At 37.0% G+C, this 72,089-nt stretch overlaps 1 protein-coding gene, 1 non-coding gene and 2 pseudogenes across 2 annotated transcripts; 3 read left to right on the forward strand and 1 right to left on the reverse strand.

Annotated features, from left to right (window-relative positions):
* The first annotated feature begins 638 nt into the window (after nt 1-638).
* Nucleotides 639-3,202, forward strand: LOC114420604. Its single transcript, XM_028386458.1, has 11 exons — nt 639-779; nt 856-1,123; nt 1,227-1,311; nt 1,428-1,558; nt 1,646-1,736; nt 1,819-1,957; nt 2,183-2,340; nt 2,446-2,566; nt 2,647-2,811; nt 2,890-2,964; nt 3,083-3,202. Exons 1-11 carry the CDS (start codon nt 639-641, stop codon nt 3,200-3,202), a joined length of 1,494 nt encoding a protein of 497 aa, XP_028242259.1.
* Nucleotides 3,203-11,630: 8,428 nt separating this feature from the next.
* LOC114420605 lies at nt 11,631-24,972 on the forward strand (annotated as a pseudogene).
* Nucleotides 15,668-15,774, reverse strand: LOC114420805. Its single transcript, XR_003668438.1, has one exon. It is a non-coding gene; the product is annotated as a small nucleolar RNA R71 (small nucleolar RNA).
* Nucleotides 24,973-25,272: 300 nt separating the features above from the next.
* LOC114420606 lies at nt 25,273-27,167 on the forward strand (annotated as a pseudogene).
* The last annotated feature ends 44,922 nt before the right edge of the window (nt 27,168-72,089 follow it).

The following is a 72,089-nucleotide window of genomic DNA, read 5'->3' on the forward strand; positions in this document are numbered from 1 at the left end:
TCCTATACCAATGTTTTCCATTTTTAGTTGGTTATTTGTGTCTGTGAACGATTTTTGGCTGTGAACCCTTTTTTAGGATGCATGTGCATTCTTTATAAGGCATTCTTTGTCATTTTTGTTTTTCCTATTCAGCTTGGGTTGGAATGTATGATGAGGTTTGAATATCGATGTATACTGGTTTAGGTCTTTTTGATGATGCATGTCTATCAGTGAATACGTTTTTGTTTTATTCTTAAGTTTTTGCAGGACAACGATACAAAAGGTTAGACCTTTGGACATGTCTACCAGATTTGTTGTGTTTGGTCTTCGTTTTTGTTTGGGTTGGTTTGGTATGTTTGGTTTTTTCACTTCTTTATCGTTTCCTAAACCCAGATTTGTTGTGTTTTGGTGTATGCCATGAAGCCAAAAGGTTCGACCTTTGTTGATATTGCATGTGCATGTTTTAGTACTTTTTGTTGTTGTTTTCATTTACTTTGGCTACCCTCATTTTTGTTCAATAGTCTTTAATTTGGTTGTCTGTTGGCGGAGAATAACCAAGTAGCCGAAGAGAAGATCTGCAGGTTTGTTCTTTCCTCATTTATTTTTTTCAATCCTCTTTTATTTGTTCAATGGTTCACATAAATTTTTTCTTTGTAGTCATGTCTCGCAAAGAAAACCTCCTATGTGAACTGCATACAAAGAAAGGTACTTGGAAGATTGTCGTGCGAATAACTGATATATGGCGTCTTAACAAACATAATGGTCGACAATCCATTGAGATGGTGTTGATGGACCATACGGTAATTTAAATGTTGTTCAGTTTAACAAGTTTTTCATCTTTAGTTAACTGACAAGTGTCATTTGTATTTGTTGCAGGGTACAAAGATTGGGGCAACTCTATGGCAAGAATTGTTCCCTGAATTTGAGCCCAAGTTGCGTTGTGGTGGTGTATATGTTATTCAGAACGTGAAGGTTGTTGATACTCATTCTGACTACAAAGTGAATGCAATTAAATATTTGGTTTATTTTGTGAAGACAACGTCTGTCAAAGAGGTGGACAGACATGAGATTCCTCCTAATGTTCATGTCATTACTTCATTTGCTGATATAATTTCAGGCGTTGCAAAACTTGATACTTTAGTTGGTATGCAATTTATTTTTTTGGTAGGCATCATTGTTGTACGAATCATTAGTTGGTATGAATATATTTAACATAATTAGCATTACTCTGTCTGCAATGTAAATAGATATTGTGGGTGTTATTGCTGAAGTGATTGAACGCAAAACAGTTAATCCAGCATACAGAGTGACTGTCAAGTTGAGAGACAATAGGTCTGTTTAATTTTAATCCACCTCTGTAGTATTCTGTGATCTGTAATCAAATTTAACTTTGTCATTCTACCCCAATTGAGACCCAACATGTATGCATATGTTTTGTTATGTTATAGTCATGTTGAGATCATCATGACTGTGTGGGAGGAATATGTTCTTCAGCTGAATGATGCTATTGAGAAAAACCATTTTGGGCAAAAGCCATTGGTTGTTATGCTAACTCTTGCTAAGATCAAAGAACCCAAGGGTCAGTATTAAGTCGTTCTCCATTTATTAAATGTTTCATTGTTAACTTCAATTTATGAATGCATTATATGAGTTATATTTTTTGCAGACAAGTATCCCCTCAGTGTACAGAATATAAAGCATGGTTCGAAGTTGTATGTGAATGGTGACAAAAACGAAATTCAACAATTCCATGATAGGTACAATGAATGATTTGAATTTGTTTGCTGGGTTATTAATCAGTTTGGTACAGGTATAAATTTAAATTGTTAATTGATGCAGTTTACGTGTGCCATTTTATATTGGCGGTCTAGATGATGAGGGTGGTGTTTCTCAGTCACAATCTACCCAGAATTGCCAAGATAAGTTTTTGCATAATGCTCAAATAGTGAGCTTTGGTGCAATAAAGACTCTGCGACAGGTAAGTCTATTAACTGTTGTTAATTTAAAATGATGAGAGTCGTTATCATTTTCAAGTATTACCACTTAAAGGCATTGTTTTTAGATTATTATTATATTGATTTTATGAACTTAATCTGTTATGATATTATCAATTTGTGATGAACTTAATGTATAGTTAGCCGAGGACTTTGTTATGATATTTCTAATTTCTTATAAATTTTCTAAATGAATTAAACTTATTTAGGATTGTTACTATTTGACTGTGGGCACTGTCGATGAGGTGATGATTGATACTCCATGGAGTCATGACAGTTGTCCATACTGTACAACCACTTTTGATCCATTAAAAATAGGTGCAGCCTGCCGTTCGTGCCAGAATCATGTTACTCACACTATTCCAAGGTAACATTTATTTTTTGCCGAATACGAATTGAATAGTTATTCGAATTTCTGTTCTTTAAGTCATCCAGATTCACTGTTTTCTGTAACAATGCTTTGTTGGTCTAGATATAAGTTAGTTGTCAAGATGGAACAGAATGGGGAGAAGGCGAACTTCCATTTTTGGGATGCAGTATGTATCAAAATATTTGGTAAAACTGCAGATGAATGTCGTCAAGATTTGATTGCGGTAAGTTATTTATATTACAATTATATTACAAAATGATCAATGAACACAAATGTGTATTTAAAATGGTTTTTTATTTGTAGAGTGGTGATGAGATCAAGGTGTTCCCTGCGTGTGTTGATCAATTGTTGGGTAAAACTTGGGTTGTCAGATTCAAACACCGTATACAGATGCAACAATCATCCGTGTTGGATTTTAGTGAACAGGAACATCATATACAGTCAGTGATATCCACGCTAGGTCTACAGGTAATAATAATTTGTCCATGTCAGTGTAATTCGTAGATGTTAAAAAAAAATTTCTTATCAATCTATTCTTACTTGCAGGATGAACAATGTATAAGCAACAAGTCAGCCGATGTTAGTGCTGCATCTTCATCACAACAAGATTACCATCCTACAGTAGACATTTTATTTATTTGTTTACATTATTTGTTTTTACTGGGAATCACTTTAATTATTATTGTATTGTATTTACTAATAATTGTTATTTACTAATAATATATGTATTGTTACACAGCCTTCATTGTCAAAGTCATCTGAATATGATCCTGGAAATGTTGCCTTTGTAATTCTTGCAAAAAAAACGTCTGATCAGCAAGGAAGTAGTCAGTTTGATAGTGACAACTTCACAACATAAGAGCTATCGACCAACAAGCATATAAAAGCTGAGTAATTAGTTGTTATTTTGATTTAAAAAATTGTAACTTTTTAAGTGATGTATGTATTTTATGTTTCACATGTCATACCTTTTGGTTTGAACAATGTGTGTATGTTATGTTTGAAATGTCATACCTTTTGGTTTGAACAATGTGTGTATGTTATTTTTGAAATGTTATACCTTTTGGTTTGAACAATTAGGTCATCATTATGATGTATTTTGTGATGTGAAACAAGTTTAATTACCGATGTATGAAGAATGAATAGTATGAATGTTACAACTTATGCCAGCATCAACCTTGAGTTATTTTATAAAATAGTTAATGTAGAATATGATAATAACAAAATAATAACTTTAAAATTGTTCATAGTGAAATGCGGATATAAGATTCATATTAAAATACCAAACATTAATGTATTTTAATTGTTGTTGAAATTTTACTGAAATTATTTAACATTTTGTGTTGTGTTTTAATAGTTTTATGCATTGTATTAAAATGAAATTAACATTGTTGTCAAATTCAAATTTGTGTTATGAATTTGTTCAGTAAATTTTATGTATTTCATTTTTGTAAACAAAAGTTCAGTTTTATTATTTTAGTATATAATTTTAATAATATGGAATGTCATACTTTTATTTACACATGCAGGTGTTTGAAGGGTTTTATGCATTGTATTACAAAATTATTGAGTATTATTATCTTAATATATAATTTTAATATGGAATACAGAATGTGATTCTTTATTTACTTGTAGGTTTTCAAGTACAAATGTAGGATTTAAAACTTCACATATTATGCTGACGTACTTATGAAGGTAACGTATACTCATTTACAAAATCCGGCCAAAGGATCATCTTGGAAATAGTACATATACACAGGTATGCTCGATGCCATCAAAAGGATCATGGGGTTATAGCTATAATAAGTCTTATGGGTACAAACGTAGGATATATATCAGTACATGTAATTAATTGGCCAGTTATAAAGTACAAATGTCAGCAGGTGCAAATTCCCAATGCACAATATATGTGTCGAAAGTTGTAGTGGTCTAATCATTATTGGGGGGGTGAGAAAGGTAATCATTATTATTACGGGGAAGTGTAAAAGCCTCCCAACTAATACACATCACAAGTATTAAATATATTTATTTATTTTATATAATTAAGAAAACATTTATTATTATGAACTGTTAATTAACTGTTGATAGTCGCGCTATTAAATAGTATTAAAATAATAGTATATTTGAAGAGACGTCGCTTAAAAACCCGTGAGAATAAGCAATAACTGCTACGCCAAGTAGGTTATGTATTTATTAAACTCCGTTCATTTTCATTCAATAATAATAATTACAAAACGTTAAGTATATCAAATCACCACCAACAATTATCCACATTTCTTATGTCATTTCTCAAACAACGTCATACAACCCTTAATAGCATGAGTACACAGTCATCAACCGCCTCCAATGTCGTAAGTTCTTTAACTTTTCCATCCTTCGTCTTTACTTTGTATATGTTTTTCCATCTTCCTCTTTTGCTTCTCATTTGTATATGTTCAACATTCGTTCATCACTAATCGTTGCAATGTTGTTAGTGAATTTTACTTTTCCCTCTTTTTTGTATCACTACTAGAAAAGGAAGATTCAACATCAGTGGAAATCGACATTTAACATCGGTGGTCGACCGATATTGAATAAAATGTTGTTGAAAGTTAAAAGTTTCAACATCGGTCCTCCAACCACAGTTGTAGAAAGTCAACATTTTCTACATCAGGCCTAACGTACCAACAGATGTAGAAGTTAGACCTTCTACATCGGTGCTATAATAGAAAACGATGTAAAATAGCGTTTTTTCACATCGTTGGTCAATTAAGAAACGATGTAGAAGTTAGACGTTCTACATCAGTGTTATCATAAGAAACGATGTAAAATAACGCTTTTCGACATCGGTGCTTAGTTAAGAAACGATGTAGAAGGTAGACCTTCTACATCAGTGTTATCATAAGAAACGATGTAAAATAGTGCTTTTCGACATTGGTATTCAGTTAAGAAACGATGTTAAATATTTAATAACCTGCAATTAAAAATTGATTAATTAATGATCATTTTTTATATTTTCAATATTAATAACCTTCTACAGATGTGGTTAATTAATAATATAAAAAAGATTATTATCTTATTAATTTTCAAAATTTTGTCCAGCCAAAAAAAGGTTGTGTTAATAGAAACAAATTAAAAATAAAATAAAATAATTATGTAATTAAGAAAAAACTAGTAAAGGAAACTTGTTTTTAATTGGTGGAAGTAGTAATAGGAAAGAGGCAGAAAACACGAGGTTGTCAAATTAAAACTTCAATGCTTATTTTAACCTCATCATTTACTAGAAAGAGGCAACCAAGTAATCTTCTTGTTCACAAATGAACTTAACTAAAAACTATAGCAATAGGTTCAAAATAGTAAGCGCTTTTCATATGATAATATTATTCAGTTGAGACCTTTTCTTTTTAAATTAGTTAAGCAGAGAAAACTAATATTAGAACCTCAAAACTATTGAAGAAAGCAAAAAGGTCAATACCATGCTGACATTAAGAAGTTTAAAATAAACAAATAAATCTACATAAATATTTGAATATAAGAAGAATGCTAACAACAAAGATAATGTGGTTCAGCTTTAAGCTTAATGTGGTTCATAAATATTTGAATATAAGAAGAATCTACATAAAACTATATTCCCCTACTTGACCCCACAATTTTCTCAAATCACAATCTTCTGGGAGTGATATAATCAATGCCCAACAAAGATAATGTGGTTCAGCTTTAAGCTTAAAAGCCTTCATGAAGTTTGACACAAAAAAAGCCTTCATGAGGCATTGGGCAATAACCAAGATTATAGCCTGAAAACTAGTTAGTGCAAGTAAGCCTTGATGTCATCATGAAAAAGTTAACAGAAGAATAAAAAAGTCAATTAAGTAAATCAACCTGCAAAGGAATTCAATATTTTAATCCAATATTTTAATGACAATTAACAGGATCAGCATAAAAAATCCATGACAAAGGATGAAACTCAATTTCCTTCCGTTGATCCAAGACACTCATACATTATTGACACTGGGACACCACTAACACAAACCCAGTACACTGGAAAATCAAAATCACTGCATTTTGAAACTGATGGCATTAAACATGTGTGTTTTAACATTGACCGAGTTAAGACTGCAACTTGTTATAAAGCCAAACAAAATGAACTTGGAGAGCAATGCAACAAAGACATGATCAGGCAACTTAGTAAGCATAATAGATTTCAGCAACTATAGGCAAGTCAAATCCATCGTATGGGCGGAAAATTCCCCTCATGAACAAAACTACCAAGATAAGGTATTAACTAAGAAAATTCAGAAAGCATAGCAGGAAATGAATAAGTGCAGCAATTTGGTTAAGCTTACATCAAGAGTGGGCAGCTATAGCCAAACAAGAAATGCAAACTTCATGTGATAATAAAGTGGAATCCTAATTAAATATTGTGAACAAACCTTGTTAGATCATAATGCCTCAAGTAAAATCTGAAAGCAAACAAACATATCAACACTGAAATCTTTAAATGTCATTCAGAAGAACATAAATACAGACAACTAGGATCACAAGATAAATGAGAAAATAAAAATAACTTGTTTAGCAATGAATATCAGAAACAGATACCAAGGTAAGCTTCCATGAAAACAAAAATGAAAAACCTCAATTACTTAAAAATAATAAAACACACGGAGAAGTTGTCCATACCAGGAAAATAATTTTTCAGCAAACATTTGTGCAGCACTAAAAGAACCATAAGCTGAAAACCACAAGAGAGATCGGTGTTGATACACATGCAAACAAATCCATCAACTAAATGAACTCATCAAAGTAAATCGTTATAAAAGCACAGATTATAAAAGAGCACAATTAGTAGCCTAAAGTTACACCCAATCCCACTAACTTGAGAATTCTTCAAACGAGTTCATTTCAAATTCATAAGCAATGACCCAAAACTTCCAAAGATATATACCCTCATACGATAAAAACTACCAAAATTGTATTTAAGTTGTACAAGGAAAAATCAAAATACACCAGAATAGTCCTCTTAAGTCTTAACCTGTGACCTCAATATATGTATTCTACCCATCATAAAGGTATTGGCAATTTAGCATGCATGACTAATACCAATCAAATTAATAGAAAATTAATGCTAACAAAAAAGAATCAATTTTATTATGTTTAACAAGGAAATGGAGGTTGAAGAAGAAATAGAACCTGCCCAATACAATAGGCACCTTTGTTGCTCATATGGGTCATTGTTCCCAATATCACTGAAAAAGGTGTTGATGAGTATAAAAAAATGATTTTTTTATGATTTAAATAAAAATGATTGAAGGGAAGCAAGCATATGATACCATGTTGTGCGGAGAAGAAGGTTGGAAGTAACGGGTGAAAGGAGCAATCTCAACCCAACCTGCATATGATCAGTGTGAATCAGAACACAAACAGAAACAGCTTGTCGTGTGATAATGAAGACAAAGAGAATGTCGTAACGAACCACCTTTGGTAAATGACGTCAATGAGATCGACGCCGATGAGATCGTAGACGGAGGTGAGCTCATCGACGTCGATGAGATCGGCGCCAAACTCCCTGACTTTGTTGCATAGCTTGTCGACTCTCTGCCACTTGAATCCACCATGCCGAGCGAACACGTCAGCCTCATCGGAAGCCTCACCCAAAACATCGTCGTATTCGTCGGCAGAAACGTTGTCTTGGTCTTGATCTTCTTCTTCATCGTCTTCTTCGTCCTCCTCAGCGTCGGAGAAGGCGCGAAAGGTGGAGGTCGGGGACTTCAAGGAGAAGGAGGTGTGGAATTTGAGGGAAAAAGGAAGGGATCGAGGGCGAAGCAGAGAGAATGAGAGAGTGGTGGATGAAACAAGTTTTGATTCTGGAACAATCTATGAGATTGAATGTGAGAGTTATGATCCTCAAAGACCTAAAGGCCTCCTTGAGGAGTTCTTTGCCCGAAAGAGAGAGAGAAGCGAGAATAAGTTCAGATCTGAATAAAAAACAAAAAAAACCTAAGACCACAACGGGTTTGTTTAAAAATGTTGTTGAATAGAATAAATTACATCGTTTTTTAACAAAAACGATGTTGCTCACAATTCATGTTACTTACAATATTACCATCGTGTCCTTGAATAATGCAGTTCAACAACGGTGTTCTAAAAACGATGTTATAACGCACAAATAACATCATTTCTTGCAAAAACTTTGTTAAAATAAATCACTTATTTACTAAAATGCCATTGCTTCTAAAATAACATCGTTTTTGAAACCACCGATGTTGAATGCGCGTTGTAGAATACTATTATTTTAGTAGTGTATGGTTATTATATGTTATATGCCTTTTATAGACTACATGATGTTGATGTTTGTAACACTGTTGACTATGATATTCGTCATGTTCAGTCCGCAGATTTACAAAATATGTTGTTAGATTTATGTCTTTTCCTATTATTTGTGTGATACTTCTTATATGTTTTTGGTCCATCTTTGGTTATATGTTTTTAAAAAATGTCTTCCAAACACAAACCCAAGTACATATATTTTGTTGTGCTTTCATATAGCGTATTTTTCTATTCTGATTTGCAGGTTTGTTGTAATGAACCATTATTTTTGTTTGTATTGCCTTATAATCCCCCTTGTGCAAGATTCACTACATTTTTTTGCAACCGCTATTGAATATTAAGGATTGTATTCGGAACATTAACGGTATTTATTGATCATTTTTGTCAGTACCTTCGTATACCTGTTGTTATGTTTCATTATTTGTTTGTATTAAATTATTTTATTTGCTTGCATTTTGGTTATGCCATTCAGGACCCACCTATGTTATTCGCATCCGGTATGACATACCAATTTAAGGCCGTATTTCATGTTGACAGGGTTAGTATTTTCCATCCTTTATGATATTTATCCATTTGTTTTAATCCCACAAAAAAATAATATATGTTTAAATATTTACATGATCCCTTATAAATCAGTAACACATTTAGGTTTTTACTTCCAAAATATCATTGAGGAACCCTCTGTTTATCATAAACAATGGGCTCCAGTTTACCTGGATTATGTGGTGTTGGACTACAATGGAAAGAAGCACCATATAAGAGTTAGAAAATGTAGTAACTGAGTCTATTTGTTGATGGTCTCAAACACTTTAGGAGGGATATGGGAATATATGAAGGTGTGATGATCACATTTGCTGCGCCGTACAAGAATTGGAAGTTTGATATCCACTTCTCACTGCCACTGCATGCACAGACATGTGGCAGGCCTGTCCATTCTGCCAGAGAATATGTGTTTACTGTGGATGTCGACAATCGGATGATTGTTAGACTTTATCCATTGGTAATAGTTTGGTCATATGAATTTTGTTTTTGTTTTCTAATATCATACTTTTTAAATATTTACTGACTAGCTTCGTTCTAATGTAGGTACTGCCACTCGATGCTGTGGGTTATGTTAATGCAGGAGACGACTATGGTACTGCCCTTGGTGTTCGTGGGCGTCGTCACTTTTGGAAGTTGAGTATGCATAATGGGCTTAAATGTTTTGCTGAGCCATGGTTCCAATTCTTAATAGAAAATGATTTGATGGCTGGTGACGAAGTTGTCTTTTATTTCAGGCCAAATCAACTTCTTTGGGAGGTCATTGCCAGAAAGCAAACTGTGTGGGACGAGGACGAGGACGACTCCCCATGATTATTTATGTTAAGAATGCACTAGCTTTTAATATTTGGTTTAAAATATTTGTAACTTTGTTTGATATTTTATTTAGTAATCATGTAATATTTATAAGCATTTTAATATTCCCTTGGGGAACCAGACAATTTATTATTTGGTATGTAAGTTTTATGAACAACAAACTCGCTTAAGATTTGGATGCTATTGATTATGAATTTACTTAGTTGCTATATTTATGCCTTTACCTGTTTGAATAAAGTATTTGATGTTAGTTGATTAATATCATATTTATTCCTGATTGCTTAACATTACCAATGTTTGTTAATTAAGTGAATTTTTAGTCCTGAAATAATGTAATGGGTACCATGAATTTAGTTTTTAGTCTTATTAATCATTCTGTTTGAACACCAACAGATTTTTAATATTACCTACTTACATTAAATACGATGAATAATATATACCACTTTAACTACTGTGGATAGTTATAAAATATATTTTATGAAAAAAAATCTATTCTAGATTTTTTTAAGAAATATCGATGCATATTAATAAATTAAATATTTAAAAAGATATCACAAATGCAACAACTTTTCCCGTTTGTCAAATCAAAAGAGCAAATTCGCAAGATTAATTAGACATTTGCGTGCATATCAATAAAGGCTACAACCACATTTAATGGAGCAATTAATAACCAGTAGTGTTGTTTACTGTTGGTCTGATTGACACAAGCGTGAGGGCCACACAATCTTTGATTTCAGTCTTGGAGGAAAAGAAAACTCCACAAATTAGTGGCAATGGACCGAAACCACTTCTTCTTTTTTGTTTAACAGCTTTAGTACAGAATACTAATGGAGAATAATTCATAACCTTAGTCTCCCATCTTCAACAACATTCGCTCACATTCACCACCATCTAAAACACATCTATTCATAAATGAAGAACCAAAAGTGAAGCTGCTAAACAACAACACCACATCACTTACTTCTACTGCTAACTGCCAAGTAAGCTTTTTATGTTAATGCAATAAATTATACTTTACATTAATTATTGTCCAGTAATGGATGTACATGTATGGCATGCATATTACGTAATGGTATTTGAGTATGTTTATCTGACATTTGTATTATGAAGCTCTGACAAAATATTGTAGAACTTATTCATTACGAAAAGGTTAAATGGAAAATTTTGCTCAACGGAGGAAACATAGAAAACACATTTTGCAACAAAGAAGACAAAGCTTTGCCACTCCAAATCCAGATTTACATAGTGGTAACAATACATTCAAATATTCTTTTAATTTGTACTTAGTTTATAAATATTTATGCATGTATCACAATTATTGGTGCAGAAAAGCGTAGACGTACCTCATCATGTGAAACACACCCTTTTGTAGACAGTGTGTTACCACATACACAGTCTACACCATTATCAGAAAGCACTTTGATTGTGAATCAGAAACAACAAGATTTTACAGGGCAATTTGAAACTCGACCAAAAAATTTTGTGAATTCACATACCATCAATGCATCTTCAATACAGAGGAATTTGTTGTCCAAGTTTGGGAAAGAGAATATAACTATGTCAACCCTTAATTCATCACCATGTATTGAACCACATACAACTACAAGTTGCGACCTACTCAGATTGGCATGACTTCTCAACGTATAAATTCAGGTAGATACACAATATTCAATTCCAAACTAATAGAGCACATCTTGCATGACACTGATGACGAACTCGATATAACACAGGGAGACATTGTTACAAGTAATATGTTGTTATGTTAATTTCAACATTTTTAAATATTTAACTATTTGTATTTAATTGCTGACTATGTATGTGCTATATAGATTATTCATTTGACGATATAGCAACTGAGGATTTTGCTCATACCGATTATGATGACAATCTTGAAGCTCCATATGACAATGAAAATACCGGTTTTTACATTCACTGTGCAAATTATGTTGAATTGTCCTTCATTACCTTTGATAATGTAATACCATGTCTAAATTTCTGCATTTACATGTAGGTGCAAGTTACAAAGATATTGGAGATCCTATTTGGCAATGCAAGCAATGTAAAGCGAAGATGTGGTATGATGAGAGGATTAACAAAGATAAACAGACAAAAAATCCAAAGTTTTCATTATGTTGTGGTGATGGTAAAATACAACTGCCAATACTACATGATGCTCCGCAACCCTTGCGACAACTACTCTTTGACAGTAGAGACTCACAAGCAAAGAAATTCCAGCAAAACATACGTTTATACAACCTAATGTTTGCATTCACATCTCCCGGTATCAAAGTAGACACATCCTATAATACTGGAAGAGGTCCTCCTACATTGTGCATACATGGTCAATCGCATCACCTTATTGGAAGCCTCCTACCTATGCCGGATAACTCACCAAAGTTTGCACAACTATATATTTATGACACAGAGAACGAAGTCAACAATGGGCTTTCACAATACCCGTAAGTGTTAACATTCAATTAATCTAATGCCACCTTTATAGTTATTTAAATTTATATTTTTTTTAAGAATGGTTACCGTTAACAATTGTCTATGTCCAGTATAAAAAATAATGTTGATGAAGACATTATAACTGGTATCAAGAATATGCTAGATACCCACAATCCATATGCACAAAAATTCAGAATGGCAAGCGATAAACTAGACTCTTCTGCAGTGTGTGACCTGAAACTAAAACTCATTAGTGACAGGAAAACTGATGGCAGATTATATAATTTGCCAAATGCTTTTGAAGTGGCTGCTTTAATTGTTGGTGACGAGCATACAACAAATAACAGAGATATCATCATTGAGAAGCAAACAGGCATGCTGCAAAGAATAAATGAACTTCATCCTGCATATTTACCTTTACAATATCCTCTTTTGTACCCACATGGTGAAGATGGCTACAGACCAAACATTCTTCATAAGCATCATCCGCATAGCCATGCTACAAAGAGGAACAAAGTTGTCATGCGTGAGTATTTTTGTTACAGGATGCAATCAAGGGATAATGAAGCACGAGCAATACTTCATTCAAGAAGATTGTTTCACCAATGGGTTGTTGATGGGTATTGTATGATTGAGTCTCAATTGTCAATTAATTAGGCAGTTTTATTATTTGGGCTCATTTAGCTAATTTGATGTTTTTAATCTAATTTCAGGAATTAATGAAACATTGGGCTTAATCCGGATTTTGGTTGTAGACTTGAAGAGGGCAAATAAAGTAGCGCTTACCTTAGTTAATTTCTAATTAGGAAATTTCGCAATTTTATTTTATGTTGTTCAGTGTTTATTTCGTTTTGGGCCAGAGTATTGTAATAGGGCCCAGTGACTCTGAGTGACTCTTTTTAAATAGCTGCCTTGGGATTCGTGCAGGGCATTCTATTCTGTTATGCTATCCATTATTCAGAGCTTTGTTTTAGGGTTTTTCGTTTTTCTGTTTTGCTGCTTCTGAGTTCGTAATGCAATTTTACGTTTTCTGCTTCTAATTACAATTTCGTTCTTGCTTCTTCTTTTACTCTCATTTATGTTTCTGTTCCATTTTACATTTCTGTTCGTTTACGTTTCTGTTCATTTACGTTTCCGTTCATTTACGTTTCTGCTTCATGTTTCAATTGCGTTTTCTGTTTGAATCCATGGAAGGCTAGATTTTCTGGTGTTGTTTCCTTTTGAGGACGAAGCCCAACTCTCTTTGAGGTTTCGCTTGTAATGTGGTTTCCTGGCAGTTTTCCCTTCACCAGTTATCCCAATTTCGTGAATATTAATCAGTGCACGCTTCGTGTTCGATTAATTGCCTCTGAGCCTAACTTGCGTTCATGCTTAATGGACGAAGGGCTAACTGGTGTATGTGGTGCCTAATCACGTATTGAAACCCTAAGTTGATTTTCGCTTAGTAAATTGAAATAGGGTTGGATTAAGTGGTTGACTGTTAGGGACGAATTCTCCATAACCCAGGATAAGAGAGTGGCTTCTGAATCAGAGGAAACAACCCGTTTTTAATATTAGTAGTTTCGTATTCCATTTTATTTGTTCTGCTCTTTAATTACCAAACAACCAAACCCCCCCCCCCCATCGTTACTGTTACTGCAAGCATATTATGAACATTTGGCTTGTCACTGCTCGTTGGGAAACGACCTAGGATCACTTCCTAGTTACTGCATTTTCATGTTTATTTGATTCGGGTACGGCCTCGATCAAATTTGGCGCCGTTGCCGGGGAGCAGTGTCCAAAGGTTCATAATAGATAGCTAGTGTTGTGTGTTTAATCCTTTCGTGTTTTATGTTTAATTGTTAGTATTGTGTTAGTATGTGTGTTAGTGTTGCTGAGTGTCCTGGTATTTTGTTTAATGTGTGTTCTGTTTCAGTTTTCCCATTAAGCGTTTCCCCTGTTTCAGTCTTGTGTGTTTTGCTGTGAAGATTGTGCTTGAAAACAGAGTAGTAGTAGAAATCAGCTTGCGGCAAAAACAGAGTAGTAGTAGAAATCAATTAGAGACGGATTTTAGCGACCACCCATGCTGAATTATTTGAGATTTTTTGTTTTAGTAGCTAGGGTTGTTATTTTTGGCTGAATTTTTTTGTGGTAACTTCTTTTAATCCATATTTTGTGGGAAAAATAGCTAGAGCCTTTAGTTTGGTCAGATTTGAAAGTTCCAAAAAACTAGCAAATTTTGTGTTTGTCAAAACTTCAAACGGCCATAACTTTTGCTCCGGTTATCAGAATCGCAATTATTATATATGCATTTGGGGTAGAAAAAAATTTCCTACGCCGTGACAGCCGGCCATAGGCCGGCTGAGGTCTCCATTGTCCAAAAAAAGCGATTCTGTCAAAAGTTTTTTATTTTTCAAGTTTTATTCACTTATTTTTCTTAACTTACCATTTTTAGCTTTCATAGTTAGACTTTGAATTTTTGTCTGAAATTTTTTGTGCTATCTTCTCATCATTTTATAAGGTTTCTCACAAAATTTCAAGTCATTTGGATATCATTTGAGGGTAGCTGTAGTTCAAACCTACACCTTTATTTACATGACAAGGCAACTAGTTGTGTGCATGCTGAATGTAGTGTATGACTAGAGGCAATCCATCTGACTTACAACCCTTTGATCCTGAGATAGATAGGACATTTCATAGATTAGTTAGGCATCATTTTATACCTTTTGATCATTCTGAGCATTCCATAACTAGTGAATTTGTGCATTCTGTTATTGGTGATTTTGAACATCCTGATCTTGAGCATTATAATTTTGAGCATTCTGATTCTGAGCATTCTGATTTTGCACTTTCTGAGAACATGGCACAACCTCCACCTCGTGAGAGGACTCTAAGGGAAATGGCTGCACCTGATTTCACCTATGAAAGCTTGTGCATCCAATACCCTGATGAGGATGTCCCATATGTTCTTAAGACTGGACTGATTCATTTGCTTCCAAAGTTTCATGGCCTTGCAGGTGAAGACCCGCACAAACATTTGAAAGAATTTCACATTGTCTGCTCCACCATGAAACCCCCAGATGTCCAAGAGGATCACATATTTCTGAAGGCTTTTCCTCATTCATTAGAGGGAGTGGCAAAGGACTGGCTGTATTACCTTGCTCCAAGGTCCATCACGAGCTGGGATGACCTTAAGAGAGTATTCTTAGAAAAAATTTTCCCTGCTTCCAGGACCACAGCCATCAGGAAGGATATCTCAGGGATTAGACAACTCAGTGGAGAGAGCCTGTATGAGTACTGGGAGAGATTTAAGAAACTATGTGCCAGTTGCCCCCACCATCAGATTTCAGAACAGCTTCTTCTCCAATATTTTTATGAAGGACTCAGTAATATGGAGAGAAGTATGATAGATGCTGCCAGTGGTGGAGCCCTTGAAGACATGACTCCTGCTGAAGCCAGAAATTTAATTGAGAAGATGGCCTCCAACTCCCAGCAGTTTAGTGCCAGAAATGATGCCATAGTCATTAGAGGAGTGCATGAGGTAGCTACAAACCCATCTGCATCATCTGAAACTAAGAAGCTTGAAGGCAAACTGGATGCATTGGTTAACTTGGTAACCCAGCTGGCCTTGAATCAGAAATCTGTACCTGTTGCAAGGGTTTGTGGTTTGTGCTCCTCTGCTGACCACCATACAGACCTTTGCCCTTCCATGCAGCAACCTGGAGCAATTGAGCAGCCTGAAGCTGATGCTGCAAATATTTACAATAGACCTCCTCAACCTCAGCAGCAAAATCAACCACAACAGAACAATTATGACCTTTCCAGCAACAGATACAACCCTGGATGGAGGAATCACCCTAACCTCAGATGGTCCAGCCCTCAGCAACAACAACAACAGCCTGCTCCTTCCTTCCAAAATGCTGCTGGCCCAAGCAGACCATACATTCCTCCACCAATCCAACAACAGCAACAACCCCAGAAACAGCCAACGGTTGAGGCCCCTCCACAACCTTCCCTCGAAGAACTTGTGAGGCAAATGACTATGCAGAACATGCAGTTTCAGCAAGAGACCAGAGCCTCCATTTAGAGCTTAACCAATCAGATGGGACAATTAGCTACCCAATTGAATCAACAACAGTCCCAGAATTCTGACAAGCTGCCTTCTCAAGCTGTCCAAAATCCCAAAAATGTCAGTGCCATTTCATCGAGGTCGGGAAAGCAATGTCAAGGACCTCAACCCGTAACACCGTCCTCATCTGCAAATGAGCCTGCCAAACTTCACTCTATTCCAGAAAAAGGTGATGACAAAAATTTACCTAACAATTTCTGTGCAGGTGAATCTTCTTCCACAGGTAATTCTGATTTGCAGAAGCAGCACATTCCCCCTCTTCCATTCCCTCCAAGAGCAGTTTCCAACAAAAAAATGGAAGAGGCAGAGAAAGAGATCTTGGAAACATTTAGAAAAGTAGAGGTAAACATACCTCTGTTGGATGCAATAAAGCAAATTCCAAGATATGCCAAATTCTTGAAGGAGCTGTGCACTAATAAGCGGAAGCTTAAAGGAAGTGGACGAATTAGCATGGGCAGAAATGTCTCCGCATTGATTGGTAAATCTGTTCCTCAAATTCCTGAAAAATGCAAAGATCCAGGTACATTCAGCATACCTTGTATTATAGGGAATAGTAAGTTTGACAATGCCATGCTAGATTTAGGAGCCTCTGTTAGTGTTATGCCTCTGTCAATTTTTAATTCTCTATCTCTAGGTCCCTTGCAGTCAACTGATGTGGTAATTCATTTAGCTAATAGAAGTGTTGCCTATCCTGTTGGTTTCATAGAAGATGTCTTAGTTAGAGTTGGTGAACTGATTTTCCCTGTTGATTTTTATATCCTGAATATGGAAGATGGATTTTCTCAAGGATCAGTTCCCATCATTCTAGGCAGACCCTTTATGAAAACTGCTAGAACTAAGATAGATGTTTATGCAGGCACACTGTCTATGGAATTTGGTGACATAACTGTTCATTTTAATATTCTGGATGCTATGAAATACCCATCTGAAGATCTTTCTGTATTTCGTGCTGAAATAATTGACCATGTTGTTGATGAATACATGACTGATCTTTATTCTAATCTGCATGCCTCTCATTCTTCATGCATTGAGTCTGAAATTGCACTTGATCATATGTCTGAATTTGATGCTGAGAGTGAATCTGAGAGTGATATTGATTGCATGCCTGGTGGTGGTGTTTTACCTCTTGAGATCGATTTTATAGAGTCAGATAGGACTAACCATGTTTCAGGAAGTACACATACCTCTGACTTTCTTTATGAGGTAAAGGCTGAGAAACCATCTCCTTCTACCACTGTCCAGCCGACCACACCAGAATTGAAGCCTCTGCCATCAAATTTAAAATACGCTTACTTGGATGATAGCAAGAGTTTTCCAGTGATTATATCTGCCTCCCTTGCTGATGAGCAAGAGGAGAAGTTGTTGTCAGTTCTCAAGAAGCATAAGAAGGCTATAGGCTGGACCCTGGCGGACATTCCTGGTATTAGCCCATCCACATGTATGCATCGAATAAATTTAGAGGATGGAGCTAAACCAGTAAGACAGCCACAGAGAAGACTCAACCCGGTGATTCTTGATGTAGTGAAGAAGGAGATAACCAAGCTTTTGCAAGCTGGAATCATTTATCCTATCTCCGACAGCCAATGGGTGAGTCCTGTCCAGGTAGTCCCGAAAAAGACTGGCCTCACAGTGATCAGAAATGAGAAGGAGGAGCTGATTCCTACTCGGGTGCAGAACAGTTGGAGAGTCTGCATTGACTATAGGAGGCTGAACCAGGTTACCAAAAAGGACCATTTTCCCCTGCCATTCATTGACCAGATGCTTGAACGCCTGGCAGGTAAATCCCACTACTGTTTCCTTGATGGTTTTTCTGGTTATATGCAAATTACTATTGCTCCTGAGGATCAGGAAAAGACCACATTCACCTGCCCCTTCGGCACTTTTGCTTATAGGAGGATGCCTTTCGGCCTGTGCAATGCCCCTGGTACCTTCCAGCGGTGCATGATTAGTATTTTCAGTGATTTTTTAGAAAATTGCATAGAGGTGTTTATGGATGATTTCACTGTATATGGATCCTCTTTTGATGGTTTTTGAATAGTTTGGAAAAAGTTTTGAATAGATGCATTGAAACTAACCTTGTTCTAAATTTTGAAAAATGTCATTTTATGGTTGAGCAAGGTATAGTTTTAGGCCACATTATTTCCAATAAGGGCATTGAAGTAGATCCTGCAAAAATTTCTGTTATTTCACAATTGCCTTACCCCTCTTGTGTGCGAGAGGTGCGATCTTTTCATGGTCATGCAGGATTCTACAGGCGCTTTATAAGGGATTTTAGCAAAGTAGCCCTTCCACTGTCCAACTTGTTGCAAAAGGAGGTGGAGTTTGACTTTAATGACAGATGCAAAGAGGCTTTTGATTGCCTCAAAAGAGCGTTGACTACCACCCCCATCATCCAGGCACCCGATTGGATAGCCCCTTTTGAGCTTATGTGTGATGCATCAAATTATGCATTGGGGGCTGTCCTTGCTCAGAAAATTGATAAATTGCCCAGGGTGATATATTATGCTTCTAGCACTTTAGATGCTGCCCAAGCAAATTATACTACTGCTGAGAAAGAGCTTCTAGCCATAGTTTTTGCTCTTGAAAAATTTCGATCCTATTTGCTTGGTACTCGCATTATTGTTTATACTGACCATGCAGCTCTAAAGTACTTGTTGAAGAAGGCTGATTCTAAGCCTAGGTTGATCCGATGGATGCTCTGGCTCCAAGAGTTTGACTTGGAGATCCGTGATAGGAGCGGAGCACAAAATCTAGTTGCTGATCATTTGAGTCGGATCGAACGTGTCTCTGATGCAGATTCACCTATTCGGGATGATTTCCCGGATGATCATTTGTATATATTGTATAGTATTTCTGACTCTCTTTCTACTCCCTGGTTTGCTAACATTGTCAATTATTTAGTTGCCTCTGTTTTTCCTCCCTTACCATCTAAGGCCCAAAAAGATAAGATTAAAAGTGATGCTAAGCATTTTATTTGGGATGACCCCTACTTGTGGAAATTGTGCAGTGATCAGGTCATTAGACGGTGCATTCCAGATCATGAGACTGACTCAGTCCTGCAGTTCTGTCATTCTTCCGCACCGGGAGGTCATCTGGGTGTTCAAAGGACAGCTCGCAAAGTCCTTGATTGTGGTTTTTATTGGCCCACCATCTTTAAAGATGCGTGGAAGATCTGCAGCACTTGTGAGCAGTGTCAGAGAGCAGGAAATACACTTACATGGCGACAACAAATGCCTCAGCAACCTATGCTATTCTGTGAGGTGTTTGATGTCTGGGGTATAGATTTCATGGGTCCTTTTCCTGTCTCTTTTGGTTATGTTTATATTCTCCTTGCAGTTGATTATGTTTCAAAATGGGTGGAAGCCAAGCCCACTAGAACTAATGATGCTAAAGTTGTTGCAGACTTTGTCAGGTCTAATCTGTTTTGCAGGTTTGGAGTACCTAAAGCAATTGTTAGTGATCAAGGAACCCATTTTTTCAATAGGACAATGCATGCCCTGCTTAAAAAGTACGGGGTGGTACACAGAGTATCCACACCATACCACCCCCAGACTAATGGACAGGCAGAAATTTCTAACAGGGAAATCAAGAGAATTCTAGAGAAGATTGTGCAGCCAAGCAGGAAAGATTGGAGTACCAGGCTTGATGATGCTCTCTAGGCACATCGGACTGCCTACAAAGCACCCATAGGAATGTCTCCTTATCGGGTTGTCTTTGGAAAGGCATGTCATCTTCCAGTGGAAATTGAGCACAAAGCATACTGGGCAGTGAAGACTTGCAACTTCTCTATGGATCAAGCTGGCGAGGAAAGGAAGTTGCAACTGAGTGAGTTAGATGAAATCCGCCTAGAAGCCTACGAGAATGCCAAGTTCTACAAAGAAAAGACCAAGAAGTTCCATGATAGCATGATAGTTAAAAAAGACTTTGTGGTTGGGCAAAAAGTGTTATTGTATAATTCTAGGCTTGGACTCATGAGTGGTAAGTTGAGGTCTAAGTGGATTGGTCCTTTTGTTGTTACTAATGTTTTTCCTTATGGCACAGTTGAGATCAAAAGCGACTCCACAAACAAGAGCTTCAAGGTCAATGGACATCGACTTAAGCCATTCCTCATGAACCCTTCTTTAGTGGACGTAGTGGTGGAAGAGACTTCCTTACTCCACCCTACTCTTCCTCCACCATGACTTAGGGAGTTTTTCTTTTCCTATCTCCTTCTTTGCTTTTATTACACTTGTCCGATTCTCTTTGATGATTTAATTGTTTTTAATCTTTTAATTGTGCTACATTGAGGACAATGTGTTGTTTAAGTATGGGGGGGAGTGTTCTTTGGTTTTGCTAGTTTTGTTGGTTTTGTTAATTTGTTAGTTGTGTTAATTTGTTAATGTTGTTAGTTTCGTCGGATTTTTAGTTTAATATTTTGGGTCAATTTTGTGTGCACGTACGACTTTGCATGTTTTTCTTTGAATTATAGGATATGTTCAAGAAATGGGTAATTGTTTTGAAAATAAAAGTTCTTGACATTTTGTGACTTGAAATCCTTGATTCTTCTCTACATGTCATGATAGTTTTGAAAGCTCAATTTGAAAGTTATGATTTTACCTTTGTGAGAATTTGAGCCATCCATCATTATAATCATTTGGTTTGTTTTGCCCCATTGATTGCTTGCACAATAGCCTTGGCTTGATTCTTGTTGATGCGTCCTAATTCACATGCATATTTGGAAATGATTAAGGCAATTTTGTTCTTATAAGCTTCTAGCCAAATGGACTTACCTTGAATTAATTCCTTTGATAGCCCTTTTGAGCCTTGTTTCCCTTTCCTTGTTTTGAAGCTCACTACAAGCCTTAAGTGAAAAACCATGATATTACCATATCCTTAAGGAATTTTGGAGCTTTGGAATTGTTTTGGGAATAAGTGTGGGGGGTTTTTGTTTCATTGGACAACTTGTTTTGTTGGCTATGCTTCATGATGTATTTTGGGCCATACTTGATGTACATTGTATATTGGTTAAATGTTGGACATGCTGAATGAAATGTTGTTTCTCAAAGGCCAAAGAGTAAAAAAAAAAAAAAAAATTCGAAAAAAGAAAAAGAAAAGCAATAAAGTTGAGTGAATAAGATCTTAAATGGCACAAGAATGATGAAACTCTTGGTTCTAATCTTCATGTTTAATTTTTATCTTTACTTCTTTTTATTTTTTTTCTTAATATGCACTTATTCCCCTTTGCTCCTCTATTCCTTTGGGATTTAGCCACTTATTCCATATTTCTCCATACCTTGTCCTTGGCCCCGTTACAACCTTAAAAGACCTTTTGATCCTCATGTGCTTGTGTTTATGGGTTGATTGTCAATTTTAGAATCTTGCCAAGTTTATGTGGTGTTTGCTTTCATGGGTGCTTTGAGGGTAAATAGTAGCCTAGACACTTGAGAGATAGAGTGTATATCTTGTGAGGCTTTATCACTTTTCATTCTTGAGCTGATTAACTATTTTGCCATGATTGGGTTGCTTGGATGATTTTCATGAATGTCTTGACTTTTTGGATCTCCTTATGTTAGATGTTACCCATTCCTTTCATTCCTTGATGTTCATTGAGAAATATGTGAATGTTTTTGTTTGTCTCCCTCTGATATCCTTGGATTTTGTTCTTTGTTTCATTTTGCCCAGGAGTGCAAAAGGCTAAGTATGGGGGGGTTTTGATGTGCCATCATTTTCTTCTATTTTCTAAACCCTTTTTGCACCATTTTAATTATTGATTGGTCTTAATTGTCAATTAATTAGGCAGTTTTATTATTTGGGCTCATTTAGCTAATTTGATGTTTTTAATCTAATTTCAGGAATTAATGAAACATTGGGCTTAATCCGGATTTTGGTTGTGGACTTGAAGAGGGCAAATAAAGCAGCGCTTACCTTAGTTAATTTCTAATTAGGAAATTTCGCAATTTTATTTTATGTTGTTCAGTGTTTATTTCGTTTTGGGCCAGAGTATTGTAATAGGGCCCAGTGACTCTGAGTGACTCTTTTTAAATAGCTGCCTTGGGATTCGTGCAGGGCATTCTATTCTGTTATGCTATCCATTATTCAGAGCTTTGTTTTAGGGTTTTTCGTTTTTCTGTTTTGCTGCTTCTGAGTTCGTAATGCAATTTTACGTTTTCTGCTTCTAATTACAATTTCGTTCTTGCTTCTTCTTTTACTCTCATTTACGTTTCTGTTCCATTTTACATTTCTGTTCGTTTACGTTTCTGTTCATTTACGTTTCCGTTCATTTACGTTTCTGCTTCATGTTTCAATTGCGTTTTCTGTTTGAATCCATGGAAGGCTAGATTTTCTGGTGTTGTTTCCTTTTGAGGACGAAGCCCAACTCTCTTTGAGGTTTCGCTTGTAATGTGGTTTCCTGGCAGTTTTCCCTTCACCAGTTATCCCAATTTCGTGAATATTAATCAGTGCACGCTTCGTGTTCGATTAATTGCCTCTGAGCCTAACTTGCGTTCATGCTTAATGGACGAAGGGCTAACTGGTGTATGTGGTGCCTAATCACGTATTGAAACCCTAAGTTGATTTTCGCTTAGTAAATTGAAATAGGGTTGGATTAAGTGGTTGACTGTTAGGGACGAATTCTCCATAACCCAGGATAAGAGAGTGGCTTCTGAATCAGAGGAAACAACCCGTTTTTAATATTAGTAGTTTCGTATTCCATTTTATTTGTTATGCTCTTTAATTACCAAACAACCAAACCCCCCCCCCCATCGTTACTGTTACTGCAAGCATATTATGAACATTTGGCTTGTCACTGCTCGTTGGGAAACGACCTAGGATCACTTCCTAGTTACTGCATTTTCATGTCTATTTGATTCGAGTACGGCCTCGATCAACAGGATGCAATCAAGGGATAATGAAGCACGAGCAATACTTCATTCAAGAAGATTGTTTCACCAATGGGTTGTTGATGGGTATTGTATGATTGAGTCTCAAAAACTAAACTATGTTAGACAACATCAACAAGAACTCCGAGTTGACAAGTACATCAATTTAAATGACTGTAATAATCAGCCCTTAACCCAAGGTAATGAAAAAGGTAAGAGAATTGTACTACCAAGTTCGTTCGTTGGTAGTCAGAGATATATGGAACAATTGTATTTTGATGGGATGGAAATTTGTGCCCATGTTGGATTTCCTGATTTATTCTTGACATTAACGTGTAATCCAGCATGGCCAGAAATACAACAACAAGTTGCAAAGTCAAATCTTACAGCTCATGATTTCCCTGATGTTGCGTCACGGGTATTCAAAATGAAACTAAACCAGTTGATGCATGATCTTAAGAGTGGACATGTATTTGGTCCCATTCTTGCATGTAAGTAACTACCACCTACATCAATTTTTGCTTACATTACAATTTTACAATTATACTTAAAATTATACATTATTAATCATGCTACTGATATTTTATTTGTAATACAGTTGTTTACACCATTGAGTGGCAAAAAAGAGGATTGCCTCATGCTCATATCTTAATCTTTTTGCATCCTTCAAATAAGTATCCAAATCCAGAAGACATTGACAACATAATTTCTGCTGAAATACCAAACAAGGACACAGATCCAGAATTGTATCAAATTGTCTCTAACCACATGATGCATGGTCCATGTGGACTGGCTAATAAAAGGGCACCATGTATGGCCAATGGCAAGTGTTTCAGGTTTTTCCCAAAAAAGTTTCAGCCAGCCACAATTGTTGACCAAGATGGTTTTCCTGTTTATAGAAGAAGAGACACCAGAAGGACTATGCAAAAATAGGGTGTTCATCTCGATAATCGATTTGTTGTCCCATATAGTCCACATTTGTTACTCAAATATAGAACACACCTAAATGTGGAATGGTGCAATCAAAATACCTCTATAAAATATTTTCTTAAGTACATCAATAAAGGATCTGATCGGATTACAGCAGCTATTGTCAATGACCAAAACCAGGATGGCACACAAAATCAGGTTCATGATGAAATTAAACATTATCTTGACTGTCAGTATGTGTCCATCATCTTCTCATTAAATTGCATTTCTTCTATAGACAAAAAACCCTTTGTTATGAACTAATTAAAAAAATTAATAATTACTACAAATAAAGTGTTCATATTTTATTTTTCATTCTCCAGGTATGTGTCGGCTCCTGAAGCATGTTGGAAGATTTTTGCATTCCCAATGCATGGGCGTGCACTGGCAGTTGAACATCTTTATTTCCACCTAGAAAATCAACAGCCTGTTTATTGGAAAGATAGTCAAGAAATTGGCACAGTACTGGCTAAGAGTACAATCAAAGAATCAATGTTCACAGCTTGGATGGATTCTAATAAAATATACCATCATGGACGAGATCTTACTTATGCTGAATATGTGTCCAAATTTGTTTATGATGCATGAAAAAGATGCTGGAAACCAAGGAAACAAGGAAATACTATTGGCAGGCTGATTTGGGTGCCCCTTTCCAGTGGAGAGTTGTTCTACATGAGGATGATGCTTTCCTCTACTAAAGGATCACAATGTTATGAAGATATTAGAATAGTAGAAAATGTTGTCTATCATACATTCAGAGAAGCATGCTTTGCAAAAGGTTTTCTAGGAAGTGATCAAGAATTTGTTGGTGCCTTACGAGAAGCAAACACTTGGGGAACTCCACACTATCTTAGGAAGTTATTTGTGAAACTGCTATTTATGAATACCATGGATAGGCCTGAATATGTGTGGAAACAAACTTGGCAATGGATGGCAGATGATATTGTATTTAATCATAAAAGACAAGGTAATTTCATAAATCCTAAATAAATACGTATCAATCATACTATTCATAACTGACAATGTCATTTTTTACTATTCATAGGCATCCAACTAACAGACAAAGAAAAAATGCATCTTTGTTTGACGGAAATTGAAAACCTCTTGCAAGCCAACAGGAAAAGGCTACGTGATTTTCCTTCAATGCCATACCCACTAGGATATGCCGCCAAGACGCACCAAAATAATCTCATCTACAATGAATTGGCTTACGACAGGGAGATATTGGCCGCCGAATTTGACAAATGCTACCAGTCGCTAACAGGTATTTATAAAAATTTTTACTTTTTACTAACACAATATGAATTCCTAACAATCCACACTAATAATAAATCATTCATACATTACTAAATGCAGATGAGCAGGCTTCTATTTTTAATAAGATTATGCATGTGGTTGCAACTCAATCAGGTGGAGTTTATTTTCTATATGAATATGGTGGCACATGCAAGACATTTGTGTGGAAAACTTTATCATCTGCTATACGCTCTACTGGCGGAATTGTTTTAATAGTAGCTTCAAGTGGGATTGCCTCAATACTATTGCCTGGTGGTAGAACAACACATTCTAAGTTTGCTATTCCTGTCCCTGCAACAAAAAATTCGACATGCAATATCCATCAAGGGAGTGATTTGGCTGAATTGTTGCATATCACAAAACTCATCATATGGGATGAAGCTCCAATGTGTCACAGATACAGTATTGAGGCCCTTGACAAAAGTTTACAGGACATCATGCACAACATCAATCCTTTTGGAGGAAAGGTCATTGTTTTTGGTGGTAATTTCCGTCAAATTCTACCTGTTGTGCCAAGAGGTAATCGTTCTGACATTGTCTATGCAACTTTAAATTCATCTTACATTTGGAACCATTGTCAAATTCTAAAGCTGACTAAAAATATGCGGTTGCAATCAAATCCTACTGACCATTCCAACTTGGATGAACTAAAACAATTTTCTGAGTGATTTCTAGACATAGGTGATGGTAAACTTGCAGAACCTAATGATGGTTATGGTGAAATCACCATCCCAGATGAGTTTCTTATCAAGGACTTTCAAGATCCTATCCAGGCAATTGTTGAAGCAACATATCAAGACTTATTACACAACTACAGCAATGACGATTTCTTGCAAAAAAGAGATGTCCTTGCCTCTACAAAAGATGTTGTTGATAAAATAAATGACTATGTCCTGTCTTTGATTTCTGGTGAGGAGAAAGAGTATTGTAGTGCTGATTCTGTTGACAAATCAGATGAACTACTCAGTCCTGCATTTGGAGTACTAACAGCTGAATTTCTAAACTCATTGAAGACATCTGGCATACCAAATCACAAGCTCATAATCAAGGTTGGTACGCCTATCATCCTACTACGAAATCTGGACCAAGCTGATGGGTTATGCAACGGAACTAGGCTTATTGTTACAAGACTTGGTTCAAGTGTTGTTGAAGCGGAGATTATTACTGGGCCTAACATAGGTCATAGAACTTACATACCAAGAATGAATCTTTCTCCTTCTGATTCAGCATGGCCATTCAAGCTAATTAGAAGACAAATTCCATTCATGGTTTCATTTGCAATGACAATGAACAAATCTCAGGGACAATCGTTGGCACATGTTGGATTGTATTTGCCAACCCCAGTTTTTTCACACGGCCAGTTATATGTTGCACTTTCACGAGTTCAAAGCAAAAAAGGGCTCCACATTCTTATTCATGATAATCAAGGCACTCCAAAAAATACTACCGTTAATGTAGTATACAAAGAAGTTTTTTCAAACTTATAATCATGGTATGCTTCCCAAATCCTTTTTTTTAATGTACACATTTTCATTATTAAAATTCATTTTCTATCAAACACTAATTGTTCGTTTCATTTACACTTTGTCAATTTCTGATTATATGTTTACAATATACTATGCTTATTGGTATACCATTTCTTATATTACAGTATACATCAACACTATGTTGTATAGTCTCCCACTCCGTAGAAGATGTTACCATTATAATCTTTCCAGCACCATCAAAAACATTCTATCATACAATCAGGTTAGTTTCAAATACATTCCTAAGTTAATGTTTCCTTTCCCTGCATATATTTTGACATACTTCACATTTATCAATATTCAAATAGAAGTATGATCCCGTGCATCGGCACGGGGTCTCTCTAGTTGGTGAAAAAAAAACATACCTAGCCAGAAAAAATAAAAAAAAAAAGCCAAATCATAAGTATATTGAGCGGTTTCAGCTGAAATATCTACACCTCCTTTGGCGGATGCATGACACAGACTAGTTGCTTGTCACGTTTTTAGTAGATTTGTTTTACCTTGTTATATTCGTTTAATATTTTTTTAGTTGATTAGTTTCATAAGAAAATGGTAAAAATAACAAAATCTCAAAACAAGAATTAGAACAAAATCAATATATATCATTTTTAATTATTATTATTATTATTATTATTAGGTTATCCATGTCTATTTATTTTTTCAAAAAAAAATTCACCAACAGTATCTACAATCATAAATTCTCTAAAATTTAAGTCATACATGCATGATCAACCTGACAAAAGTTATACAGAATTCTAAAATGAAATCATAGTCTAAAAGTAATTATAATTATGATTAATATACATTAATCCATATTAAAGAAAACTCAACCATTACAGCCAAACTGGTTGCATGGTTGAAATATGAATATATACAAATTGTGTGTCCCCCAAATGTCGAAAATCACAATGATCCCCAAATTTTTTTGTCAAGACAAAATTAGTACGATGGGTTGAACCAAGGAATTTTGGACGTGTCAGTTCTTCTGATCATTTCCAGCACCGTGTGAGTTCCTTTGCACCTGTTTCCACCCATCCTGAATTTGACACATACAATTTTAATAAAGATATAAGTTAATAATTGGATTAATAAAATCCAATTTTGTATTAAATTATTGATGGTGTAGTCATATATATATAGAGAGAGAAATGCTCAGTTGCTCTTAATAGAAAATTACTCTACTTGTACAGTTTAAGACCAAATTGCTACTTCCTTACCTGTGTTAGTTGTTCACAGTAGAATTTTATTTTGTTGCCTTTTAAAAAAGTTATATATTTACAACTTAATAATTTAATAACTAACGCCTAATATGGAACCTAATTTTGTTTTTTTATTGGCAAGCTCTGCCCATAATTATATGATTATATATTTTACAATTTATACATTTTTTAAATCCACACATCCATGCCTCATTGAACGTTTCCTCAATCTAATATACTGTAATTTATTTTGAATTAGTTACAAAATTAATAGTTCATATATTATTCTTCAAGTGTATACTACAGATTTATATATATTTTTTGAATTTATAGTATATATATATATATATATATATATATATATATTAAGATAATTAGTTTCATTATATATTTTTTGAAAAGTATTAGAAAATATTATGAAGTCCAAGTTTTTAATGATTTTGAACTACGTGTCAGTTCTTTTGATTCCCGGCACAATTTTGTGAGTTCTTCTGCACATGTTTCCAGCAATCCCGAATTGTCTACCGCCACAAATCACAGCATGCAATTCCCATGCATGGAGCCGCAAAATTTTGTGACCCTCCTACTATACAGCATACCAACACTGTTATATATAACATATATAACTATTTCGTGACCCTCCTACTATACATCATAACAATAACCTTTCTTTGCCATATATAAATGTAATTTATACATACCTTAATCAGACTTGGACCTATGGATCCTTTCACAAGACGACCTTTTTTAGATAATGTATCTCTAATTATTATTAGGGAGCCGAATCCAACCCTAATGATTATTTATCAAGAACTATTTCCTTTAAGTAAATAATTATAGGCAAGGTGAGAGTGTTTGGTATGTAGCCATGCTGAGTACCTGGACACTATCATATGGTGTGACAAGGTGTTAGGTATTTGACTAATAATAAGTGTTAGGTATCCGCTTAGGCCGAATATCTGATATTGTTCAACAGATGATAACCTTTGAAGGATAGGATACTCATGGTACTTGGGTGTTCGATAGGGGATGAATACCTGACCCTAGTAAACAAAATATATCTTGAAGGATATGATAACATGTACTTAGTTACTCACATGGATGAATAACTGATACAATAAAAAGCTATCTTTTGAAGGATAAGAGAACCTTGGTACTTGGCAGGGCCAAATACCTAATACTAGTGGACAAAAGTTACCTCATAGAGGACACCATAATAGTTACTCGGGTATTCGGCAGAGTCGAATACTTGAAACCTCTAGGGGTATGCTTCAGTATCCTAAAGGTTTTACAAGGGTATTCTTGGGTGGTTAGCTTGACCGAATATAAGTGAACTAGGAAGACTTTGATGTGTGTTATGGTCAATTAGATGAAGACAAAGTGAACAACTAGATATTAGAGTATAAGTCTTTTGTACTAGTTGGTCATTAGTGCCCTTGATTTTATCTTCCTTTTTAGTCTTATGTTTATTAATGAAATATCCGTTTTGTTATATCCTATTATATTTTTACCATACTTTGACCAAATACTATGTATTTGAAAGTGTACAAGGGACACTTAACATTTATTAAAATTGAACCAAGTAATTGATCAAAATTTCATTATTAATCGAGTAGGGGTATATTGGGACTAGCAATCTTAAAAATTTGAAGGTTAATTTTTTTTGAATTGGGGTATTTGGGAAAGGAAACCTTGAAATGTTTTAAGGTGCATCCTTAGCCAAATAGTGGTATTCAGGATATGAACCTTGAAATGTTTTAAGGTGCATCCTTAGCTGAATAGGGGTATTTGGGATGTAAGCCTTGAAATGTTTTAAGGTGCATCCTTAACCAAATAGGTGTATTCGGGAGGAAGCCTTGAAATGTTTTAAGGTGCATCCTTAGCCGAATAGGGTTATTCATGAAGGAAACCTTGAAATGTTTTAAGGTGCATCCTTAGCTGAATAGAGGTATTTAGAGGGAAACCTTGAAATGTTTTAAGGTGTGTCCTTATCCGAATATAGGTATTCAGGAGGAGAACCTTGTGAGAAATTAAAGATAAACATGTGTGGTAATTGAAATTTGTATTCATTAATTAAAGAGGTGCCTTGTTAAAACCTTCTCGAAAAAGACCCTTACATTTCCTTATAGGGAAAAAAAAGCCAAGTAAGGAAAAAGAGTACACCATTGAATACATGATTTGAATTGAATAAAACTTGAGATGGGTAGAATTCCAAGTCTGTGGTATAAGCTTGTTGAATAGTTCTTCTAGCTTATAAACTCCATTTTTGAGGTTTTACCAAATTCAGAAAGGGTCGGTCCAATTAGTTGGGAGTTTGGCTTCCTTGGACTCTTTCCTTGCACCACTTTTCACTCTTCACACTAGGTCATTTTTTGAGAACTCTCTTGGTTCCAACTTTGAATTAAACCTTTTTTCCATCCTTTGTTTGCATGCCTACATTGTGATCTTTTCCTGATCTCATAGCTCGTCGATGAGGTCAAGTTCATCTTTCAAAGCTTCCACATTTCCTGTGTTGTCATAATGCATTTGTTGGAACAAGGGTTCTCCAATTCCTACTAGAATCAATGCTTTTGTCCCATAAGTTAGCCGAAATGGTATTTCGTTGGTTGTGGACTATGGCATACATAGAGTCCCCCCATAGAACTTTTGGTAACTCCTCGACCCATTTTCCCTTGGTTAATAAAGTTTCTTCCTCAATTTAGCTAAAATGACTTTGTTGTTTGCTTTGACTTGTCAGTTGGTTTGGGGGTGTTCTACTGATGTGATTCGTTGATCGATCCCCAACCTTTTCATAAAAATTTTCAACTTTTCATCCATGAAATGAAGGTTGTTTTCAGTTATAGCTGTGTGAGGGATGTTGAACCTTGTGACTATGTTCTTCGATAAGAACTTTTGCACATTAGGGGCTGAGATGATGGTCAAAAGTTTTGCTTCCATAAGAACTTTTGGCTGACTGGAATGGTCCAAGTATGTCCATGCTCCATACGACGAAAGGCCAAGGAGAAATAAGAATGTGTAGCTCATTAGCAGATTAATAGATGGGGTTATCAAGCTTTTAGCATTGAATGCATCTTTTCACATATTCAACATAGTCAATCCTCAAAGTTGGCCAATAGTATCCTACCCTAAGCACTCCAGTTGCCATCGTTTGGCTTCCTGAATGCACCCCACAAATTCCTTTATGTAGCTCTCTGATTGCATACTTGGCTTGCTCTCAAGAAAGGTATTTGAGTAGTGGTGCCGAGAACCCCCGACAATATAGGTTCTCTAATATCATGGCATATCTTGCTGCTTGGGTTTACAGTACTTTAGCTTTTAAGGCATTTCCAGGGAGGTTTCCTTTGGCAAGGTAATCCATTATGTCGACCATCCATTCCTTGCTATCTGAAGAAATATTCATGCATTCATCCGAGTGGATACTCGGTTCTAGTAATGTTTCATGTATTAGGGTTCTCAGTTGGGTAGGCCTCTTGTCACTCACTATCTTAGTCAACTCATCTTCTCTTTCGTTGTAATTTCGATCAATGTGTTCAACCTGCACTTCTTCAAACTCGTCATTTAGTTTCATGAAAGCATGAAAATACTTCAAAAGCTAGGGGGCTTTAACTTGATATTCCACATTGATCAATTTGGCTACCACTTTTGAATCGCTACAATACTTTATCTTTTTTGCTCCCACCTCCTTTGCTAGCCTGAGTTCGACCAGAAGTGTTTCATACTCTGCTTGATTATTAGAGGCTTTGAAACCAAATCTGAGGGATTGCTCCAATGTCATTTGGTTGGGTGCTTCTAACAAGACCCCAGCTCTACACCCATTTTGATTAGAGGAATCGTCTACATGTATTATCCACCACTAATCTTCAATACGGCCAATTAAATGCAACTCAATTATAAAATCTTCCAAGTATTATGATTTTATAGGTCCCTTGGGTTCATATTGGATGTTGAATTTTGACAACTCAATAGACCACACCATCATTCTCCTAGCTAGTTCAGGCTTCCTCAACAGCTTTGATATTGGGCAATCTATTATAGCAACTACTTAGTGACTTTGGAAATATTGCCGAAGTCATCTCACTACATGAATCAGTGCTAGCATAACTTTTTCTATTAGTTGGTATTTGGTTTCGCAATCATTCAAGATTTGATTGACAAAATAAATTGGTTGTTGGATTCCTCCATGCTCCTTAACCATGATTGCACTCACGGCTTCACCAGAGATTGACAAGTAGATGATCAACTTCTCTTGGATGTATGGTTTGGCTAAGAGTGGTGGTGTGACTAGTATTATCTTTAGCCCTTGAAAAGTGTCCTTGCATGCCTAATCATTGGAATCTTTTTGCTTTTTTTTAACAAGTTCATGATGGGTTTGGCTTTTTTCTGCTATCCTGGGTACGAATCACAAGAATCTACCTCCTCTACCCTGAATACACACTTCTTAGGATTAAGTCGCATATTATGCTTTGAACTTGTGCAAATATTTTTGCAAAATTGTAAGCATGTGATTATACATCATTGGACTTAACCACCATTTCATCAACATATATTTCCATGTTTCTTCCAATTTGATATTTGAATATCTTATCCATCAGCCTCCGTTAAATGTTGCCGACATTTTTTAGGCTGAATGGCATGACCTGATAGCAATAATTGGTAGACTCGGTTGTGAAGGCATATTTTTCTTCATCTCGTGGATGCATCAAAATCCGATTGTAACCTGAGTATGCATCTAAGAAGTTGAGCAGGTGGTGCCTTGCAACCCCATCCACAAGTCTGTCTATGCTAGGAAAAAGGCAAGCGTCTTTTGGGAAAACTTTGTTAAGGTTTGTGTAATCCATGTATATTCCCTATTTTCCAATGAATATTTTTACCATAACAACATTTGATAGCCATGTCATGTATCACACTTGTCAGATGAACTATGTTGTGATCAAATTTTTGATCTTTTCCTGAATGGCCACTCATCTCTCTTCTCCTATTTTTCTCTTCTTTTATGCTATCGGTTTCACACCTCGACATATTGACAATCAATGGAAATGATAGTTTGGATCTATGCCAAGCATGCTGGCTACTAACCACGCAAACAAATCAACATTGACATCTAAAACTCAAACTATGAGTGATTGATATTGGCCTTCTTTGATTGAGTTCTTAGAAAGTTTACTTGCCCCTATTCTAGCCCTAGATGGTGGGGTTTGGTTTCCTAATTCGGTTTCACTCCCTAATCTTCCTTTGTCCTTGGATCCAGATCTAGAGTCTCCACCTTATCCTCCCCGACCCATGTTACCACATTGATTGATTGCTCGGGATCTTAGTATTTCTTGAATTAGTGTAAGTTTCAAGCTAGCCATGTAGCATTCTCAGGCTACTTTTTGATCTGCATGAACCATGATAATCGACCCATCATCGACTATATGAACTTCATGGTGAGATGCATAGTGGATACAATGGCTCCAATAACATTGATTGATGGTCGACCAAGCAAAATTTTATTAAAGGTACTAGTATGAATGACCACATACTTGACTATGACATCTTTGTAGGCATTCTTCTTAGTGTCAAACCTTGTAAATAACTTTATAGACCCTCTTGTGCTTACACTTTCACTGGCAAATCTAAAGAGTGAATCATTACGTGGTTGTAGTGTCGACTCTGGTATGTCTAATTGCTTAAAGGTGTTAAAAAATAGGATGTTTGCTGAGTTTCCTTGGTCTACAAGTGTTTTTCTTACTAGGTAATCAATCACTTCAATTGAAATGACCATGGGATCCCTACCTTTGAAGTCAGCACTTGTGAAGGTTATGTCAAGCATGCCAATTTTGTTCCTCATTGATACCATGTTTACGGATCACAAACTTTGCAAATGTTTTTCCTTGTCGGGGAGGTACATCCTTCACTTGCAAAACCACCAAAAATTGTGTTTATGACCCTTCTAGGTTGACTCGTTTTTTCTTCCTTCTCCATGGAGTGACTTCTTGGTTGCTATTCTCTTCTATGTGTATCCTACTCCGTATCATGACTCTTGTCTTGATTTTGGTACTTCGTGCTGTGATATTGAGAAGGCGGTTTGTAAACAAAGTCCTTTAAAGACCTTTTTTTGATGAGATTCTCGATGTTGTCTTTAAGTGTTGTGCATTCTTCTGTTAAATGACCTAGATTCCTGTAGTCTTAGCTTGCTTTGGCATTGGCAAAACTTCAATAGCAAGTGCTTGTTCCAAGACCCTTGATAGGCTAACATTAAGGGGAATGTAGTAATTGTAGTGAGGTCCGCAGGTCTTATGTGCACACTTTTTTCCTTTTTAGAAATCCTTTTTTGGTTCCTTCCATGAACCAGATGCTTCACTCCTCAGCTGACAGTTATACTCGATAAGCTCCTCCAATTGCCTGTATTTAGCTGCCCGACAATGAAGATCATCAAGATCTATTGCCAACTTCTTGCAAAAACTGTTAATAAAGGGTCCTAGCTGTAATGTTATGACTAGGTAATGCATGGTCACTGCTGGGTCTAGGTTTCTAATGTTCAATGCAACTTTGCCAAACCTCTCCAGGAAAGATCATAGCGTTTCTTTCTTCTCTTGCCTCAAACTGACCAGTGCTACCGATGTCAAATGTGGGGTCAATTGGATGTTGAACCGGGTCATCAAAGTTTAAAGCAATCTATGAAGTTAGGTGGGAGCCAACTGAACCAACTCAGTGCTTGTCCTTTAAGCGAGGTGGGGATTACCTTGCATAGGACAACATCATTCATATTGTAAAACCCAACTTGCACAACATAGATGTCAATGTGTTTGCCTGAATCAATAATACCATCATATTTATCCAAAGTAACTCCCTTCCATGTAGAAGGCAATGGAGTATCATTGATCCTTGCTGTGAATGGGCTCTTAAGTCCAGGAGCAAGTGAAGTGCTGACGGGGTTGGAAGGATGGGTTACTCCTTGCAAGTGACTAGCCTGTGGTACACTGGACACTTCCACTTGGGACGGTTGAGGGATGTCCCTCCTAAGGGGAAGTTGTGAGTGATGTCCTCTTAGCTCAACATTCTCTTACTGCAATGCCACTATATCTTCAGCATGTCTTTGCTATATATTTCTGACCTCTTCTCTTAGAACTTGAATGGCCTCCCCATGATCTTCACTCATATGGGGAGAAGGGACTTGGACTGGCTGTGGTTGTTTGGTTGACGGCTGTCGTGGAGGTTGTGTTTCTGCCATAGATCAGGTAGTAGCTACCATGCTCTTCTTGGGGAATTGGAAAATTTAACCTGGGCCCCACAGTGGCCGCCCAATGTACCTGCATAGGGTAGATAGGTAACTTTCCTCCTTGTGTAAGTTCTTTGGATGATTTTCCTTCTGCAAATAGTACTTAACAGGTTGGAGGGTGGGATACTTGCAAAAAACACTCCAGTGCTTAAGTAAGGTCTCGATCGAGATCAATAAATGAGGGTAATAAATGAAATCAACAATGTCTTACCTCGATATTCACGTAGCTATTTATACATATCTTAATGGGTCTTGGACCTATGAGCCTTTTCTCAAGATTGGCTTTTTTAGGTAATGTATCTCTAATTATCATTAGGGAGCTAAATCCACCCCTAATGGTTATTTATCGATTAATCCAAGAAGTATTTCCTTTAAGTAAATAATAATAAGAAATGTGAGATTGTTTGATATGCGGCGATGCAAGTACCCAGACACTATCCTATGGTGTGACAAGGTGTCATGTCGAATACCTGACAATGATATGAACTGAAAGAAATCATTTGAGATTAGGGAAATAATAAGTGTTAGGTATTCGGCTAAGCCAAATACCTAACACTGCTAAACAAAGGATAACCTTTGGAGGATAGGATACTCTTGGTACAAACAGTCATTTGACAAGGACGAATATCTGACATGGGTAAACAAAATATATCTTGAAGAATAGGACAAGTACTCGATGTAACATCCTATTTTTCATAAATAAATTAAAAAGACTTTTTAGTAAAAATAAATAAATAAATAAAGTTTTAGAGAACGGTGAGATTTTTATAATTAAATAAATAAAGAAAAATACTTATGATAAAATAATGCTTTGAAATATATATATATATATATATATATATATATATATATATATATATTTGATTTATTCATTTGATAGAAAATAAAATAGAGTTCCTTTATATAAAATAATAAAAATAAATAAATAGAGTAAATAATAAACGGTGAGTATCCTAGGTATAAATAGCGATATGTTAGGTCAGTTTTCAGACCGACAATGCCTTCTCTTTCCCTCATTTTCGTTTTTCTCTCTTCTCCCAAAACCCTTTCTTTTTCTCGCAGACCACCAAACCTATCTCAATAAAACGACGATCTTAGACTCATACACCATTGGATCATCGTGAAATTTAAGCACCAGGTTTGAAACTCAATTCTGAGCCTTTCACCGTTGGGAATTTCGAAATCATGTCGGATATGAGAGAAATACACTTCGCATAGTAGCCTTTTCTTTTCCCACAGAAACCCAAAACTGTCTCGGAAAAACTATGATCCTGGATTCGTTAACCATTAGATTGTCGTAAAATTTCAATATGTGGTTTGTGATTCAATTTCACACACCTTCACCATTAGGATTTGCAAAATAATATCCATGGAGAGATGAAACAGAATCACACGAAGAAGATAGTATAAAATGGAGGCTTCAATCCCTTCTTCTCTCTGACGTTTGGGAACCCTATTAGAGCAATCAGAGGAAAAAATTGAAGAATCTCAGGAACTTGCTAGAAATGCCGCTATCATTGTCGAAAGACACGTGAGCCAGCTTAGAGGTATGAGATGACTTTATCGCAATTGGGGTTAGAATGAATATGTGTAGGGATCCATAGAAAATTAAATTGGGTTTATTTTGGGATGTTTATTAAATATATATATATATATATATGATTTTGATTAATTGATCTTGATATAATTGTGTGAAATTATTTGAGGGGTTTTACTCCCCATGTTGTGATAAACTTTTTGTATAAATTGTTATATTGAGATTATGAAATGGTGATTCAAATTGTGAGTATGTGATAATTTGAACCTGTGATTAATGGTGAAATAGATGCGTATTGAGATGTGTGCATTGAGCTGTGAGCTATGAACTATGCAATCACACAATTGTAAGACCCTTTAAGGGCGATGAGTATTGTGATGGGATCCACTGTGGGAACCCGTCGAGTTAAAATGATTTTGAAAACAATTGAGTAGTTGTGTGTATTGCATAGTTCATAGGTAAAGTGTATATGATTCATGAGGTGTGATAACGTGTTAATTGAGATTATACCATTGTGATTGAGATCAAGTGTATGTGATAAATTATGTATGCATGTATGCGATTGAGATGTTGTGTGCATTGAGTTGTGAACTATGAATTGTACAATCACACGACTATAAGTCCCTTTAAGGATGCTGAGTTAATGCTAAGACCCTATAAGGGCGACGAGTTAATGCTAAGTCCCTTTAAGGGCGACGAGTTAATGCTAAGACCCTTTAAGGGCGACGAGTTAATGCTAAGACCCTTTAAGGGCGATGAGATAAACTATTTGAAAACAATTGAGGAGTCGTGTGTTTTGTACAGTTCATAGATAGAGTCTGTGTGCTAAAATGTTTTCTGGGTTGGACCTGAATTAGGAGGGAGAGGCCTTGACAGACTCTTTGGAGTGTAGACCTTGGGGGTCACTCAGTTTAAGTGCTCCTTTAAGCCTATGTTGATCCCATATGGTTGGAGTATTCTCGCAAAACACCATGACCCTGACTGGTCTCCCTATGATCTTACCTAGTGAGAGTGACCTGACTTGCTAGTGTGTGGTTTGTCTTGTCATGTACTCCTAGGCGCCCAACGTGGTTGTTGACTGACATGGTACCACATTGCATATAAGATTGAGTCTTAGTGTATATGTTACATAACGCTTGTGTATTGATCGATATTGTATGACTTGATGACATTGTGTTTTGATCCTTGAGTACGTGAATATTGTGAAAATGAATGAAATGTGTTGTGTGATGATGTGATGTTGGATGAAAAAGTGCTGAAATGATGTGAGCTATGTTTAAGTAAGTTTTATTTTGTTTTTATGATATTTATACCTGTTCGACGGCCAGCAAGTGCACCGGATCGTGCAAGTAGTATAAAACGGTAAGTGAATACCGAGTATTGAACTCTCGGGGAACTTGTTTTACTTGGTAAAGTTGTGGTTCAGTGAATAAGTGTCTTTGGATGAAGGTTTGGTGCGTGGTATGGGCAAGTATGCAACTAAACTATTCAAAAGTATATCATGCGAGTAGTGGTGTGTGAAGACAAATAAATAACGTGTTGGTCTTCCTACTGGATGACTGATGTTATTAAGGATGTTGTCTATCTAACAATGTTCATGTGTTCTATGTTGTCTCCTGGACTACTAAACCCCGATGTCTCGTGCATGTTTAGCCTAATCCTAATCAAGTGTCGTCCTCAGATCCCTTTTGTTGGACTAAACTTAACCAAAACCGCATTAAGACACAACATAACAAAAACTAAGTTACCGTACCCCGATGTCTCGTGAAAATATGATAAGCTAGTCCCATCCTATCAAGTTCTAAGGATCAAACCATTTCCCAATGTTGAGTGACCCTAACTAAGCATGCAAGTGCGTGATCAAGGAAAAGAGACACTAGAATTACGTACTGATAGCACAGTGAACACATGAATCATCATTAGATAGATATGAAAGTATTTACATCAAGTACCCCATAGGAAGAACCAACTGAGGATATAGCTCCGCATAGCAGGGAAGCTTCCTTTACAACAATGAGAAGAGAAGATGAAAGATAGAAGAAATACAAGTAGTGGGGATGTCTCCTCCACCTTTAGAAACCTCACAATCTTTCAAAATCTCATCCAAAGTTCCGCAAGATGGCTTCCTCTTCAAGGTCAGCCCTCTCTCAGTTGCTCCACAGCCAAAAACTCCCAAAAAACTCAACTCCCCTTCCAAAAATCATGATTTCAGCTTAAATAGGCACTCCTGTCGATGGACATGCGCTTAGCGGAAGAAAAGCTCGCTTAGCGCATGTAAGTGACTTCTGGCTTAGCGCCAGTCACACTTGCTCAGCCTGAAGGTGAAGACGGTGTGCTTAGCGAGTTGGCCTTCGCTCAACACCTCTATACAACTCATCCTTCTTCCAAAATTGTCCATGCGCTTAACCATCAGATTGGGCGCTTAGTGAATGATGCGCTTGGCCAGAAGATAAGTGGCTTAGCGAGTTCATGAAATCTACACTTCACCAATCTTGCCTATTTTACCTAAAATTGAAGTGGAATGATCATTAAATACACAGAGTTGGGATACAAAGTACCTATTACCTAAATTATCAAAAAGTAATTACAATATTACAAAAAGAACCATAAATGGGAGGAGTCATATACAATTTACAACAATTTTTTACATAAAAGTTAGTCGTATTGACCAACTAACAAACTCCCCCAAATTTATAGCTTTGCCTGTCCTCAAGCAAATAAAGAATAATTCATTGGTCCCCAAGTGACAAAAAATGCAGTGATTCTGTACAAAGGTGTATGGTTCACAAAATATTAATTACATGATAACAAATGAAACAAAAATGCCTTTATCAATTGCTTTTCACAAGGCATGCAGTTTTTCAGAGAAGAGAACATGTTAGTAAGCAACACAACTAAATGAAGCTAGGCAGGAGACAGATTTCATGGAAAGATACTTAACCAAATTCTCATGGCCACTGCATCACTCACGCACAAGTGTTTAAGCTATTTAGCAATAACAACTAACAAGAGGTCCAATCTTTTTGCTTCATCTCATGCCATAAAGTCAGAAATACACAAATTGAATAAGAAGGACTTTTATTGGCTTGTAATGAGGCTGGGCTACAAAAATATTGGTTTTTCTAGGATGCAAAAGCTTGAGTTCTAAGAGAGCACAAATCCTAGACTAACCCAATTTGTCTTTTCAATCCACTTAGCCCATTCACTAGCCTTTCACTTGACTTTGTTTTAACAGTTTCTCCTTTTCTTCTTTTTTTTGAGATAAAATTTTATTAATTTGCTATGTGTGCTGTAGTTTCTTACCTTTAATTTTATCCATCCAACAAACTCCCCCAAATTTGGGGCAAAATTGTCTTAAACCCATGTGCTATCCTAAAACCTTAGCAAGGTAAATGGAGATAATAATTTCAAAGCTTAAGGTTCCATTTGACAATTACAATTCAGCTCAAAGATGGGAGCAAATGATATCATCATTGATAAACAGGTAAGCTTTTGGTCAAGTGGCTTGTATATACAAGAATAATGGCCTTCACCATATCCACATTTATGCATTTCATTCTAAAATTCAGAGATTGATACAAAAATCATTGCTCTATGCTAGTTTCTGTCACCAATTAAGTTCACACTCTCATCGGGTTATGGTTCTAGCTTTTCTTTCTCAATCAATCTGTCTATTGACTAACATTTCTAATTGCGAGCCTACTTTCTTGTTCTTTCTCATCTAACATACATGTGTTAGTTGGTTAATACAACTAACTTTTGTGTAAAAAAACTGTATAAATTGTATTCGACTCCTATCATTTACTGTTCTTTTTGTAGTGTTGTAATTACTTTTTATTAAATATAGGTAATAAGTACTTAGTATCCCACTTTTGTGTATTTAATAACCTTTCCATTTCAATTTCAGGTAAAATAAGCAAGTTTGTAGAAGTGCTGATTTTGAGCCGCTCGCTAAGCCAATTCTCTGGCTTAGCGAGCCATCCGCTAACTGCAGCAGTTCATGGTTAAGCACGTAGAAGATCCTGGAAGCAGATGAGTTGTCATGATGCGCTCAGTGAGAATCAATTGGCTAAGTGCACCACTTGAACCTCCAGGCTGAGCGAGCATGCCTGACGCTAAGCCAGAAGTCACTTACATGCGCTAAGTGAGCCTATCTTCCGCTAAGCGTACGCTTCCCAATGGACTTGCCTATTTAAAGATGAATAATGGAGAGGGAGGTTTGTTGAGTTTTTTGGAGAGTTCTGGCTGTGGAAGAGATTGGAGGGAACTGAGCTTGAAGAGGAAGCTATTTTGCAAAGCATTGGATAAGATTTTGAGTGATTATGAGGTTTCTAGAGGTGGAGGAGACATCCCCACTACCTTTAATTCTTCAATCTTTCACCTTCTATTTTCTTTGTTGTAAAAGAAGCCTCCCTGCTATGGAGAGCTAAATCCTCAGTTGGTTCTTCCTATGGGGTACTTGATGTAAATACTCTTATATCTATCTAATGATATTGCATGTGTTCTCTATGCTATCAGTACTTCCTTTTTAGTATGCTTTTGCCTTGTTCACGTAGATGCATGCTCAGTTAGGATCATTCAACATTGGGAAATGGTTTGATCGTTAGAACTGGATATGATGGGGCTAGTTTATCCTATTTTCATGAGGGATCGGGGTACAGTAACCTAGTTGTTTGTATGTATGTCTTAATGCAGTTCTGGTCAAGTTTAGTCCAACAAGAGGGATTTAAGGATGATGCTTGATTAGGATTAGGCTAAACATGCACAAGACATCGGGGTTTAGCAGTCCAGGAGACAACATAGAACATGGAAATATTGTTAGGTAGAGAACATCATTAATAACATCATTCATCCAGTAGGAAGACCAACAAGTTCTTTATCTGTCTTCACACACCACTTCTCATGTGATTTTCTGTTAAATAGTTTAGTTTACATACCTGTCCATATCATGCACCAAACTTTCATCCAAAGGCACTTATTTACTGAACCACAGCTTTACCAATTAAAACAAGTTCCCCGAGAGTTTGATACTCGATTCTTACCGTTTTATACTACTTGTGCGATCTGGTGCACTTGCCGGTCATCGAACAAGTTTTTGGTGCCGTTGCCGGGACTTCTTTCTATTTGGAAAGTTTAGTTTAGTTCTTTAAGTGTCTATACTTTATTCTTTAATTATTTGTGAATATTTGCTTTTGATTCATATTTGTTTTCTTCTTGAATTAGATAACCGTTGTTTCTATCAGTATTTTGTATGCATAGATCTCCCACAGGCAACCTAGTTCCTCTGGACTTGGAGATTGAAGCCACCTTAAGAAGGAACAGAGCCGGGAGGAGAAGGAAGTTGTTGCAAGATAGGACAGTAGCTTCTATTCTAGAAGAAGAAGCTCAATCTTTTGACTCTACATCATCTGATTCACTATCATCAAGGGAATCAGCTATATACTTACTAGAAGCCTCTGTCATGGCTGATGAACACCAGCAAAGGGTTACCCTTGAGGATTATTCTAGTAGCTCAGTGTCGCAATTCTTTACAAGTATTGCACGTCCTAAAGTCCAAGCTCACAACATAAACTATCGTCATTCTTTGATTCATCTGATATAGGGGAACTTATTTCTTGGATTACCAAATGAGGACCCCTATGCACATCTGGCAATGTACATAGAAATATGTAACATTGTGAAGATTGCAGGAGTGTTAGATGAAGCCATTAGGCTCAGTTTATTTTCATTTTCTTTGGCAGGAGAAGCCAAGAAGTGGCTCCATTCATTCAAAGGTAACAGTCTGGAGACGTGGGAGCAAGTTGTTGAGAAAGAAAGAGAAAAGAGGAAAGAAAAAGCTTCAGATAAGGGTATGGAAGTGCCATATCCTGTGGTACAGTCCAAGAAAGATAAGGACCGCCATCTGGCGAGATTCCTAGACATTTTCAGGAAACTGGAAATAACTATGCCCTTTGGAGAAGCTTTGTAGCAGATGCCACTCTACTCAAAGTTTTTGAAAGATGTGTTGACAAGGAAGCGCAAATACATTCACCAGGAGGATATCATTGTGGAAGGAAACTGCAAAGCTGTGATACAGAAGATCCTTCCACCAACACACAAGGACCCTGGAAGTGTGACTATTCCTTGTTCAATAGGTGAAGTCACGATGGGAAAGGCTCTCATTGACTTGGGAGCCAGTATCAACTTAATGTCACTCTCCATGTATAAAAGGTTGGGAGAGTTGGAAAGCATGCCCATCAAAATGACTTTACAGCTTGCTGATCGATCCATCACAAGGCCTTACGGGGTAATTGAAGATGTTTTGATAAGAGTTAAAAGTTAGAACTTACTTCATAATCGTTATACAAGGGTATATCAGCTTGTTCGAATAATGGATATAGGGGTTTTTATTGAAGGAGGACTGAGTTTTAACTTAGAATTTTTTTTTCCGAAAAACAGTCCTCTCGCTAAGCCAAATTGCTCTGGCTGAGTGCATAGTTGTCATACACTAAGCGAGCCATAGGCCGCGCTGAGCGATTCAACCCCTGCATCTATAACTGACTGAGTACACTAAGCGGACCATCATTAAGCTAAGCCCAATTCAGTTCAATTTGAGTTGGGCTAACCAGTAGTCACTGCACTAAGCCTAATATGTTTGCAGCCTATATTTGGCTAAGCGAGTAACTACTCGCTAAGCCAAAGACCCCTGTACTATAGGATGCATTTAATTTGCTGAGCCGGCCCAGAGTTTGACTAAGCAAAAGTTGTAGGAATTTTCATTTGCACACCTCGCTGAGCGCCACGCTGTGCGCTAAGCCCAGCCCCCCCAAAAAAATTTGAATTTCAAAATTTGGGCCTGGGCTCAGCGAGAAGGCCCGCTAAGCGAAGAGCCTATTGAGAAACCAAATGTCTTACACATTCGCTTAGCATGCCAGCTCACTAAGTGAACACGTTGTTTTTGGCTTAAGTGAGTGTAACTTCAGTTACACTCACTTTACCAAAAATCTGTAACTTCCTCCTACGCTTTCTCTCAACCTACAAAATCTTTCTTGCATTTTCAAGCATCCTGTAGTGCAATTCTTTTCCGATCATCAATGAACATCTTTGAATCAAGTAAGCTCCTTAACTTTACCTCTGTGTTTGCTTTTGTTGAACCTTAGTGTTAGATCAAGTGGCCTTGGAATAATTAAGAGGGGGGGGGGTTGAATTAATTATGAACATGTCTTGACTAACTAAAAATTTATCCTTCTTAATATTACTAGATTCAATTAGGCTTTAGTACTAAGTTATGAGAAAGTAAAGAACCGAAACAATAACTTAGACAAAAGTAAAGCAAAAATAAAAAGTGCACAACGGAAAGATAAAGAGTGTAGGGAAGAAGAAGACAAACACAAGATTTATACTGGTTCGGCAACAACCTGTGCCTATATCCAGTCGCCAAGCAACCACCGGTTCTTGAGATTTCCAATAACCTTGTAAAATCCTTTACAAGCAAAGATCCATAAGTGATGTACCCTCCCTTGTTCTCTTTGAACAAGTGGATGTACGCTCCACTTGAACTGATCCACAAGAGATGTACCCTCTCTTGTTCTCAGTATTACAACCCAAGTAGATGTACGCTCTACTTGTACCATAAAGGATGTACCCTCCAATGTGTTAAGACAAAGAATTCTTAGGCGGTTAGCCACTTGAATCTTTTTAAGGGGAAACAAAAGATATCTCAGACGGTTAGTCCTTTGAAATCTTTTGTTTAAAGGGAAGAGAAAGAATCAAGAGAACTCTTAGGCGGTTAGTCCTTTGAATCTTTTGGCAAGAGGGAGAAGGAAGAATAGATAGCACACTTTTGTTTTCTGCAGAATTTCCACTTGCAGAAAAACAAAGTTTAGAAAGCTTTTTGGCAAAGAAAAAGCAATGGGCAATGGTTAGAGAAAGATTGTGTAAAAGGATTGTTTGGAAGAATATCATATATCTTGAAACGTGTGCCAAAGTCATGCTTTTATAGACTCTTCATGTTTGGTCAAAGAAATCATTGGAAGAGTTATGACTTTTGAGAAAACCATGTTAAGAGTTATAACTCTAACTTTTTCTTCAAAACTATCCACTAATAATCGATTACCACAATGGTGTAATCGATTACACAATGTATTTTATGAAAAGTTGTGACTCTTCACAATTGGATTTGAATTCCAACATTCAGATTCACTGGTAATCGATTACTAATATAGTGTAATCGATTACACTATTTGAAAATCATTTTGGAACGTTGCAAACCATTTGAAAATATTTTGAAAACCAAACTGGTCACTAGTAATCGATTACTGCCAACTGTTAATCGATTACCAAAGAGTAATCACTCTGGTAACTTAGAAAATTTGAGAAAATTTGAAAAAATCTTTTAATACTTATCCTATATGAAGTCTTGACTTGTTGCTTCTTGATTTCTTCTCTTCAATCTTGAATCTTGGATTGGATTCTTGATGCTCGATTTTGAAGTCTTGAATCAATCTTGAATTAATCATTTGGGCTTTTGGCATCATCAAAATTGCTTGGTTCATCATCATGAAGCTTGCTTCTACAATCTCCCCCTTTTTGATGATGACAAACCTGAAATCAAGAAATGCATGCAAGCTCTATCTTCTAATTGACCACTCACTTAACTCTACCCCTTTGTTTTTGAGTTTAAGCTTCACTTGAAATTAAGTTATTTAATTATATGAGTTCTTGATTTAATCCCAAATTTCTCTCCCCCTTTGGCATCAAAAGAAAGCCAAAGTGCATATAGAAACAAAAAATCATACAAAAGCTCATAATCATCCAAGCTTTTTAATCCATACAACAAACAAGGAGGACAATAATTCATACATAAACTAAGCAAGGAAGATAATAATTTATCCATAAACTATAATATAATGTCAGATAATTTAGAAAGTCATCCAAGATAACCAAAATAAAACAACTAATTTAGAAAGTAACATACAAATAAGTGTTTCAAAACATAGCCAAATACATGGTTAGAAATCAAAATGCTAATAATAATAGTAATGTCTAAACTGATGGTGGCAGTGGTGGTAAGTCAAAGCAATCACGAATAAAGGTGACATCTCCTTCAACCTTGGTAATCCTTGAGTCCATCTCCTCGAATCGTGTGTCCACTTGACGTTCCAAAGAATCAAACCTCTCACCAACATAGGTTTGAAGTCCGTCAAACCTGTCCAAAATACTCTGAAGGAAAGAAGAATCATGTCCAGTCGGTAAGTGTCCTTCATCATCATTTGGCTGAGCACCCTTTTTTACCCAAGAGCCATCACGCTCTTTGCAGTAACCAAAGGAGGCAACCACAAGTGCCTAGCTCTTCAAAGATGGAAGTCAGACTTTTGCTTTTTGCTTAATCTTCTTGAGAGATGTTCTTATCGCTCTTGTAGTCCTTGGATAGAAGGTTGATCTCCTTCTTCGAACCATCGGATGAGTCATTGTTGTCCCATGCAATATACGCCTTCTTGGATCTTCTTTCTTCATGACTTTTCTTCTCATTATTCTTAGGACATTGCTCGTTTAAGGGGAAATTTGCTTTGATGGGACCAAGGTAGTTGCACTTGTAGCATCTAAGAGTTGGAGAGTCTTCTTGGAATCTTTTTCCATGGTTGAAATTTTGATGCCTCTCAATTCTTCTCTTGAAAAATTTTTGAAACTTCTTCACAAAGAGTGAGAAGTCTTCTTCATCTTCTGATTCTTCATCTTCATTTTCTTCTTGTATTGATGAGGAGGCTTTTAGTGCTATGCTTCGTTTCCTCTTGTTTTTTTCTTCATTTTGATTTAGCCGTTGGAGTTCCATCTCATGTTCCATTAATTTTCCAAAAAAGTGGCAAGAGACATAGAAGAAAGATCTTTACTTTCAGAAATGGCAGTTACCTTGGGCTGCCATTCCCTACTTAAGCATCTCAAAACTTTATTGATTAAATCTTCATTAGGAAAGATTTTTCCTAAAGAGGCAAGGTGATTAACTACGTGTGTGAATCTTTTCTACATGTTTTGAATTTTCTCATTTGTGTTCATCCTAAAGAGTTCATATTCATGGGTCAGTGTATTAATCCTAGATCTCTTAACATCAGTGGTGCCTTCATGTGTGAGTTATAGTGTATCCCACATCTCCTTTGCATTTAGACAGTTTGAAACTCTAAAATATTCATCTATTCCTAGAGCAAAAGTAATAATGTTTTTGGCTTTAAGATTATATTGGACTCTTCTTCTATCTTCTTCAGACCATTTATCTCTAGGTTTTTCTGTTGTTGTGCTTGTGCTTGCATCTACTATGGTGTGTACATAAGGTCCAATTTTTATTGCTTCCCAAATGTTTAAATCTATAGCTTCAATAAAGATTTGCATTCGGGTTTTCCAATAGTGGTAACCCTCACCATTAAAGATAGGTGGCCTATGGATGGAGTTTCCTTCGGGAAACATAGAATTTGAGGAGGCCATGAATCTTGAAGTTGTAAAACTTTTCTCAAGATACCTGCTCTGATACCACTTGTTGGATCAAGTGGCCTCGAAATAATTAAGAAGGGGGGGTTGAATTAATTATGAATGTGTCTTGACTAACTAAAAATTTATCCTTCTTAATATTACTAGATTCAATTAGGCTTTACTACTAAGTTATGCGAAAGTAAAGAACATAAACAATAACTTAGACAAAAGTAAAGCAAAAATAAAAAGTGCACAGCGGAAAGATAAAGAGTGTAGGAAAGAAGAAGACAAACACAAGATTTATAAAGGTTCGACAACAACCCATGCCTACATCCAGTCCCCAAGCAACCATCGGTTCTTGAGATTTCTAATAACCTTGTAAAATCCTTTACAAGCAAAGATCCATAAGGGATGTACCCTCCCTTGTTCTCTTTGAACAACCAAGTGGATGTATGCTCCACTTGAACTGATCCACAGGAGATGTACCCTCTCTTGTTCTCAGTATTATAACCCAAGTAGATGTACGCTTTACTTGTACCACAAAGGGTGCACCCTCCAATGTGTTAAGACAAAGAATTCTTAGGCGGTTAGACCCTTGAATCTTTGTAAGGGGAAACAAAACATATCTCAAGCGGTTAGTCCTTTCAATTTTTTGGCAAGAGGGAGAAGGAAGAATAGATAGCACACTTTTGTTTTCTGCAGAATTTCCACTTGCAGAAAAACAAAGTTTTGAAAACAAAGTTTAGAAAGCTTTTTGGCAAAGAAAAAAGCAATGGGCAATGGTTAGAGAAAGATTGTGTAAAAGGATTGTTTGGAAGAATATCATATATCTTGAAACGTGTGCCAAAGTCATGCTTTTATAGACTCTTCATGTTTGGTCAAAGAAATCATTGGAAGAGTTATGACTTTTGAGAAAACCATGTTAAGAGTTATAACTCTAACTTTTTCTTCAAAACTATCCACTAATAATCGATTACCACAATGGTGTAATCGATTACACAATGTATTTTATGAAAAGTTGTGACTCTTCACAATTGGATTTGAATTCCAACATTCAGATTCACTGGTAATCGATTACTAATATAGTGTAATCGATTACACTATTTGAAAATCATTTTGGAACGTTGCAAACCATTTGAAAGTATTTTGAAAACCAAACTGGTCACTGGTAATCAATTACTGCCAACTGGTAATCGATTACCCGAGAGTAATCACTCTGGTAACTTAGAAAATTTGAGAAAATTCTTTGTTAAAACAAAACTGTGCTATTTGGTTTTTGAAAAAAATATTTTAATACTTATCCTATATGAAGTCTTGACTTGTTGCTTCTTGATTTCTTCTCTTGAATCTTGAATCTTGGATTGGATTCTTGATGCTTGATCTTGAAGTCTTGAATCAATCTTGAATCAATCATTTGGGCTTTTGGCATCATCAAAATTGCTTGGTTCATCATCATGAAGCCTGCTTCTACACTTAGGATAGAAAACCTTAGGTTAGAGACTTTGATTTTCTTTAGGTTAGACTTTAAGTAGATTAGGTAAAAATTAGGACTTTGTTAGGGATTGTGCGGTGTATGTAAATGTAATGGTTTTGCATGTTTGATAGCTTCCTTTTAGAGGCCTAAAAAAGAAGGAAATGGAGTTCGTTTTCTGCATTTTTTCTGGAAAATGCGACGAACTTGCTAAGCGCGTCTACTGTGCTAAGCGAGTTCATCAAAAGTGTTTGAATGTATGTATCTCCAGATGAACTCGCTAAACCAGCCATGATACGCTAAGCGAGTTCATAAATGTAGCTGTGGTGAAGGAGTTTTATGCTAACTTGTACATCCCGGAAGAACAAAGCCCTAAGCAAGTAAGGGTAAGAGGACATTGTCGCAACCTACCCTTTGGCGGAAGGGCGACGCGAGGGCTCACGGGTGCGTCTTCCAAGGGAGGAAGGCACGCGGAGTCGCCACCAACGTTTATTTGAGGAAAACGTCGGAAAAATCGGAAAAGTGTGGTCTACGAACTTTAAGTGTTAAAGGTTCGGGAGTTGTTTTTACACACGGGGGAGGTATTAGCACCCCACACGTCCATCACAAGGGACGACAGCCTTTAAGCAAATATGCAATATCATGTCATCAATTTGTTTTATTTTCCCCTTTTTTATGTTTTTATGTTTTTTATGGGCTTTTGCATTTTTTTTATCTTTTTGTGGTCGACAAAGGTGTTTCCCTCGCTCCTACGTATCCTCAATTGCGATGAGGAAATCAGACCTACGTAGTTCTTTGAAAACTGAACGTTGGTTAAGGTTTTTTTTATCTTTTTTTCACAAGATATATTTTAACCGAACAAAAAGTCGTTTAAGGTGTTGGACCATTAAATGATCGTTTGATTTTTTGGAAAGGAGAGAAACGTTAAGGCGTTGGACCATTAACAATCTCTTGGTTTTGAAAGGAGAGAAATGTTAAGGCGTTGGACCATTAACGATCTCTTGGTTTTTGAAAGGAGAGAAACGTTAAGGCATTGGACCACTAACGATCTCTTGGGGTGGTCGACAAAAGTGGGGCTTTTGCTCCTACGTATCCTCAATTGCGATGAGGAAATCAGACCTACGTAATTCTTGCAAAAGCAGTAAAGTTACATGTTGATTTTATGTTTTTGAACGGTCCATGTTAACCAATAAAAGCAAAGAGGATCGTTTAAGGCGTTGGACCTTAAAACGGTTTTTAGTGATTTTTGCGGTCAAAGCTTGATTTGTGAGTTGATTTTAGCTTTAGTTTCACTTTGGTTATTAGTCAATTCCTTTAAGGATACTTCTAAAGAAAAACGTCCGATTGATTTTTTTGATTATTTTATTCAAAGATATTTTGATTATTTTATTATTATTTTTTCAAGATATTTTGATTATTTTATTATTATTTTTCCTTTTTTTGGTTTAACCGTGGTTACAGTGTGAACGATCGGTTAGATTTTGCTTTAACAGTGATTAAACGAGATTACAACGCAAATGATCGGTTGAAATTCATTTTATCATTTATTAGGCGAGATAACAACTTAAACAATCGGTTAAAGCTCGTTAAAAATGGAAGAAATGAAAATTGAAAGTGGACGAAATAAAGATGAAAGCCAACAAAACAAGAAATGAATTGAAAGTCTCGAATTCGGGAACTTACCGGTTGAAGAACGAAGAACGAACAAAGAACGGATGAAGAACGGCGGAAAACCTTCACGGATTTGCTCAAGGAAACGTCTCGGAAGCGTTACGGAAGCACCTCGGCTTGGATTTTCTTCATGGAAACATGTTTTTTCACCCAAAACAGCTGAAATGCATAGCCAAGGGGGTTAGGGACCCTTTGGAACAGCCTCCCTTCGCATATTTATAGGAAAATGGGGGAGGAGGTTGCCGCCCAGCTTGCCCAGGCGAGTTGGGTTGCTTCCTCCTTAAGTAACCCAACTTCCAAAATGTTCAACAAGGACCCAAATTCGAAAATTTGAAAATTTCTATTTGCACCCCCATCTTGATAAGTTCACCCCCCTTTTTCGTAATTTACGGGAAAGTTATGGAAGCATTACGGAAGCATATAGGACTTGATTTTCTTCTTTTTCATTTTCCCTTTCACCAATATCAAGTGAAATATGCTTACCCAAGGTTTTCCAAAATTTTAGGGAAGCCTTACGGAAGCCCCAGAAGCATATAGGACTTGATGTTCTTATTTTTCCTCTTCCCTTTCACCAATATCAAGTGAAATATGCTCACCCAAGGTTTTCAAAAATTTTACGGAAGCATTACGAAAGCCATGAAAGCCCTAGAAACCATTTTTCATCAAAACGTGTAGGAGCTTGCCGCCCAGTTGCTTCCTCCTTAAGCAACCCAACTTTCAAAATTTCTTGGAAGGGCCTAGATTCGAATTGCTATTTACATCTCTATCTTGATAAGTTCACCCCTCATTTTTTGTGTTTTTGGCTGTTTTCTTTCCGAAACATCTCGATACTTTACGGGTTCCACCGCGATGAGTGTTAAGCCTTCCGAAGCGATCAACAATGGTCCTGGGTGAAATTAGAGTGTAACAGTTTATTTACACACACCCCAATTTGCTAAATACTCTCCCGTTTTCGTGTTTTTGACCGGTTTCTTCCCGAAACATCTCAGAACTTTACGAATTCCACAATGATGGGTGTTAAACATTTTGAAGTGGTCAAACGAAGGTCGCATGCCAACAAACAATGGTTCCCGGATGAAATTAGGGTATGACAGACATTTAATCAAGGTTAATGCTGACAGCCTGAATACCTTCTTAAAGACCCCAGTAGTTTTAGAGGAGGGTGAGACACTGCCTACTTATTCCATATTTATGAGGATGAGGATTGATCCTCAAGAGTTTGCTGCCCATCTCTGCATCCCTGGTAGGGGTTTTGTTCTGAATGCAGAGAGCCATCCTTGGAAGCTTCTAAGGAAAGATCTCACCACTCTTTCTCAGACATGAAGTGTCTTCTCCTAGAGCAACCTGACTCCCACTTCCCACACCTCTGATCTCAATATGGACAGAGCCAGGTTGGTTTACGGCTTAGTCACGGGCATGGATATGAATATTGGAGCCCTAATCTCAGGTCAAATTTCTACCATTTCCCAGAGTAACTCCTCTAGGCTCGGATTCCCAGCCTTGATCACTGCTCTATGCAGAGCTAGAGGAGTTACCTCTGACAGTCTGACCTATGAGAGCTTGAGCCCGACCATTAACTTGGCCTATATTAAGAAGAACTGTTGGAATGTGGATGATCTGACAGTTAACATCAGAGGGGCTAGGAAGGTAAGGGCTCGACCAGTAGATACTCCTTCCTGCTTATGGAGCTTCTATGGAGGCTGGATCTTTGAGCTTCAATGAGGTCCTTCAATAGTGATTTTCCACCATGGAGATGCAGCGGAAGGAAAAGGAGAAGAGGAGAGGGGAGGCACCATCCACTAGGGAATAAGCCATGGAAGAAGGAGCTTCACCACCAAGAATGTGCCTTGGATAAGAAGCTTGAAGAGGATGCTTTAATGGAGGAAAAGAAAGAGAGAAGGGGGTAGCATGAAATTGAAGGAATAAAAGAGGGAGAGAAGTGGAACTTTGAAGTGTGTCTCATAATACTTTCATTCATCAAAGTTACAACAAGTGTTACACATGCTTCTATTTATAGACTAGGTAGCTTCCTTGAGAAGCTTTCTTGAGAAAACTTCATTGAGAAGCTTCTTTGAGAAAACTTCCTTGAGAAGCTAGAGCTTAGCTACACACACCCCTCTAATAACTAAGCTCACCTCCTTGAGAAGCTTCCTTGAGAAGATTTCTAAAGAAGCTTGAGCTTAGCTACACACACCTTTCTAATAGCTAAGTTCACCTCCCTGAGATGTGAAGCTAGAGCTTAGCTACACATCCCTTATAATAGCTAAGCTCACCCCCATTCCAAAAATACATGAAAATACAAAAAAAAAAGTCCCTACTACAAAGACTACTCAAAATGCCCTAAAATACAATTCTAAAACCCCATACTACTAGAATGGCCAAAATACAAGGCCCAAAAGAAGTAAAAACCTATTCTAATATTTACAAAGATAAGCGAGCTCATACTTAGCCCATGGGCCCAAAATCTACCCTAAGGCTCATGAAAACCCTAGGGTCTTCCCTTGGATCTCTGACCCAATCTACTTGGTGTCCTCTCTATCCAATGCCCTTGTGGGGTAGGATTGCATCATTCCCTCCACCTTGGAAAGGATTTGACCTCAAATCTCAAGGTTCTTCATACTCTAGGTTCCTTCCCTCGACACCTGTAAAAAGAACAAAAACATATGTATTAGTGGTGTTTGGTATCTTGAAGTAAGATAAAGTCTAAAAACCTATTTCCTGAGCATCTTCCCATGAAGGAACATGGTTCCTCACCAACTCAATGAGTGGTGCTACAAGTATAGAAAAATATGGGACAAACCTTTTGTAAAAGTTTGTTAAGTCATGGAAGCCCCAAATTTTTCTTATACTTGGTGGAGTGGGCAATAAAACGTACCTTTTTTGTATTTTCATGTTGATTATTCCTACAAAAAAGTACGACAAACCTAAGGTGTCCCATATGAGCACCTAGGTTTGTATTAAAACCAAAACTAAGAATAAACCTACCAAATGAGTCCCTATGTACATGAATCATGATGATGTTGGGTGCATGAGTGATTTTACAAAAGAGAGTTGCAACACTTAACACATTCATCATATCACTTATTTTAGGGATTTGGTGCCCAATAGTACCCATTTTGGGCACAACCAAAGCACAAGGATTTAAGCTCTTACGAACCAAACCCTCATCCAACAACTTCTTTACTTGAGGAATAACCTCAAGACTAAGAGGTGTGGAAATGCTAACAAATGTCTTTTTACAAAAGAGAAAATGTGGAGGTTGTCTAAGAGGGGAAGTTTCTTTAATGTTTGTCTTTATTGAAAATTGACTTTCCTTCTTAGCTAACCTCTTGGAGGAGACACTTACCTCCTTACACTTTTTCTTAACCATTAATGGTCGTCCTTCTTCTTGGGGGTAGATTTCTTCACTAGATTTTTCCGCTTTTGCTTCTTCACTTTCGCTTGAGGAATGTGAAGTAGTAGCCTCATCTTGGCCCCTCATAATCATGGGTTTCTTGGTGGGGCATTGAGAAGTAATGTGTCGTCTTCCAAGACATTTAAAGCACTTTATGGAGCTAGTCTTCTCTTCCATACTAGCCTTAAGGGGTTGCTTTTCTATTGTCTTCCCCTTATCATCTTTGGGCTTAGAAGGTGTCACCCCTAAGATGCCTTGCCCTTGGTCTTTCTTTGGATTAGAGTGAGAGCCATAAGATTTTGATGTAGACTTCCTTTTAAGCTGTTGCTCTACCCTTATTTCCCAATCTAAGTTAGCCTCTACATTGTCCTTTCCATGGAAGTATGGGAGGTTAATGTTAGCCTCTTGAGGCTTTCTTTCCTTTTCTCTCCTATGGGAGTGAGGTCTAAGATGTGACCTATGCCTTCCTTCATAATAGTCACGAAGTTCTTCACTTAGGCTCTTGCAAGAGTTATGACTACTATAGGAGGCATGTTTTTCTTTTCTTAACTCTTTTATTATTTTCCTTATTTCTTCTTCCCTTATTTTCTCTTTTTCATCTTGACTTATTTCTTTCACTCTTTTTTTTTTCTTTTTCTTTCCTCTCTTGTTTTTCTTTCCATAACTTAAGGGATCTCAACTCATCTAATATCTTATACAAGGGGTCCTTAGGTGTAGAACCCTCACCATTAATACTAGATGAAGAATGAAGACTCATGTTGGTTTCTAAGTCGTGGTTCTTTATTGTTAGAGGTTTGAAAACAAAAGGTAAAAGAAACTATGGTTGAAACTAGGCAAAATAAACACTAAAAGAGGTGTGAAAGATAAGGTAAAAACTAATTGGTAAAAGGCAAGCTATGTATGTGGTTTAACAATGGAAGGTAAAAGAAATAAGCTATGAAAGTAAGCAAGAAATGTAAACTAGGTGAATCCTAAGAGTGTTTGGATGACCACATTTAAGGTTTCCAACAAAACACTCACAATCCTAAGGGAAAATTGCCTAAAATTATTACACACAAATGTAAGTAGGGTGACCTATTGGAGGCTCCTAACTTACTTCCAATGAAAGACCTTTTTGTTACAAAATTTGAAAGCAATGAAAGTAAGTAAATTGTCAATTATAAAATTACAAAAAGGTCCTCAAGTTTTGGTGGTTGTTCTCTCTTTGGTGATTCACTTAATTTGGAGTGCTTCTTAGTCCAATAGTTCTTAAGGTGGTTGGCCCCCTTGCTTCTTGACTCAGATTCTTCAAGGGATGGTACCAATCCTCCTTTCCAATTCCCTATATGACAATTCACAAACAAGGAAACAAAGAGACAAGCAATAACCAAAGACCAAAAAAAATGAAATGAAAGCTAAACCAATGGAGTTTTAACAAGACAATTTTTCAAGGATTATTCAACAATTAAAGCAATGAAAAGGACATAGAAGCAAGCTAAGACTCAAAGAGAAACTTAGAATGGCTCTAGAGTAGAGTAAAAAAACTAAAAAAAGACTCAAAAAACCTCTAGCATTGGCACTTGTTCTCACACTAATTTTCAATTGAAATTTCGGAACTAATATTGGTATAAAATAGGCACCAATTATAGAATAAATTTTGAGCCAAAATAACAAGCACACTCCCCTTTCACCTTTTTTTTTCTGGACACTAATTTTTCTGCCAACTAGTGTGATTTTTCTTATTTTTTCCTTTTATCCAAATCACTTGGTTCTTTTTTTATAACTTTTTTCCAGATGTCTAGAAAAAATTCAGTAAAAATTTCAGCTCAAAATTTGTAGTGACCAATTCTCAGTACGTTTTACAAGTTCGTATGTCCAAGCTGTTAGCACCAGCGATTTTAGACTTCAAATTTTATTTTAGCATGGAATATTGATTGCCTTGGGCTTACTTTCAACCTTCCTATAAATGTTGAAATCACTAGGCTTGTTTACCACAGTTTTAGGAGTTCAATATTCACTTAGGATCAAAATTTCAGCCAGCAATTCATTCACCAAAACTCAAATTCACAATAGACACAATCATAAGGAAACCTAAAAGTTCAAGAAAAGGTTCACAATAAAAGACTCTCTTAAGAATTTTGCATGAACATGTTAAGGACTAATTAACATGCAAGATTTGACTCAAATAAAATAATAGGCTAAAATAATTTCATACATTCATGAACAAATGAGTTAGACAGAGAAACAAGAAAAATAAAATTCAGCACAACATAAGAAATCTTATGTGACAAGTTTCATGACTAGACATGACTTCTATGACAAAACTACAATAGGTGAACAAGTCACTCTAGATTTTTGAGGTTTTGTTCTACTTTAGTGTTTTTGTAATAATTTTATGGTTTAGGTTTCAGCCACAAAAAATAACAAGACAAAACTCCAAGGAACCTAACTCAACACAATTCATGGTTCAAGAACAAGAACAAGAAATTTGAACCATAGAAAATCAAATCTAGCTTCTATAGCAAGTTTAATCGGTGGAAACTCCTAAAGAATCATGTTAAAAACATTTAGCACAAGACATGTGAGGAGATACATGGAGAAAAATGAAGAAACAACAATGGAAGAGAAGGTAAAGCAAAAAATTAATGGAGGTTTAAAAAGCACCTACTTGAAGCTCTTGTGCTCTGATTACTACTTGATGGAAGCTTGCTTGTGGAGCTTCTATAGAGGCTGGATCTTTGAGCTTCAATGAGGTCCTTCAATGGTGATTTTCCACCATGGAGGTTCAGCGGAAGGCAAAGGAGAAGAGGAGAGGGGAGGCACCATCCACTAGGGAATAAGCCATGAAAGAAGGAGCTTCACCACCAAGAATGTGCCTTGGATAAGAAGCTTGAAGAGGATGCTTTAATGGAGGAAAAGAAAGAGAGAAGGGGGGAGCACGAAATTGAAGGAATAAAAGAGGGTGAGAAGTGGAACTTTGAAGTGTGTCTCATAAGACTTTCATTCATCAAAGTTACAACAAGTGTTACACATGCTTCTATTTATAGACTAGGTAGTTTCCTTGAGAAACTTTCTTGTGAAAACTTCCTTGAGAAGCTTCTTTGAGAAAACTTCCTTGAGAAGCTAGAGCTTAACTACACACACTCCTCTAATAACTAAGCTCACCTCCTTGAGAAGATTCCTAAAGAAGCTAGACCTTAGCTAGACACACCTCTCTAATAGCTAAGCTCACCTCCCTGAGATGAGAAGCTAGAGCTTAGCTACACACCCCTCATAATAGCTAAGCTCACCCCCATTCCAAAAATACATGAAAATACAAAAAAAAAAGTCCTTACTACAAAGACTACTCAAAATGCCCTGAAATACAAGGCTAAAACCCTATACTACTAGAATGACCAAAATACAAGGCCCAAAAGAAGGAAAAACCTATTCTAATATTTACATAGATAAGTGGGTTCATACTTAGCCCATGGGCCTGAAATCTACCCTAAGGCTCATGAGAACCTTAGGGCCTTCCCTTGGATCTCTGGCCCAATCTACTTGAAGTCTTCTCTATACAATGCCCTTGCGGGGTAGGATTGCATCATTTTGAGGCTACCATCAACAGGTACCTCAACAGGTATAGGATGCATCTTCTAAGGCTACCATCCCTGGAGCTTTTGATATTTCAGGTGCAGGGGTAGAGATGAGACGTGATGAGGTTGTTCTTCTAGAGCCAATTGTGCCAGTTATACATGAGAGTGCTGAAGCAGGTGAGTCACAGTTGAGGTTGGAGGCTGCTACTCCTGAGAGGACATCACAGACCCCAGAAGGTCCACTCTCACTAGGGATGGACCTATCTTTTGCTCAGCAGGTAACAGATCCTCCTACACCAGTACAGGAGAGACAGGTGGATCCTCCTACACCTATCATGGAGATGCCAGAAGACCCTACTACACTAGTCCTACGACTATCATCCACTCCTCCAGCTACCCCAGTTTTACATCTGACAGATGAGGAGGATATGCAGGACCAGGACACACAGGGCACGCAGGACCAGCCACAAGAATTCTAAATTCCAGATTTTTCCTTTTTGGGATTTATTATAATTATTATAGCTTTAGAACATTGTTTTTGGTGATTTTGGTTTATAGTTATAATTATATATTTGTCTTTTGTGGATATTTAGTATGCATGTTTTGAAGCATACTGAACAACTTAACTTGATTCTTTGAGTATGTAGTGCAAACACTTGATCTTTTTGTGGAATGATTGGTGTTGTGAATTGATTGTGGAATGAATGCATAATTGAAATAAAGAGTGTGTTTTATCATGAGTTGAGCAAGTGTGTATGTTAGATGAGAAAGAACAAGAAAGTAGGCTCACAGTTAGAAATGCTAGTTAGTAGACAGGTTGATTGTGAAAGAAAAGCTTGATCATAAACCGGTGAGAGTGTGAACTTAATTGTTGAGAGAACGACTAGCATAGAGTAATAATTTTTGCATCAATCTATGAAATTTAGAATGAAATGTATGAATTGGAAATGATGAAGGCCATTGTTGTATATTCAAGCCACTTGACCAAAAGCTTACATGTTATCAATGATTATATCATTTGCACCCATCTTTGAGCTAAACTGTAATTGTTTTGAATCGTGAGCCTTGAATTGTAATTCCTATTTACCTTGCTTAGATTTTAAGAGGGCACATTGGTTTAGGACAATTTTACCCCAAATTTGGGGGAGTTTGTTAGATGATTAATGTTTAAAGGTAAGAAACAACAACACACACAACAAATAAATAAATAAAAAGAAGAATAAAAGAGTTCAAATAAGTGTGTGTGTTGTTAGAACAAGTCAAGTGAAAGGCTAATGAGCAAGCTAAGGATATCAAAAAGACTAATTGGTTAAGTCTAGGAATTGTGCTCTCTTATAATTTAAGCCTTTGAATCCGAGAAAAACCAATATTTTTGTAGCCCAGCCTCATTACAAGCCAATAAAAGTCCTTTTGATTCAATTTGTGCATTTCTGACTTTATGACATGAGATGAAGTTCAAAGATTGGACTTCTTGCTAGTCGCTATTGATAAAAAGCTTAAACACTTGTGCTTGAGTGAAACAGAAGCCTTGAGATTTTGGTTAAGCGTCTTTCCATGAAATATGTCTCCTACCTAGCTTTATTTAGTTGTGTTGCTTGCTAACATGCTCTTTTCTCCGAAAAACTGCATGCCTTGTGAAAAGAAATTGATAAAGGCATTTTTGTTTCATTTTTTATCATGCAACTAATATTTTGGGAGTTACACACCTTTGTACATAATCACTGCATGTTGTGTCACTTGGGGGCCAGTGAGTTATTCTTTATTTGCTTGAGGACAAGCAAAATTGTAAATTTGGGGAAGTTTGTTAGTCGGTTAATACGACTAACTTTTGTGCAAAAAAACTCGGTAAATTGTATTCGACTCCTGCCACTTACAGTTCTTTTTGTAGTGTTGTAATTACTCTTTGTTAAATATAGGTAATAAGTACTTAGTATCCCACTTTTTTGTATTTAATAACCTTTCCATTTCAATTTCAGGTAAAATAAGCAAGTTTCTAGAAGTGTTGATTTTGAGCCGCTCGCTAAGCCAATTCTCTGGCTTAGCGAGCCATCCGCTAAGCGCAACATTTCATGGCTAAGCGCGTAGAAGATCCTGGAAGCAAATGAGTTGTCATGATGTGCTCAGCGAGAATCAATTGGCTAAGCGCACCACTTGAACCTCTAGGCTGAGCGAGCATGCCTGGCGCTAAACCAGACGTCACTTACATGCGCTAAGCGAGCCTATCTTCCACTAAGTATGCGCTTTCCCAACGGACTTGCCTATTTAAAGATGAATCTCGAAATGGAGAGAGAGGGTTGTTGAGTTTTTGGAGAGTTATGGTTGTGGAAGAGGCTGGAGGGAACCGAGCTTGAAGAGGAAGCTATTATGCAAAGCATTGGATGAGATTTTGAGTGATTGTGAGGTTTCTAGAGGTGAAGGAGACATCCCCACTACCTATAATTTTTCAATCTTTCACTTTCTCTTTTCTTTGTTGTAAAAGAAGCCTCCCTGCTATGGAGAGCTAAATTCTTAGTTGGTTCTTCCTACAAGGTACTTGATGTAAATACTCTTATATCTATCTAATGATATTGCATGTGTTCTCTATGCTATCAGTACTTCATTTTTAGTATGCTTTTGCCTTGATCAAGTAGATGCATGCTCAGTTATGATCATTCAACATTGGGAAATGGTTTGATCCTTAGAACTGGATAGGACAGGGCTAGTTTATCGTATTTTCACGAGGGAGCAGGGTACGGTAACCTAGTTGTTGGTATGTATGTCTTAATGCAGTTCTGGTCAAGTTTAGTCTAACAAGAGGGATCTAGGGACGATGCTTGATTAGGATTAGGCTAAACATGCACGAGACATCGGGGTTTAGCAGTCCAGGAGACAATATAGAACACAAAAATATTGTTAGGTAGAGAACATCATTAATAACATCAGTCATCCAGTAGGAAGACCAACAAGTTCTTTATTTGTCTTCACACACCACTTCTCATGTGATTTTCTGTTGAATAGTTTAGTTTACATACCTGTACATATCACGCACCAAACTTTCATCCAAAGACACTTATTTACTAAACCACAGTTTTACCAAGTAAAACAAGTTCCCCGAGAGTTCGATACTCGGTTCTTACCGTTTTATACTACTTGCACAATCTGGTGCACTTGCCAGCCGTCAAACAACATGCTCATTCAAAATTCATGATTTCAACATATGCTTCACCCCTTCATGCAATCAATTCACAACACCAATTTCACAACAAAAATAATTATGTTTGCACTGCATACTCAGATAATCAAGTCAAATTGTTTAGTATGCTTCAAGACATGCATACTACTATCCATAATCAAAAGTAAACCAATATCACCACACAAAAAAAGTGTACTAAAGACATAAGTATAATAATTATAATTGTCATCAAAACAAAAGCAGGAATTTTAAATTCTTGTGACAAGTCCTGTGACTGAGTATCCTCATCCTGAGTGTCCTCCTCATCTGTAAGATGTAGCATAAAAGTGGCCGGAGGAGTGGTAGTCAATCCCAGGACTGGTGTAGAAGGGTCCTCTGGAAGATCAAGTAATGGTGTAGACAGGTCTGCTAGAAGATCAAGTAATGGTGTAGACGGGTCTGTTGGCATCTCATGCACTGGTGTAGGAGGGTCTGCTGGCTGCTGAAGAGAAGATTGATCCACCACTAGAGAGGGTGGATCTGGTGAAATCTATGGTGATCTCTCTGGAGTAGCAGTCTTATGCCTTACCTGTTTCTTACCGGCTTCAAAAATGAATGGCTCAGGGATGGTGGCCTAAAATGGTGCATCCTATACCTGCTGAGGTAGCTGAGCACTGAGACCCCCACCTTTTCTCTCAAGAGAAGGCAGGGTTCCTGGCCAGGATACCCTCTCTAAAAACTGCTCCATTGTCAGAATGGATCCTAGAGGAGCTACAACCTGCAAGCTCTGCATTAACAAAATTTGTCCTTTATGAAGACTCTGAAGCATGAACTCAAAGTGCTGAGAGTCTTGAGTAGATGAGTCTGGAGGAGCTGGTGTAGGAGTAGCAGAAGTGGAAGGAGCTGGTAGAGTAGAAGAAGAAGGAACATCAGCTGGTCGAACTCTTGGCTTCCTTGCCCCTCTGAAGTTAACTATTAGATCATCCACATTCCAATAGTTTTTCTTAATGTAGGCCAAGTTAATAGCCAGGCTCAGGCTCTCATAGGTCAGACTGTCAGAGGTAACTCCTCTAGCTCTACATAGGGAAGTAATCAAGGCTAGAAATCCGAGCCTAGATGAGTTACTCTGAGCAATAGAAGAAATCTGACCTGAGATAAGGGCTCCAATATTCATGTCCATGTTGGTTACCAAGCCATAGACCAACCTAGCTCTGTCCATATTCAAATCTGAGGTGTGGGATGTGGGAGCTAGGTTGGAGTAAGAGAAGACACTCCATGTTTGGGCCAGTTGTAGAAGCAAGCTTCATGATGAATCAAGATTGATTCAAAGAAGTTTTGATGATAACAAAGGTGATGACAAAAAGCTCAAAGGTCAAGAATACTTCATGATAACAAAGATGATGATCTCAAGAATCAAAGAATGAGTTCAAGATGTTCAAGATTGAATCAAGATTCAAGGTTCAAGCTTCCAAGAATCAAGAGAAGAATTAATAAAGATAAGTATGAAAAAGTTTTTCAAAAACTGAGTAGCACATGGATTTTTCTCAAAACTTGTTTACCAAAGAGTTTTTACTCTCTGGTAATCAATTACCAGATTGTTGTAATCGATTACCAGTAGCAAAATGGATTTGAAAAAGTTTTCAACTGAATTTACAACGTTCCAATTGATTTCAAAAATCTGTAATCGATTACAATGTTTTGGTAATCGATTACCAGTGTGCTTGAATGTTGAAATTCAAATTCAAATGTGAAGAGTCACATTCTTTCACAAAAAAAGATTTGTGTAATCGATTACACTGATTTGGTAATTGATTACCAGTGATAGTTTCTGAACAAATCAAAAGATGTAACTCTTCAAATAGTTTTTGACTTTTTCAAATTGGTTTTAAGTTTTTCTAAAAGTCATAACTCTTCTAATGGTTCTCTTGACCAGACATGAAGAGTCTATAAAAGCAAGACTTTGTTTTGCATTTAAAATCAACCATTCAATCAATCTTTGCAATCTATCTTTTCCAATTCATTCTTTACACAAGTAATTTTTCCACATTGATTTCTGAGTCTCTTTGAACTTCTTCTTCTTCTTCTTCCTTGTGCCAAAAGCTTTCCAAAGTTTTCTGGTTTTCCAAACCTTGAAAACTTGTGCTATTCATCCTTTTCATTCTCTTCTCCCTTTGCTAAAAAGAATTCCTCAAGGACTAACCGCCTGAATTATTTTTGTGTTTCTCTTCTCCCTTTTCCAAAAGAACAAAGGACTAACTGCCTGAATTCTTTTGTGTCTCCCTTCTCCCTTGTCAAAGAATTCAAAACGACACAGTCTAAGAATTCTTTTAATTCTTCCCGTTTCCATATACAAAAGATTTCAAAGGACTAACCGCCTGAGAATTCTTTTGTATCCCCATTCACAAAGTTTCAAAGGTTTAACCGCCTGAGATCTTTGTCTTAACACATTGGAGGGTACATCCTTTGTGGTACAAGTAGAGGGTACATCTACTTGGGTTTGACTGAGAACAAGAGAGGGTACATCTCTTGTGGATCAGTTCTAGTGGACGGTACATCCACTAGGTTGTTCAAAGAGAATAAGGGAGGGTACATCCCTTGTGGATCTTTGCTTGTAAAAGGATTTTTACAAGGTTGAAAAGAAATCTCAAGGACCGCAAGTCGCTTGGGGACTGGATGTAGGCACGGGTTGTTGCCGAACCAGTATAAAAACTCTTGTGTGTTTGTCTCCTTCTTCCCTACTCTTTTAATTTCCGTTGTGCACTTTAATTCCCGCTTTTACTTTTGGTTAAGTTTCTTTTCTATTCTTTATTTTCTTAACAACATAGTAAAATCCTTAGAAGAGTAAATTTTTTAATTAGAAAAGGTCTAGTAATAATTAATTCAACCCCCCCTTCTTAATTATTCCGAGACCACTTGATCCAACACCAGTGTCGTCAGATCTTTTCTGAGAAGCTTCCATGGTCGGCCCTCAGCATTCAAAACAAACCCCTTGCGGGGAATACAAAGCCTGGCTTCAATCTCCTAGTGGTTAGTCCTTAACCAGCAAAATCTAGAGTAGGTGGGTAAAGATTCCCCCTCCTCTAACACCACTGGAGTCTGAAGGAATTCATTCATCCTGTTTGCATCTATTTTGATCAGGTGTCCTCTTACTCTGGCTTGCTTTGGAGCTTGGTCCTTTGTGGTGTATAAATTAGCATAAAATTCATTAACTAGAGCCACATCTATGCTTCCATCCTAAAGATTGGCGAGGCATTTATGCAGATTATGCCTCTCCAACTCCACCTTGAACTCGTCGAACTCAGTATGATAAAGCTTCACATTTCTCTCCGGAAGGATATTTCGGCCGAGAATGTTGTTATTGTATCTATCCCAGGCTTCCAAAGATTGGAATTGCCTGGTATCATACTGAGCTACAGGCCTAGAAGTAATGCTCTTCCTCTTCTTGGATGCCATCTACAATAAAAAGAACCCATCAGTTTATTAAACCGGAAGTTATCAAAATTGAAACAGAAAATAAAAACTGAAATTGGCAACGTGCGCTTAGCGAGATGTAGCTAGCTTAGCGCGCCTTAGCAAAAACAACACATTTATGCAGATTACGCCTCTCCAACTCCACCTTGAACTCGTCGAACTCAGTATGATAAAGCTTCACATTTCTCTCCGGAAGGATATTTCGGCCGAGAATGTTGTTAGTGTATCTATCCCAGGCTTCCAAAGATTGGAATTGCCTGGTATCATACTGAGCTACAGGCCTAGAAGCAATGCTCTTCCTCTTCCTGGATGCCATCTACAATAAAAAGAACCCATCAGTTTATTAAACCGGAAGTTATCAAAATTGAAACAAAAAATAAAAACTGAAATTGGCAGCGTGCGCTTAGTGAGATGTAGCTAGCTTAGCGCGCCTTAGCAAAAACAACACATTGGCTTAGCGCAATAGGGCGTGATTAGCCAGTGATGACAAAAAAAAATTTATCTGCATAATTGGCTTAGCGAGATAGCACTCGCTAAGCCCAGAGCACTTTTATTTCAAACAATGGCTTAGCAAGCAGCGCTGGCTTAGCCTTATGCATGCCGCAATGAATAGGGCTCCACAGGGGCGGCGCTTAGCACAAGTACCACTTCAAAAATTTGACTAAGTTAAGTGGGCTTAGCAACTAGGCTCGCTTAGCCCAACACTGCCACAATGAATAGCCCTTAGCCGGGACAGGTGCGGCTTAGCGCAAGGCAGTCAACAAAAAATCTATCTAAGGTACCTGGGCTTAGCGAGACAGCACTCGCTTAGCCACAGGTTTTTCATTAATGAGGTGTACAGTGGCATAGCGCACACGTCGGTCGCTGATCGAGGCCGTACCCCGAATCAAATAAACATTAAAAATGCAGTATCTAGGAAGTGATCCTAGGTCATCTCCCAACGAGTAATGATCAACCAAACGTTCATAACAGATAGTGATAAAACAGTAACAAATTGGGGGGTTGTTTGTTTTTGTAAATTAAACAGCGAGTAAAATTGAATTAGAAAATATCAGAATTAAAGCATGTTGCTTCCCCTTGATTCACAAGCAAGTCTCTTATCCTAGGTTACGAGAGTTTATCCTTTATCAGTTCAACCACTTAATCCAATCCTAAAACAATTTACTAAGCGAAATTTAACATAAGGTATTCATTATGTGATTAAGCAACACATACACCAATTAATCATGAACGATCATTAAGCATGAACGTAAATGAAGCACAGAGATAATTAACCAAGCACTAAGCATGCATGAATTAATAGCAACAAATTCAGAGTAATTAGTGAAGAGGAAAAACTTAACAAAATTTAATAGTAATGATAGAACCTCAAAGAGAACTGTGCTTGATCCTCAAGAGAAAAAAACGCTGGAGACTTAGTCTTTCATTAATCAATAGAGAACGAAATTATAGATTGAAGAATGAAATTTTATTGCTGAAACGAAAAGTAAAAACTAGAATTGCAAAACGAAAAAGTGTCTAAAAGAATAAAAGCCTAAAACTAAAAACGAAAACAGAGAGAGGAGAGGAGAGAAAGAGAGCCTAAACTAGAACCTTGGTGCTATTATATAGTTTTCAGCCCCAAAGCTTATAAATCTGTTTTAAGTCCAAGCCCATAAATAAAATAAAATCTAGACAAGATAAGATAAGATAAAATAAAATCTAGATGAAATAAAATCTAAATAGGATAAGATAAGATCTAGACGAAATAATATCTAGATTAGATAAAATCTAGATAAGATAAGATTTGATAAAATTGTCTGCTCTCTTCAAGTCCAAGCCCAATTCTGGATTCAAGCCCAATTACTTATAATTCTCCTGAAATTAAATTAAAAACACAAAATCAGTCTAATAGGCCCAAATGATAAAACTGCTTAATTAATTTGACAATTAAGACTAATCAGTAATTAAAATGGTGCAAAAAGGGTTAAGAAATAGGAGAAAATAATGGCACATCAGTCGCTTAGCCGCGATGTTCATAATGAAGATGAACATTCAACAACCTGGTTGAACTCGCTTAGCGCATACATGCTGGCTAAGTGAGTTCATCTGGAAATGTAAACATTCAAGGCTTAATTGATGAACTCGCTTAGCGCATCAACCGTGCTTAGCGAGTTCGTCGCATTTTCCAGAAAAACACAAATGAAGAAGTCTTTCAACTTCCTTTTTTAGGCCTCTAATAGGCCCCTATCAGACATGCAACATTGTCTACATTATCTACTTACAGTCTAACCCTAAAAATCAAATTGCTAACCTAATGTCTTCTATCCTAAGGTATTAACAAAAGAAGAAGTAGAAATGAAGTTGGGAACTTACTTGGATTGAATATGCCTTGTGAAGATAGAATGCATAATGCAAGATGAACTCGAAGATGCAATGCATGAATTTCAGAAGACAGAGAGGTTGCAGGAAAGCTTTTGAAAAAAAATGGGGTAAGTGTAAGTGTAACTGTTGTTACACTTTACTTATCCATTTTTCGAGCAACTCGCTTAGCGAGTCAATCTGCTAAGCGAGAGAGATGTTTGGATTTCCGCCTCCTTTCTTGGCAGGCCGACACGGGGCCCATTTAAAATTCAAATTATTATTAATTAAAATATTTTTTTTAACAGCGCTTAGCGCAAATCAACGCGCTAAGCGAATTGTGCAAATAAGGAAACCTGTAACTCTCGCTAAGCCTCGCTCAATGTCGGCTTAACGAATATAATGCATCCTATATACAAGGGGCGTGTGCTTAGCGAGTGGTTGCTAGCTTAGCGCTATAAGGCCGCAAGGAATAGCGCTTAGCGTGGGAACATCGCGCTTAGCTCAATTAAACTAGTAATTTCACCGCGAGGAATAGCGCTTAGTGCAGGTACATCGCGCTTAGCCAACAAACACAATGAGCATAGCGAGTGTACTCTCGCTTAGCCCAATTCAGGTCGAATTGAATTGGGCCAAGCTCGCCCATGGCCAGCTTAGCGAGCCAATCACCTTGAGATGTAGGGGTTTAAGCGCTTAGCGCAAGCTAGCCTCGCTTAGCGAAAGAAGGAGATGCGCTCAGCGTATGATATGCGCTTAGCGAGTGGACTGTTTTCATGAAAATGTTCTTAAGTTATTTTCAGTCCACTTTCTCATAACATTTAAAACAACCCCCTAATATCTATGACTCATTATAAGATGATATCCCTCTTTTCCAATGATTATAAAGCAAATTCCAACTTATGCAATGCATGAAAAACAAAATGAAAGGAATCAAAACTGGGTTGCCTCCCAGGAAGTGCTCTTTTAACGTCATTAGCTTGACGCATATACCTCAATAGGTGATATCAAATGCAAGATGGTGTCTGCCTTTTCAAAATCTCCACCATGGTACAGTTTCAATCTTTAACAATTCACCACCCATGTTCTGTTAGGGTTCTGAGATTGTGGATCATACAGCTCTATTGCACCGTAATGCCAAACTTTCTTAATGACGAAAGGTCCAAACCATTTGGACTTCAGTTTACCAGGAAATAATTTCAATCTTGAATTAAAAAGTAGTACCTGTTGTCCTGGTTTAAAATCTCTCTTCAACAACTTTTTATCATGATAGGCTTTGACTCTTTCTTTGTAGAGTTTTGAAGATTCATAAGCTGTCAGACGCATTTCTTCTAATTCCAAAAATTGAATCTTCCTTTGCTCCTTGGATGCCTTCTCATCAAAATTTAGGAATTTTAGAGCCCAATATGTTTTGTGTTCCATTTCAACTGGTAAATGACATGATTTTCCATACACTAGTTGAAAAGGAGATAAGCCAATTGGGGTCTTGTATTCTGTTCTGTAAGCCCATAGTGCACCTTCCAATTTGATTGACCAATCTTTTCTGGTTGACGCCACTGTTTTCTCTAATATCTTCTTTAATTCCCTGTTGGATACTTCAGCTTGACCATTAGTTTGAGGGTGATAGGGGGATGCCACCTTATGATGCACATGATATTGACTCAACACCTTTTGCAAATGAGCATTACAAAAATGCGAACCACCATCACTAATCAAAATCCAAGGCACCCCAAATCGGGCAAAAATATTCTTCTTTGTAAACTTTACCACAACCTTATCATCATTTCTTGGAGTGGCCACAGCTTCCACCCATTTAGACACATAGTCAACAACCACCAAAATGTACTCATTACCTGCAAATGAAGGGAAAAGACTCAAGAAGTCAATACCCCAACAATCAAAAACTTCAACTTCCATAATGTTTTGAAGAGGCATTTCATTTCTTCGGGAAATTCCCTCCATTCTTTGGCATTGATCACACTTCAAGACATGGTGATGGGCATCTTTGATGAGTGTTGGCCAGAAAAATCCTGACTGTAAGACCTTTGCCGTTGTTTTGTCTCCACCATAATGCCCTCCACATGGTGAATTATGATAGTGCCACAATATACTCTTGGCCTCCTCACTTGTCACACATCTTCTAAGGAGATTATCTGCACCTACCTTGAACAAGAGTGGATCATCCCATATATAAAATCGAGCATCGTGGAAAAAATTCTTTCACTGCTGCCAAGTGAGGTCTTCGGGGATGATACTAGCTGCCTTGAAATTTGCCATGTCAGCAAACCAGGGTCTCTCTGCAATCAAAAACAAAGATTCATCAGGAAATTCATCTTTTATTTCAGTTTCCTTTAAAGTGACCTCTTCATTTACTAGTCTGGATAGGTGATCTGCTACCACATTTTCAAATCCTTTCTTGTCCCTGATGACTAAATCAAATTCTTGGAGTAACAATATCCATCTAATTAGTCATGGTTTCGAATCTGCTTTGCACAACAAATATTTAATTGTTGCATGATCAGTGTAAATTACTATCTTTGACCCCACCAAGTAAGATCGAAATTTCTCAAGTGCATAAATGCTTGCAAGCAATTCTTTCTCAATTGTGGCATAATTGATCGGAGCATCATTCAACACTTTACTGTGGTTTGTTGATTTTTGAAAAGTCCTTGATAAATTGCCGATAGAATCCAGCATGACCCAAAAAACTTTGTATGCCTTTAACATTAACTAGAGGGGGAAGTTTATCAATAACATCAATCTTTTCTTTATCCACCTCAATTCCTCTTCTAGAAATCTTGTGTCCCAGCATGATGCCTTCTTTAACCATGATGTGACATTTCTCCCAATTGAGCACCAAATTAGATTCCTCACACCGTTGTAACACTTTCTCTAGATTTGCTAGGCAATTTTCAAAAGATGCACCGAAGACAGAGAAGTCATCCATAAAGACTTCAATACATTTCTCTACCATGTTAGTAAAAATTACCATCATACATCTCTGGAAAGTAGCTGGGGCATTACATAAACCAAAAGGCATGCGACGATAAGCAAATACACCAAAGGGGCATGTGAGAGTTGTCTTTTCTTGGTCCTGAGGATCCACTGCAATTTGATTGTAGCCCGAATATCCATCTAAGAAACAGTAGAAAGATTGCCCTACAAGTCTCTCAAGCATTTGGTCCATGAAGGGAAGCGGGTAATGGTCTTTCCTGGTGGCTTCATTCAGCTTTCTATAATCAATACACATCCTCCACCCAGTGATTGTTCTTGTAAGAATTAGCTCGTCTTTATCATTCTTTATCATTCTCATACCTCCCTTTTTCGGAACAACTTGAACAGGACTAACCCATGAACTGTCTAAGATTGGGTAGATAAGCCCTGCTTCCAACAACTTGAGCACTTCCTTCCTTACTTCTTCTTTCATTATTGGATTCAGCCTTCTTTGAGGTTGTCTATGGGCTTGTACTCAGCTTCCATATTAATTTTGTGCATACAATATGATGGACTGATCCCTTTTAAATCAGAGATGTGCCAACCAATAGCGGCTTTGCGACTTTTCAGAATCTGAACCAGTTGATCCTCTTCTTTCTTCTGCAAGGAGCTGCTAATTATTACAGGTTTAGCCTCATTGTCCTCCAAAAATACATACTTCAAATGTTCCAGAAGGGTCTTCAGTTCTACTTTGGGCTTTTCCATTGGTCTACTATTTTCTAATGCTTCAAACATCACATGACCAGCAGACTTATCTTCTAGACCATCCAGCTCTTCAATACAAGCTAGCTCTTCTCCGTCATTTTCACTAAATAGGCATTCTGTCACATTGTCGAATCCTTCCTCCAAAGGAGACTGTAATACCATGGCTGAGGCTATTAATTCTATCTCCTGCTCCAGCGTTTCTTCTTCAAAACAGGCTTCACTATCATCTGGGTGTTTCATTGCTTCAAATAAGTTGAAGGAGATCTTCTGATCCTCTACACTTAGTTCCAATTTACCTTCACCCATGAAAACTAGCAGTTGACAGACAGGGTTGTCCCAGAATGATTGGAACCTCATGGTCTTCATGCCTTTCTTCTTTGACAATCAGTTGATGAGGAAATGTCTTAACTTGTTGATTATTTTCATGTTGAGTGTGTACTTGTGAGCATTGTTCCTGTTGTTGCACTTTCTCCTCATCTTCTTCTTTTCTACCCACAGCTTGAGTCACTTCTTCCACCAGCTTGTTGGATCGAGTGGCCTCAGAATAATTAAGAAGGGGGGTTGAATTAATTATTCCTAAAGCTTTACTAATTAAAAATTACTCTTCTACGGCTTTTACTAAATTGTTAAGACAATGAGGAGTAGAAGAGAAACTTAACAGAAAGTAAAAGTGGAAATTAAATGCACAATGGAAAGTAAAAGAGTAGGGAAGATGGAAACAAACACACAAGAGTTTTTATACTGGTTCGGCAACAACCCGTGCCTACATCCAGTCCCCAAGCGACCTGCGGTCCTTGAGATTTCTTTCAACCTTGTAAAAATCCTTTTACAAACAAAGATCCGCAAGGGATGTACCCTCCCTTGTTCTCTTTGAACCTAGTAGATGTACCCTCCACTAGAACTGATCCACAAGAGATGTACCATCTCCTGTTCTCAGTCAAACCCAAGTAGATGTACCCTCTACTTGTACCACAAAGGATGTACCCTCCAATGTGTTGAGACAAAGATCTTAGGCTGTTAAACCTTTGATACTTTGTGAATGGGGATACAAAAGAATTCTCAGGCGGTTAGTCCTTTGAACACTTTTGTATTAAGGAATGGGAAGAATCAAAAGAATTCTCAGACTGTGTCGTTTTGAATTCTTTGACAAGGGAGAAGGGAGACACAAAAGAATTCAGGCGGTTAGTCCTTTGTTCTTTTGGAAAAGGGAGAAGAGAGACACAAAAAGAATTCAGGCAATTAGTCCTTGGCGAATTCTTTTTGGCAAAGGGAGAAGAGAATGAAAAGATGAATAGCACAAGTTTTCAAGGTTTGGAAAACCAGAAAACTTCAGAAAGCTTTTGGTACAAAGAAGAAGAAGAAGTTTAAAGAGATTTTAAGGCTTGCAAAGGATTGATTGAATGAATGTAAAAAAGTGTCTTGAAAAGCAATTCAAAGCCTTGCTTTTATTGACTCTTCATGTCTGGCCAAGAAGACCATTTAGAAGAGTTATAACTTTTAGAAAAACTTAAAACCAATTTGAAAAAGTCAAAACCCTTTTGAAGAGTTACATCTTTTGATTTATTCAGAAACAGTCACTGGTAATCGATTACCAAATAAGTGTAATCGATTACACAAAGCTTTTATGTGAAAAGATGTGACTCTTCACATTTGAATTTGAATTTCAACGTTCAAAGGTACTGGTAATCGATTACCAAA

This window comes from Glycine soja, chromosome 7, assembly GCF_004193775.1.
Source record: "Glycine soja cultivar W05 chromosome 7, ASM419377v2, whole genome shotgun sequence".
Taxonomy (NCBI): Eukaryota; Viridiplantae; Streptophyta; class Magnoliopsida; order Fabales; family Fabaceae; genus Glycine; species Glycine soja.

Excerpts from the sequence above, each read along its gene's own strand:
- LOC114420604 (XM_028386458.1), top strand. The coding sequence starts at position 639 with ATGTCTCGCAAAGAAAACCTCCTATGTGAACTGCATACAAAGAAAGGT. Across the intron at positions 1,958-2,182 it reads CAATAAAGACTCTGCGACAG|GATTGTTACTATTTGACTGT; the intron begins GTAAGTCTATTA and ends AAACTTATTTAG. Across the intron at positions 2,341-2,445 it reads GTTACTCACACTATTCCAAG|ATATAAGTTAGTTGTCAAGA; the intron begins GTAACATTTATT and ends TTGTTGGTCTAG.